Genomic DNA, 72089 nt, shown 5'->3' with positions numbered 1-72089 from the left:
CCTTCTGCCTGATCTCTGAGACATTTGCAAATCTCATGTTTGGAGTGTCCTCATTATTGCAATAGCCCCCCTCCCCTTATTGCAACAGTAAACCTTCCCTTATTACAATGATTCTTTTAAATAAGCATCTCCTTACCTAACTCAACATATGATGTTTATTTGATGTATCCAAATAAAATGCAACAGAACTCTGGGAACATAAAATCAGAGAACGTATTCTTTTTGATTAAAATCTAATGCCCTGACAATCCCTCACTAAACTCATAGACTGATTTTATCAGTTAGCCTCTTGAGGGCAAATGGGTTTGGGAAGTGTGTGTGTGTGTGTGTGTGTGTGTGTGTGTGTGTGTGTGTTTGAGTGCTCCCATGACTGCGTCTTAGGGTAGGGCTTTGCAGGAAAAGCTGGGATGAGAATAATAAAAATAAAAACCTCATAGCTATTGCTATGGTCTGAATGTTTGTGTCCCCCCAAATTTCATATGTTGAAACCCTAACCCCCAAAGATGTTGTATTAGGAGGTGGGGCCTTTCGGGAGTGATTAGATCATGGGGAGGTGCCTTCATAAACAGAATTAATGGCCTTATAAAAGAGATCTCACAGAGCTCCCCGGCCTCTTTCACCATGTGAGAGTACAGTAAGAAGGCACCAGCTATGAACCAGGAAGTTGGCCCTCGCAGACACCACACCAGATTTGCAGGATTCTATTCTTGGACTTCCCAGGCTCTAGAACTGTGAGAAATAAGTTTATTTTGTTTATAAGTTACCCAGTCTCTAGTATTTTTTTTTTATAGTAGCCCAAATGGATTAAGACAAACATGCTCTTGGCTTATAGGTGCTAATGACCTTCCTCTTGTCACATGTCAGACCTGTCACATGTCAGGTCTTGAGCAAACGGGGTTTAGACTTTCCTCATTTTTATAGTAATTTAATGCAGAGTTATTTTGGTTGGAATTTAACATATATTTATTTTGTTTAGCAATTAAGCACTTACCTAGCAGAGCATTGTTTTCAACGGAATTTGGAGACATAACTGTAATTTAAAAAAAAACAACAACGTCTCAAATTTACCCAATTAAGGTTTACACCACAAAATATTTTAGAGGGTTGTCCAAATGACCTGTAGCAAATTACTTATCAGGGAGAAAACATGGCAGTGCTATGATTTTAGAAGGAAAACTGGCATGTGTATTTCATGAATGTTATTTTTTTCATGAGCTTGTCTACCAACTTCAATTCATTTCAAGGGATTAAAAAAGAAAATCAGCTGTGTCCCAGAGCCTTGCAATTTAAGCACCATGTCATTTTCTTATGTTGTGCTTACAGTATCAAACTCTCTAAATCCACAAATCCTCTTCATTTTTTGTGACGTTTGTTATAGTCTTTAGTTAATCTTCCACTTAGGAGTTTTAATGTTCTTCTCCAGACTCATGACATTAATGCAGCTGAGTTTAAGGGTCCATTTCAGCTGCTGTCAAAGAGATTTCAAATCTACTCTTACACATGGAGTGGCACCAAATTCGCTTTAATTTGGGGAATTATTATTTAATTTTGTAAAAGTTATCCCAGACATTAGCACAAGAAAAACACTAAATCGATACCCACAAATGTCACAACCTAGAATTATGGGCCAATTAAGAAGAAATGTGATTTCAAAAAGACACTTAAAGTAATTCTTGGCCACCAAATGGAAATGTATCAAAATAAGTCAAAATAGATAAAATCAGTGCTAGCCCTAGGTTCATCTCAAAAGTATTGACAAGGGCAAAAGCAAAGCAAAAAGTAATTAAACTACACCAAGATAGTATGTGAAGACTGAAAAGGAAGGAGCATCCAAATCAATCAATTCTCTTCCATGAGACTGGAACTCTTTATTCTACTGTATATCTATGACACAGAAAACAAATCACTCATTGTTATTACTCTCATTGTTATTATTCTTCATTGATAACTATTTCTCTATAGTGTTGGTAGTAGAGGGTAGTAGTCCAGAGCACAAGCTCTGGAGCCAGTGTTTTTGAATTAAAATCTTGGTGCCATATCTTTACTAGAAGCAAGTCACTCAACATCACTGCACTTTAGTTTTATAATCTGTAAAATTTACATAAAATAGCCACCTCCCAGGATTGTTGTGTATATTGACTGGGTGAAGACACATAACTCACTCAGAACAATGCCTGACCTGTAAGCCCTCAATAAATGTTGGCTAACCTCATTAGTGTATCCCCATTCCTTTTACCAGAGACTGAAACACACAATAGAAGGTAATCAGTAAATATTTGGAATTTGAAGCAATTTCAGATCATAGCTGTCTATGTTGTTTTCCAACGTACAAATACTTGAAAGTAATAAAAGTGATGTCTGAAGGAAGGAAGGCTAAAATGCCAACCCTTCACAAGAGCAATAGAGAAGCTGACAAAAACTGTCAGATTCAACTTTTTTGGAACTCAGGAATCTAATCTAAACTTACAACAACGAAGGAACTGCTTAATGAAAAAAAAAAAAAAAAAAAGACTGCTGCATTTTGGTGGAAGAGCTCTGTGACATTTTAATTTACCCTGTTACCATCTACCACACACCAGTGAGGCAGTGGCTTTAAATGGCTGGACAACTTCCCAGTGCAGATTGCTGATACCAGAGGAAGCAATATGGATTTTCTTCTCAAAGAATTGTCATTGTATGTTTTGGCCTTGCTTATGGCTCCCTGAAGGACTGGCTTAAATGTTTCCTTTTGCTTTGCCTGTCTCATAGCGTCCCTAGAACTGCAGTGGCTCCCAGGGCAGTGTCTGTCAAAAAATTTTAAAGGCAAATATATTAGATGCTCCTGGAACAAAAGATACCCATTGGGGTAAGAAATATAACAAAAAGCATAGGAAAGAAGAGACTTGGGAAGGAAATACTTGGAGAATAAAGACTTTGAAAAACTCCCACAAATTCTGGAGACTCTAGAAGTCTGCATGAATGTCTAGGGAAGAATATATTCTCAAAAATGACCTGAGGAGACTCTAAGTTCTCACCACTGGCTGACCTTCAGGCTCTGTGCAACCAAGAAGTAAAGGCTAAGGCAGAGTTTTTTGAATAATGGAAGGAAATTTGGAAAATTCACAAATATGTGGATAAGTACACAACACACTCTTAAACAACCAATGAATTAAAGAAGAAATCACAAGGGAATTTAGAAAATAATTTGAGACAAATGAAAATGAAAATACAACATAACAAAACTATGGGATGCAGGAAAAAATAGAGAGAAACTTATAGCCATAAACACCTACATTAAAAAGAAGAAAGATCCTAAATTACTAACCCAACTTTACACATTAAGGAACTAGAAAAATAAGAGCAAACTAAACCCAAAGCTAGCAGAAGTAGGAAATAATAAAGATTGGAGAGGAGATAAAAGAAATACAGAATAGAACCAGAAATTGGTTCTTTTAATTGTCATCAAAATTGACTAACATTCACCTAGACTGACAAGGAGAAAAGAAAATTCAAATTATTAAAATCAGAAATGAAAGTGAGGACATTATTATCAACCTAACAGAAATAATAGGTATTATAAGAGAGTACTACAAACAATTGTATATGAATTAGATAACTTAAATAAAATAGAAAAAAATTCCTAGAATCACACAAACTACCAAAACTGAATCATGAAGAAATAGAAAATCTGAACAGAGCAACAATGAGTAAGAAGATTGAGTCAGTAATCAAAAAACTCCCAACCAAAAAATCCCAGGACCAGATGGCCTTACTGGTGAATTCTACTAAATATATATTTTTTTAATTTATTTATTTATTTTTTAATTTTTTTGGCTGTGTTGGGTCTTCATTTCTGTGCGAGGGCTTTCTCTAGTTGCGGCGAGCGGGGGCCACTCTTCATCGCGGTGCGCGGGCCTCTCACTCTCGCAGCCTCTCTTGTTGCGGAGCACAGGCTCCAGACGCGCAGGCTCAGTAGTTGTGGCTCACGGGCCTAGTTGCTCCGTGGCATGTGGGATCTTCCTAGACCAGGGCTTGAACCCGTGTCCCCTGCATTGGCAGGCAGATTCTCAACCACTGCGCCACCAGGAAAGCCCTCTACTAAATATTTAAAGAAGAATTAACACAAATCCTTCTCAAACTCTTCCAAAAATTAGAAGTGAACTCATTCCTAACTCAGTCTATGAGGTCAGCATTACTTTGATACCAAAACCAAAGACATCACAAGAAGAGGAAACTATAAAATAATATCTCTTATGAATATTGTTGTGCAAATCCTCAACAAAAGTACTAGCAAACAGAATCCTGCAGAATATTAAAAAGATTATCCACCATAATCAATTGGAATTTATCCCAGGAATGTGAGGGTAGTTCCACATACAAAAATTAATCTATGTAACACATCATATAAATGGAATTATGGGAAAAATGATAATTTCAATTGATGCATAAAAAACACTTAACAAAATTCAACCTTTTAAACATAAAAATATTCAACAAAATAGGAATCGTGTGTCAACATGACTAAAAGCATTCATAAAATCTCCTAAGATTAGGAACAAGACCAGGATGCCTGCTTTGACCACCAATATTTAATATTGAGCTGAGAATATTGGCAAGAAAAATAAATAAAAGTCATCCAAATCGGTAAAGAAGAAGTAAAACTATCTCTTTTTGCAGATTACCCTGAAGAATCCATATATACCCATGGATTAAAAAAAAAAACTATTATAGCTAATAAATTCAGCAAAGTTGCAGGATATAAATCAGTATTCAAAGTTTAGTTTTATTTCTATACATTGAAGATGAACAATCTAAAAGGAAATTAAGAAATAAATTCCATTTACCGTATCATCAGAAAGAATAATATACTTAGAAATATATCTAACCTAAGAGATGCAAAACTTATACAATGAAGACTGCAAATTATTGCTGAACTAAATAAAATAACTAAATATAGGGAAAGACATTGATATTTATGTGGATTGGAAGACTTAATATTGTTAAAATGGTAATACTCCCTAAATTGATCTGCAGATTCAATGCCATCCTTATCAAAATCTCAATGATCGTTTTCTCAGAAATTGAAAAGTTGATCTTAATATTTTTATGGAGTTACAAGGAACCAGAAAGCAAATATCTTGAAAAGGAACAGAGCTGGAAGACTCACACTAGTTGATTTCATTTATATGAAATACCTAGAATAAGAAAATCCATAGATCCCGCAAGCCACGTGGTGTGGCCAAAATAAATAAATAAAAAATATTAAAAAATAAGAAAATCCATAGAGACAGAAAGCAGATTGGTTTCCAGGGGCTAAAAAGATGAGAGAATGAGGATTCATGAGTAAAGAGTAGAGAGTTCCATTTTGGGGCGATGAGATTATTTTGGAACTAGATAGTGGTGATGGCTGTGCAACATGTAAATGTACAGAATGTAATGACTTTAGCTTTCCATATTCCAAGGTATTTAATTCAAGTTTCTTGGGTACCATGACATACCAAAGGGTTGCTCTCTATGAGATTCCTGGACACAGATTGACAAAAGAAAAAAAAATCAAAATAAAACAAACAGCTTGTTGGTTTTTTTTTTTAATTTTAGAATTTTATTTATTTTTTTATACGGCAGGTTCTTATTAGTTATCCATTTTATACATATTAGTGTATACATGTCAATCCCAATCTCCCTCCAAGATTTTTATCTTGGAGGCCACGAAGGCTCCGACAGCGCCATATTTTGCTTAATGGAAGGAGAAAACTATATCCCTTCTCTGCAGCCTGTCCAGCTACTGAGAATAATGCCATACTGTATATCCAAGGAAAAATCCTAGGACAAGGAGAATGTGCTAAAAACATAATAGCATGCATGGTCACCCACCCCCGAGAGCCAAACTTAATCCATTCCATGACTTTTAGCAAATATTTATTGAGAACTTGCCATGTGTTTGGTGTGGAATGCAGAGATGAATTAAAGTATGATCCCCCACACATCTAAGAGAAAGAGAAGGAAACTTAAAGCAATTTACAGTCAGTGTCAACCTCATGGGCATGGAGCCCAGGCTTCAAAGGGTCTTTCACTTAGTTTAATGCTCTGCTGCTGCTGTCTTCAAATTCTTAATGGTTGTGCAAATTACGTAGCTTGTCCTGTTTACAATAAAATGTGCTTCAAGGAATGGAGCACGGGCTGTGGGACCACAGAGACAGGGACACTGCTTTTCTCTGGGGGACTCCCTTTCTGTTTAGGCTGAGCCTGAGAAAAGAAATTTCACAGGCAAAGCTCGGGGAGGCAACACAGGCAGGTTGCTAGAATGTACAAAATCTTAGATATGTGAAAATATATAATGTCTGTGTAATCATGTGGATTTGGGAATGTCACTTTAGAGACTAGGAGTATGATGGCAAATGAGACTGGAGAGACTGTCAGGGCCCAAGTCACGATGAGCATTAGAAATCATGTAGGACCCTAAAGTAAAATAATAAATCTTTGCTTGATTTGTGCTCAGACCGTAATTGTTCCAATCTACTTAGGCGTCTTCTTTTGGTTTTGTGTATGGAGCAAGAATAGGTCATTTAAAGCAAATTTTGGTGATGTCTGAGGACAAGTATGAAATATGACACTCCCAGTTTTCATAACCACTCTAGGTCTCACACTCCAATAGGTGAGATAGAAGAGTTCTTACAGCTACAAAAACATCCATTTTCTCCATCACCGTGGCAACGCACCTAGAGGTGAGCTACAGGGGCTTAAGCCATACTCAGTGCTGGTACTATGTGACCACACGGAATTTTATGGCTTGACTTCTCTCAAAAACAGATGACTCTGAGGCATAATAATTAAGAAAACGAAACTTTGCAGTCAGAAAGACTGATATTCACAACCTGGTTTTATGGCTTACTAGCGTTATCTTGATGGACTTAGCCTTCCTGCCCCTCAGTTTCCTCATGTGAAAAATAGGAGTAATAATTGCACCTTCTCCTTTTGGTTGTTGTGAGGATTCAATATGTTAATTCACGTATCACTTCATTATATCTCCTGGTGCATTGGAGGTCAACACTCTAGCTACTTCTCCCTTAGGCTGTGACTCCTTGGGCTCTAAGACCACATCATTCACCTCCATAACACTGGCCCGAAGCTCAGCATCTGGAACATAGTAGGCTCATAATAAGTATTTTTGAATAAATAAGTTGTAAAAGTCCACACTGCAAAATGCCATATCACCTACTTTACTGCCACATACAAGAGATGAAAGTAATTCTTAGCGACTTCTTCTCTTTATTATCTGTATTCCCTGTACTCACACACACACACAAACACACACACAATACACACACAAACTCACACCAAGACACACACACACAGAAACCCTTCATAGTTACATGTTGTAAGGCATAAATAGTCAAATTGGGCAGTGAAACAAAACATAGCAATCTGTTGTTTATAACAGATATATCTAAAACATAATGGTACAGAAAAATTGATAGTAAAAGATATATCAGGGAAATACTAACCAAGAAACAATTGAGATAATTACATTATCACAGAGAGATAGAAATTTAGGCCAAATATTAAGCATAAAGCATCATTATAAGAAGCATAGAGAATATGATCTATTATGAATATGGACTATTTATGTCATACTGTTCAGGCCCATACCAGCTCTGTGACCTTGGACAAGTTGCTTGTTCTGCTTATTTCTTCATCCGTAAAATTTCAGTGCAGTTAGTACTTGCTTGATGGGGTTGTGTTAAAGATTAAATGTGTATACATATTTTAGAATAAAGTCCAGAACATGGTAAGTTCTCAAGAAGTGTTAACTACATAGAGATAAAAGGTATAATTCAAAGGCAAGATTCAATGTAAATGCAAGTAAAATGTAGATTCAAAATACATACAAAAATGACAGAACTCCAAGGAGAAACTGAAAAACACATCATGATTTTGGGACATCTCCCTCAATATTCCAAATGTTAAGCAGAAAACAAACATAAGAACAAACTAGCTAGAACACTGAGAATTTTGTGAACAGCACAATTTCCAAACAGGAATTTCTGAATGTATACAGAACCCTGCACTTAGCAATGAAAGAAAACACATTTTTCTCAAAAACACATAGAATTTTTACAAAATTTGGCTGTACACTAATCCATAAAGTGAATCTAATAAATTTTTTAAAAATCAGTATTACACAGATAAAATTCTGACTAAAACTCAACAACTATAAATTAATGACAAAAATATATCTAAAAAAGCAATATATTTTGAAATTAATGAACAATTTTTGAAGGCTGTGTATTAAAGAATACATCATAATGAATATTTATTAAGAGTAGAACTTCATGTAATGAATATTCTACATTTTCAAATATAATTTGATGAAAAGTACAAGGCAAAGAGAAATCTGTATCTTGATATTAGAAAAGATGGAACCCCAAATTCAATGAGCTAAATGTATTTCTTAAGGCATTATAAAAAGAACAACAGGGGCTTCCCTGGCGGCGCAGTGGTTGAGAATCTGCCTGCCAATGCAGGGGACACGGGTTCGAGTCCTGGTCTGGGAAGATCCCACATGCCACGGAGCAACTAGGCCCGTGAGTCACAACTACTGAGCCTGCGCGTCTGGAGCCTGTGCTCCGCAACAAAGAGAGAGGCCGCGATGGTGAGAGGCCCGCGCACCGCGATGAAGAGTGGCCCCCGCTTGCCGCAGCTAGAGAAGGCCCTCGCACAGAAACGAAGACCCAACACAGTCATAAATAAATAAATAAATAAATAATTAAAACAACAACAACAACAAAATAAATGCAAAGAAAAAAAGTAAATAATAAGGTTCACAGTAGAAATCAATGCAGGAGAAAACAAAGGGCAATGGGAAAAATCAATAACCCCAATAATTTTAATATATAATAGAAAATGTCTCTGGCAATATTTAGTAAGGATAAAAATGAGAGATACCATATATTACTAATGACAAGTTTGACATAACTACACATGCAGCAGAATGAAAATGATAAGAAATGAGAAATAATACATTTAAAAAATTATATACAATGGATTACTTTCTAGAAAAATATTTTAACAAAATAAAGAAATTAGAAGTTTATAAATATCCCTGAAAATAAAAGACTAGAACTAAATGGTTTTACCTGAAAACCACTTCTATAACAAAACAAAACAAAACAAAAAATAACTAGATGATTCTACAAAATTTTCAAGAAATTTATCATCTCAATATTACACAAATTTTTTTTCAAAAAATAGATAAAGAGCAGATACAAATTCATTTTAGGAACCAGTATAACCTTGATACCCAAAGTAGACAAGGTTTCTGTAAAAAAACAGGCCAATATAATTCATGACTATCAATATAACATGCTAAAGAAAATATTTGTAAATGAAATTCTATCTATGCTGTCTAAATATTTATGTACCTATGTATCTAAGTATTATGATTGATTTATATTTATTCAAGGAATGCATCAGGAAATCTATTAATATAGTTCATCCCAACTTATTAACGGAGAAACACATATTATCATTTCAGTAGATTAAAAAGAGCATTTGCTAAAATACAACACCCATTAATGATTAAACAAAACAGAACAAAGCAAAACAAGACTTCTAGCAAACTAAAACTGGAAAGATAGCTCCTTAAAATGATAAAGGATATGCATCAAAAATCTATGGCAAAGATCACACTTAATGGTGAAAGTCTGGAGCAATGCTCTCAAAATCAAAAGCATGACAAGGACATTCTTTGTCAATTTTCATTCAACACTGTGTTCTAAATCCAGTGCAAAGTAGTAAAAGAGAACAAAATAAAAAGCATAAGGACAAGAAAGGAAGAAACAAAACTCATATTATCTTTAGACTATATGATTGTCTATGTAGAAAACCCAAAAGTAAAATTATTAGAAGAAATTACTAGAATTGATAAGAGAATGTGGCAACTTGATGTGACTACAATCAATATAAAATACATTACATTTCCATATACCACCATCAATGGAAATTTTCACTTTAAAAAAGTTACCATTTAAGATACTAACAACAAATATAAAGTACTTAGAAATAAATTTAACCAAAGATTTGTAAAATCCATTGGAAAAAAAATAGCTTTATTAAAGATGCTAAATAAGACTTAGATAAACAGAGATATATAGTCTGTCCACTGATATACTATGACTACTGGAGTTTACTTTTTTCAGGACGTCAGTTCTCAAATTGATCAAAATCCCAACAAAATTTTTCATGGAGCTGGACAAACTGGATTTCAGGTTCATATGGATGAACAAATGAGCAAAATACCAAAGACAATCCTAAAGAAAAAGAACAAGATAGAGGGGCTTGCCCAACCTGACATCAAGAATTATTATACAGTATAGTAATGAAGACACTGCAATTTGGTACATAGACAGCAGATTAAAATAACTAAGTAAAGAGCCCAGAAACCAGCCCACACTTACAAAGGCAACGATTTATGATAGAATTGGCATTGCTGATCAATGGGAAATCATTGACTATTTGGTAAATAATCCTCAGACCATTGGCTACCATTTACAAAAAATAGCTGAAATTGAATCCCTCCTAACACCACACTCAAAAATCAATTCCATACGTATTATAGAGCTACATATTAAAAACAGAATTTTAATAGTTCTAGAATAAAATATAGAAGAATACCTTTATAATACCAAACATAATATCAAGGATTTCTTAAGCAGGGCACCCAAAGGACAAACCATGAGAGTGATAAATTACAATTCACTGACATTAAAATGTAAGTACCCATAATATACTGATCTCCTTACAATTTAATAAGAAAAAAAGATATATACAATGGAAAATGGTAAAAAAAAAAAAAAGGGATAGGCTTTGCTCAAGTGAAACTCCAAATGTCCAATAAGCATGTAAAATTATATCAATGTCATCTGTAACTAGGGAAATGTAAATTTAAATTACAATGATATACCACTTTATACCTGCCATATACATAAAGTTTTATAATAACTATAAGCAAAATTGTCCTAGAAAAATGAACCCTTATACATTGTGCATATTGGGATAACTGATTTGGGATACAATTTGGCATTATCTTATAAAGCTTAATATGAATATATCATAAAACCCAAAATTTCCACTCATTGGTATGTAACCTAGACCAGGGTTTCTCAACCTGTGCATTGCTGATGTTTTTGAGCAGAAAAGCCTATGTTGTATGGGCTCTCTTGTGCATTATAAAATGTACCAGACATCTGTCCAATAGATACCAGAAGCATAGTAGCACCCCACCCCCAGTCATGTTAACCAAAATGGTCTCCAAACATAGTGAAATGTCCCCTTAAGGTAAAAATCACCCCCATTTAAGAACCACTGCATTAAAAATACTATTGCTCATGGAGAGTAATGTTCATAGTAGCATCATTTGTGATGGCAATTTTTTTTTTACAAACCAAATAACTATCTTCATCACTGGATTTCTGTATAAAAGTAAAATTGAAAGCACTGCAGTTACAGGCATATATAGATTGATGCATCCATCCATTAGTAGATCAATAGATAGACAGATATTGATATATAGATAGTAATTGATATATACATGTTGATATATACATGCATATATCTGCATGTATATATTTCACAAGCATAATGAGTAGATAAAAGTAAGTAACAAGAGAATGTATGCAGTATATTATTTATATATAGTTTTAAAGTACTTTAGATATGCATATGTATATAATCAAAATATAATAAGCAAGTTGAGGTTAAGGACAAAATGGCTAACCTTAATAGAGGGGTGAGGGCAGAGGGTGGTGATTGTGGAGGGGCACACAGTGGGGTTTCAATACTAATAATTTGAAAATAAGAAAACATCATAATTTTTTAGAGAAATTGATGGCTATGGCAGCATCTTCTGTATTATTATTTAAACCTTAAAGTATCTTTTGTATTTTCAACTTTCTTTATATGAAATATTTCATAATTAAAAAAATATTTTAAGCCAAAAAAGGAAGCACTGATTTGCAAATCAAAATGACAATGTGATATATCTCATACCTGTTAGAAAGGCTATCATCAAAAAGACAAGAAATAACAAGTGTTGGCAAGGATATGGAAAAAAGGGAACCCTTGTGCACTCTTGGTGGGAATGTAAATTGGTGCAGCCCCTATGGAAAAAATTCAAAACCTTAAAAATAGAACTACCATATGATCCAGCAATTCTACTTTTGGTGTTTATTCAAAGGAAATGAAAATACCAAATTGAAAAGATGTATGCACCCAGTGTTTATTGCAGCATTATTTACAATAGGTAAGACATGGGCTCAAATTAAGTGACCATCACTGGATGAATGGATAAAGAAGATGTGTTGTATACACTCAATGGAATATTACTCAGTCTTAAAAAAGAAAGAAATCCTGCCATTTGGGACAACATGGATGGACCTTGAAGGAATTATGTTGAATGAAATAAGCCAGCCAAAGACAAATACCTTATGATCTCACTTATATGTGGAATCTAAAAACCTGAACTCACAGAAACAGAGCTTAGATTGGTAGTTGCCAGATGTGGGGGTAGGAGGTAGGCAACATAGGTGAAAGGGATCAAAAGGTACAAACTTAGAGTTACAAAATGAATAAGCCAGGGGGTATAATGTACAGCATGGTGACTACAGTTAATAATACTGTATTGTGTATTTGAAAGTTGTTAAAAATTTTAAAGGGTTGAGGAAGGAGACAATGTGGTATACGGATGGGTACATCGGTAAATGCCAATTCTGTGCCAATGGCCCCTTCGAGTTTTATGTTGATACTGCATAGTACGATAAATCTATATAGAAACATTAATAGAGTTTTTAAAGGGGAGGAACCCTAAATGATATACTATATCTTGTTTTTAAGAAATCAGGTAGGTGTATAAGAATATCATCACAAGATGGTAAATTATAATGTTTTATTTTGTTCAACAAATACTTATTTTTTGAGCACTTATTATGTGACGGGCAGTGTTTTAGATATTTAGGATACATAGTTGAAAAACAGACTTAGACCCCTGTCCTAATGAACATTCAGGAAAAAGAGACAAGCAATCAACCATATTTACCAAAAAATAAGCAAGTTCCGTAGTTGATTATTATACATTGCAATTTGGAGAGCTTTAGGGATATGGTAATTCATAATAATAATGTCATATATATATAACACTTTAAGATTTACAAAACACTGGTATACATATTATTTTTAAGTCTCGTGACTGGTGACATATACAGGCCCGCTATTAATTATTATCCCTAATTTCTTTTTTTTTTTTTTTTTTTTAATTTAATCCTCCCTATAAACCTGTGAGGCAGGTTCCACTGATTGCCCCCCCCCTTTTTTTTTTTTTTAAATTTTATTTATTTATTTATTTATTTATTTATGGCTGTGTTGGGTCTTCGTTTCTGTGCGAGGGCTTTCTCCAGCTGCGGCAAGTGGGGGCCACTCCTCATCGCAGTGCGCGGGCCTCTCACTGTCGCGGCCTCTCCTGTTGTGGAGCACAGGCTCCAGACGCGCAGGCTCAGTAATTGTGGCTCACGGGCCCAGCCGCTCCGCGGCATGTGGGATCTTCCCAGACCAGGGCTCGAACCCGCATCCCCTGCATTGGCAGGCAGACCCTCAACCACTGCGCCACCAGGGAAGCCCCCTAATTTCTTTTTATAGGCAAGGTGGCCTTGGAGTTTGCAACTTGTGCAAAACCCAGTTAGAAGTTCAGAGCCTAGCCTAGAATCATTTTTTCATATAAAAACGGTTATAGTCCTTCTCCAATACAAACAAACAAGCTAGAGTTCCTCTTTGTCTGACTTCAAGTTTATGATGTGTAAATACGTACTTGGATCCTCTAAAGCCATTGTGATACCCATGATTTATCACGAGAGAACCTTTCCATTAAAAAGTTGCCGGATTTCAAGTTTCATTCTTCAGATTATCATCTTTAGATATCTTGACATAAAATTCATCAGCAGTTTGAGGGAGATGGTTTTGCAACAGCAGTTTCCACTGACATTTGGGGGATCAATACAAATTAACTCAAAGAGCAGATAACACATCCTGTCACTGTGTGTTTGTCAATTAATGGTACTCCTGAGAGTTAAATTATTTCAGTTTTCAGGGGAAGAATTAACGGTGGAATGGCCTTGTTACCCTTTTGAAATACGAAGTTAGTTTTCCCCATCTTACTCTAATACATCTATGTGTGTATCTTCGATGGACATTCTTATGAACTTCAAGTAGGAGGACTTTCAAGTGATGGAAAATGTTCTGAAACCACCAGTAGTAATGACACATAGAAAGATGTAGCATAGTTGGTTAGTACAGAGAATATATGCTATATCTAAAAGTATTTAAACACACTAGAAAAGGCATAGGACCTTCTGATATCAATGCTTTCTACTATCCAAAGTGATTTCTAGAGGTAGCTTTTGTTTAGAAAAAGATGTGATATTCACTGTGTAATGATAAATAAGGCACAAGAATCAGATCTGTCATTGATCACTTATAACTGAAAAACCTTAAATCTAGTTTACAACGACTGGCGTTCAAAGACTCATACAATCTATCCCTAATTTACTTTTCCAGTTTCATTTTTAACTGTTCCCCTGTTTGAAACTTTCACTCTAGAAAAAGTAATCAAATTACTGTCTCCTGGCATGATTTATACCTTTCCAATGCTACACCTCTTTTCGGAACACTGCTTTCTGGCATGTCCTTGTCACAGCCACACCCCAAATCTTGCCCCTACTCCCACTCTGGCCCTCCTATTTCTGCCAGATAAAAGCCTAAACCTTCTCAAAGGGGGTGCCACTGCCATATCCTCCCTGTAAAGGCGACGTGCATCTTTCATTTCACACGAGACAAAACAGTCTAGTGTTAGTTTCATTTCAATCTAAACTGGAAGTCTGGATACTTCACTAAGCATCATAGCTGTGAAGTCATTTGCTCTTGGATAAGGCAATACCATAGTCTACCTTGCACTTCCTTAAACAATAAAATGAACCTTTTCCCGATAACCTACCTTCCTTCTGCTTACAATGATTTTTACCGTTTTCTTAGTTAATGTGTAGGATATCTGTGATCTTGTAATCATTCTGTACATGGAGGAGAGATGCGAGTGTCAAGATGTCTAGAAAGGTGCAGAAAGCTGTAGTGCTGATTCACAGAGGACAGCCAGAGGTCAGGTGCCACAAGCCGACAACAAACACTTCTCAAGAGCTTTTGATGTCGCAGTGGTACGTAAATTCACCCCATCTTTCTTGGTAATGGGAGGGATTACGGTGGTGTGTGATGTAGAAGATGAAAGTGGGAAAGGATTGTCAAATGTAGGAAAAATGATGTCTTGGAACTTCATAAATCTTGGTCAAAGATCTACATCATTGAGCAGTCCTGAGTTTTTGCCTGCTTTGTCTTCCTTGTTGACAGATTCATGAATGACAGCTTCATTTCACATACAGCTTCATGAGAATAAAATCTCCCAAGTTAAAGAAAGCCACATTGGTATTTGCCTGTCCCGAAGTTTCTCAAGGGCCTCAAGGAACTGTAGCTGCTCGAAAGGGTATCCTGACGCTGGCAACAGCTGGCTTTTTAGTTATTTGGTTACATGTCTCATTTCTTTTCCTAAACTGTCAACTCTGGATGAGCTTTGATAGAGAATATAATTTCTTATTTCACCTACCTGATTCCTGAGGCTTATTTCCAAAATTATGGGCTTAGAGTGTACAGAGACTAGATAGAAAGCATAAATTATGTGTTTTGTTGATACAACTTTAGTAATAGACTTCTCTCACAGAGAAAGATATATGAAAATTCTCTATCAATTCCTTTTTTGTTTTGTTTTAGCCGTGCCACGTGGCTTGCGGGATCTTAGTTCCCTGACCATGTGTCGAACCCGTGCCCCCTGCAATGGAAGCGCAGAGTTCCAACCACGGGACCACCAGGGAAGTCCCTAAATTCCCCATCGATTCGATTCACAGTTATTTTCAGTGTCAGCAAGGACTCTTGGGAGCACAGCAGTAGCCTGCCCCCATGCTCTGCTCCCTGAGTTGATTTCTCATTTCTGTGACTCAGCTATTGTCTCAATTAAAGACCATTTTTGAATTGGAAGACCTCGTTTTTGAAGTTTGAAAATGTGAAACTGAATAATATCACAAGAAATTGCAAAGTTTTCGCAGTGTGTTTTCTTCCAATACCTTATCTTCCAGACTTTTTGAACTTGACCAAGGGAGAGTCCCTGACCTCCGTGAGATTTGGATAAGAACATTCCTCCCAAGGCTCCTCCTACCTCCATAGCAGAAGTCCAGAAGATGCCCTAAATCTGGTTAAGACTGTGGAGTCTCAGACCCCCTCAGATCCCCTCCCTTCCTCCTCACCATTCACAGCCTCACATCTATCATTTCCCTTGAGATCTCAAGACCAATGGTATTACGTCCATTTTCTTGATTTACAATAATTACCACATGAGGGCTAGGACTGCTCAGGATTCTAGTCTATGTATGGCTCTGGAGCACTGAGGAAATGCCCACCTTGAACTCTCCTCCACTCCTCACCACTTTATTTCCCCCCTTTTTTCACCAAGTGATACACTATGTATTTTACTCATTTATTTGCTTAGCTCCATCCACTAGATGAGGGCAAAGTCTTTTGGTCTATGTCCTCCATGAGATATACCAGTTTAATTTGCAGTCAAGTGTGGATGCAAAAATAGTACCAACAACAGTAAAAAAAAAAAAGTGTACAATAAAAATTTTAAGGTCTCACCTCTTAAACTTGATTATTTCTTTCAGTTTTAGAATGCAGGGGCCACAGAGGAAGGGAGCTCATCTTGTTGGGGCTTTATTCACCAAGATTTGAGTTCCGAATGCCTGTTTTATTTCTCTTCACGAGGAGTTAGCTCCTGCATTCAATAGCCAATCTCATCACACTGAAGTATTTAAGGGAGTGATTTGGATTTCTGTGTACATATGGGGTCTTTACTGGAAAGAACATCAATTACGGGAGTCCTGCCATAATTGCATCAGAAATATTTGCATTGTGTGAAGTAATAAGCCTGGAGCTGTGCTCCAATCGCCAGATGATCATTTCTTGTTACTACCTTAGTAATAAGAAACAATTATATTTACTATTTTCCCAAACCATTATCCCTTCAATTTTATATGCTCTTTTCTCTTGACATGTGAAGATCCAAGTACAAAAAGAAAAAAATAGGCCTATTATGATCTATCTTCTTTGCTTATCATACTACATTTTCGAATTTTTCTCAAAAGCCCACATTTTGCCTTAGGATACTCTAATATGACCTTTATATCTTTTCTGTGAGAATTTTGCTTACACAGACAGGCCCAGAATTTTTTTCTTCACTCTCTGCTTAGACATCCTTTTATGCCAAATCTTTAGATTCAATCAATACCTGCTCAGGGTTTTCACTAATTCATTCAATAAAAAACTACTGAGCACCAATTATGTTGTAGGTATAGTGCTAGGAACAGTATTTTAAAGACAGCTAAGGGAAAAAACCCTCCTTTTATGGAGCTATTAGTTGAATAAAGAGGGTCAAACATTTTATCAATAAATGTAGGCAGAGGGTAGGGTTACAAAGGAGTAAGATTATTTTGGGGGCTGCTTCAGTTAACCATCAAACTAAGTACAGGCAGACCTTGCAAACAAGGCAGACCTTGTTTTATTGCACTCAACTTTATTGCAGTTCTAAGATACCACATTTTTTACAAATTGAGTATTTGTAGCAACCCTGCATTGTCAGATGATCGTTAGCATTTTTTAGTGATATTTTTTAAAATAAGGTACGTACATTGATTTTTAGACATAATGCTATGACACACTTAATAGAATACAGTATAGTCTATTAAACATAACTTTGATATGCACTTCGAAAGCACAAAATTCACGCGACTCGCTTTACTGCGACATTTGCTTTATTGCAGTGGTCTGGAAACAAACTCACACTATCTCTGAGGTCTGCTTGTAATGCAAGATAGGTAAGTGGTCCCAGGAGGATAGAATGAGGTGGAGCCTGTGGTGCAAGGAAAGAGATGGTGAGAGTTATGGCTAGAGAGGTTGGCATAAAGAATTTTCTGTGCCATAATAAAGAATTTGGACTTTTTTGCCCAGAAAAATGGATTAAGGTGTCTGAAAATTTTACTAGTCTGATAAACAGATTAGAAGTAAGAAAACTCATCATCAGATGAGATGGAGGAGGTAGAGCAAGACTAGAGGAAGTGAGGTTGTTGCACTTGCAATAATCAGCCATAGGTGTTGCTGACATAAATGATCCTTCCTTTGTTATCCATTTCTAATCCATCTTCAGGACCATTTCACTCTTTAGAAACGATACATGAGGCCTGCAAGAAGGCCAGGGATAGTCAGTAATGGGGGCCATGTTGAGTTTTGATTTGTTGAGATGATCTCCAATTGTGATGATTCAGTCCTCAGTAACATTGGTTCTCAGGCCCCAGAATGGAAGTATCAAGGCTAAAGTTTTTCCCAAGGAGTTTCTTGGAGAGACTGGAGACTCTGGTTTAAAAGTTTCGGTGTTTCATCACTAGGGCAAACCCATTTGCATGACTGCTTTCTGACTTACACTGACATGGATCTTTTGCTTTTTACTTTCTGACTCCAAGGAAAAATGCTTCAGTAATTTCAAGATAGAAGAAAACATTTTGGACTACAGAATTGTGATATTATGATACTTTTAGTGGCAGCCTTGGCCTATGAAAAGGAGAATGTGGACCAGATTTAACTAATAATGCATAAAAATGGTGTGGATATACATCAGGCCATAATATTTAACATACTAGCTCATCGAAACATTTTCAAGAGGACAGTTTCCTCACTCCATCACATTCTGCTTGCCATAGATGAAACAATTTTTCAACTCTTCTCCTATCGCCTCAATTAGTTAAGGCTTCACTACACCTTTCACAAAAATTATTTTGTTAATCATTTTGTGAGTACCCTGCTAGACCATGAGCCACTTGGGATCAAGAACTATGTTTCATTTGCTGATGTATCTGCAGTATGTAGGACACATTCTGGCACCCAGTAACTGGAACTGAATAAAAGAATGAATGCCATTTCTTTGATCACTTTTCAACTTTCCATAATATATTTTTTACTACATGATCAATTTGCATGGAATAACCCTTTCCATCACCAGACAGTGTGCCTCACAGAAGCAAGGAGCGTGTCATTATTTCTCCCTTAACTGGCATAGAGGATATGCTTCACAAACATGAACTGAATTAAATTTATGAATTAAATGTTATGATGATCTCTTTGGTAACTGAATGATCAAGAAAGAGACACTGGGTTCACTATTAACATTATTATGGAATTATTTCAGTCTTGTTATGGCAAAGACAAATTTGAAACTGAGTGAAGAGTTGACTATGCTCCAATTAACTGTGTTCACTTTGGACAGACCTTTATGAGTCATGGGATGGAACTGTTCCGTGTAAGAAGTGAGCTATTTCAATTATTGAAAAAAACTTAGTGGAACACATTAGGTACTAAATGGTAAAGTCAGCTAACTACTTTCCTTTCCTTTCCAGTTCCAGTACTTGCAGTAGACACAAAAGCATGTATATGCGTGCGTGCGCGCACACACACAGACACACACACACACTTTTCTCTTGTCCTAGAGCTATCTTTGATTTTAATTGACTTCCTAAATATGACTCTAGTGACTTAGCAATTAAGATAAAGTCAATTCATTTGAAAATATAACTTTAAATATTACACGAACAAATATACTTATTGAAGTAAACGTATGTGCAAAAGTAGGCCATTAAAATCCCCTGCAACACTACCACTTGGCTATATATCTATATCTATAATTACAAGAAAAATGGGATCGTACTTATGCACTATTTGGCCTCCTGCTCTTTTCACTTCTTTCCAAGTTACCAAATATTACAATATGGCATAATGCTGAGAGACTGAGCCTTGGCATTTGATAGACCTAAGTTTTGAGTTTTTGGACAAGTCACTTATTTTGATGATCAATTTTCTCATGTGCAATATTGGGAAATAATTAGTCCCTAGTGTTGTGGTGAGGAGGAAATGAAATGCAAATAAGTAGCATATAATAAGTAACCAACAAATTAGGTAGTATTTCTTGGTATATAACGTATCTCAATTTACTTAACCAACTCAAAGCCAACCCAACCAACATTAAATGACTTTGTTTTCTCAACATTAGAAGAAAATTATATAATGAATATCCTTGTGCATTTATAGGTGCCTATTTTTTCAATTATTTTTTATAGAATATATTACTAGAAGTAAACTTGCTGAGTCAAAGTGTATGAACATTTTCAAGACATTCTGTTCTGCTAAATTGCTCTGCAGACGGGGTGTACCAATTTACACTACCACCAGCAGGGTGTGAGAGTACTTATTTCCCATGATATTGTTAGCACTGAATACTTATTAAAAACCCTGCCAATTCCACTGGGGGAAAATGTATCTCTTATTTTAATTTGCATTTTTATTGCTAGTGAGATTTATTGACCATTTGCGTTTTTTATTCTGTATCTACCTGTTACACTTTTTGTCCATTTTCTCTTTATATGTGCTTTTTTTCCCCTACACACATCTTCTATATATTAAGGTTGTATGCGTTTGACGTTAAAATACACTGCAAAATTTCTCTAAGCTTGCCGTTTTACTTGTTATGATGGTATTTTCATGGACAGATATGTTAATACATTTGTGTGAATTTTAAAAAACTCTTCAGGTAATTGTACTGATATCAGAAAGAAACAGTCTAAGGATTTCCATTTACTATAATTTTCAATATCGCCTACAAAATTTCCCCCTATATATTGCGAATATTATAAGTCAAAACAGCACCTATGTGATATACTTGTATTGCCTTCCATTTATTACATTTTTCTAATGATAAAATGAACAATTTAATTGTAACATGGCTGCTAGCTCATCATTCTTGGCAGTAACACATAATCAGGTTAAGTTAAATACCAAGGAATAGTCTTCAAAAGAAAAAGGTATTTATCACAAAACTCATAATTGAATCTGGCCCTGCCAACACTGACACTTTACTCTTTACTATAGCAGAAATAATTTCAGTCCACCATCTACAATAGCATTGCCTATAGTACATCTAAAATCATAAATTTTCAACCATGATCTATCCAGTCATTCTTTCAGAAAACATATACTGAGTTCCTACTGTACCAAACATTATGCTAGGCACTGAAACAAACAAGGCAAGCAAAGTCTTACAGAGCTTACAGTGTTTTACAAGAGTATAAACTAGATAGAATGGACTTGTTTCAACATTAAAAATAAAAACAAAAGAAAATGTAAAACAACTCTTGTGTTAATAAAAGGACTCATTTAAATTGCATTTACTATAGACCAAATGATATTCTACTTCTTTTTTATGCATATACATTACCTCATTTCATCCTACCAACAACCCTAAGAGGGAGGTAGTATTAAATTATTTCCATTTTACAGATGTGGAAACTAAAGCATAGAGATATGAAGTGAATTCTTCAGTGTCATACAGTTACAAAGCAGAGAGACTGAGTTTCAAACCCAGTGAATCTGGCTCTTGAATTCGTACTCTTAACCACTGTTCTAGACTACCTCTGGAATAGGGTGAAATGTTTTCCTATTTTCATACAATATATTTTATATACTTATTCTATGCCTTTTAAACATTTAAAAATTTACAGTTTTAAAACATGACTTTCTAATTCTTCAGAGTTGATTTAATATGGAACACACATAAATAAAATATGAATTCTCTTCATTTTCTGTGCTTTGATTGAAAGGATTCTCTGCTTTAGCTCTTCTTAAAAGTACCTTTAATGATTCTACTTTTGAATACTTATATCCCTCCCTCCTTATCCAGCTCTCATGTCCATAGCTTCCTTAAGTATTCACAAAACATATAAAAAACAGCATATAAACAAACACACAAACAAATGCCTTTAGCAACCAAAATAGATGTCATAAGTTTATGCATGAGGGAACATTCCAGGCTCTCACTCAGAGGTAGTTTAACTTTAGACAGAATTATAATAAGCTTTAATAAGCTGCTGCAGATCGAAAGTAGAAGGGGGTTATAAAGAGAGGATTCTGACAGCCTGACTAGAATTAATAATACAGGAAAGCCGTAAATATGTCACGCAAAAGAAGTCAAAAATATTTTCTGAGGCTACTTAGTGTAGGGATAAACCATCATTGTATAATAACCAAGAAGAGTGATTGAAGTTTATAACAATAACCCACAATCATTAATAAAATGTTTGAGTTCAATCAATTTTGTCTAAATATTCAGTGAACTTCCACCAACAATGACACCTGATTAGAACTTGGTGTTGATGATGATGTGACAAAAGGAGTATTCTCATATAAAATACAACATTTATATAAGGCAATTTGGCAATATTTATGAAAAGCGTTAGCATCCTTAGCCAGTTTTCTCTATTATGAAAGGTAAAATTCAGTTTTTTCTTAATAATTTTAGTGTTTTCTAGGTTTCTCTGATTTTTACCTGATCCTATTTTTTAACTTCACTTCATGACTCAAAAAGTTACCTTTTATGAAAAAGAAATAGCTATAAGCTTCATCTGTTGTCTTGAAGTTATTTGGTATGACAAGATCTGAAGTGTAGACTCATATACAAGACTGCGGTTGACAGAGGCTAGTTAAATATAGTTTGCCAATAATCTTAGGCTCATGATTGAAAATATCTTGTTGCTAACTAATTTCCTGGAAGTGTCACCACAGACTTGTATGATGCATCATCTCCTGTGGATGCCTTTTTTTCCTGTGGTGCTCTCAATCTGGAATGTTCTCTCTGAACTTCCATCTCTATGTCTCTATCGAAATCCTGCTCATTATTATTCAAAACCCAGCTCAAATGCCATCTTCTCCATGTAGCCTTTCCCAGCCCATCTGCTGAGAGGCAGAATTAGGTAATGAGTGTGGGCTTTGCACTCAGACACACCTAATTTTGAATTCTGGCTCTGCCACTTACCTGTCATGTGACATTAAATAAATGACTTCACTACTCCAATCCTCAATTTCTTTATTGGTAACATGTGACTAATTGAGGATCCTGCCTTATAGGACTGTTGTGAGAATTAAATGAGATTACTTCAGAAAGGTATAAATAATTGATAAAAGTACTCTAAATATATACTACATTCAGCACAGTAAGTTCCCTACATATGAACTTTCAAGTTGCGAACTTTCAAAGATGTGAACATGTGTTCGCATGTCCAATCACGTGAGTTAGTTCATGTGTCTGGCATACATTGTCAGATGTGTGCATCCTCTACAAGTGGTTGTGCTTTTGTGTACTTTACTGTATAGTACTGTGCTGTGCAATACGAGGAGCCTACTAATGAAGACCTGATGGAATTGGAGGCCCATAGAAAGGACGAAGAGAGACAAGAGGAAGAAAAAGTAACTGAAGAACCGAAGAGATTCACGACACAGGAAATGGCAAGGGGATTTTCTTTATTTGAGGAGGCACTGTTAGTTTTTGAGGCACAGGACCCACAGGACCCGAATGTAGAATGGTACACGAAGGTTGCAGCAGCTGTTCAGAATACAATCCAGGGCTACCATGTCATCTATGATGAGAAAAAAAGAGCTACTACCCAGACATCACTGGATCGTTTTTTCAAGAGGGTACATAGAATTGAATCCAGCAAGGAACCAGAACCTGTGCCATCGACATCAGGCGTGAGTGAAACTGCAGCTTGCCCTCCGTCTCCTATTGCTGACGATCCTTCAGCTCTACCATCTCCCACCTCCTCTCCCTCCTCCAGTCAGTAACTCTTCTCGCCTGTTCATTCGATGTCAGCTCCTGTATGCCAGCTGTTGTACTGAACTACTGTACTTTTCAAGGTACTGTACTGTAAGATTAAAAATATTTTCTTTATTTTTTGTTTGTTTTTTATGTATTATTTGTGTGAAAAGTATTATAAAACAATTACAGTACAGTACTAGATAGCCGATTGTGTTAGTTGGGTACCTAGGCTAACTTTGTTGGACTTAGGAACAAATTGGACTTAAGAATGTGCTCTTGGAACAGAACTCATTCGTATGCAGGGGACTTACTGTATTCAAATTGACTAAAGAGGGAAATTTTGAGATCTAACTTCTGACACTCATGACAAAGTAATACAGACAAAGTAATACAGGTAGGTTGGGACCTGGGCAACACCATTTTGCACATTTGGTGAATGTTCCAGGATGGATTTTTATTAGAAAACACTAGGGCAGAATTACACAAGAATTTGCCATCTGTATTAGAGTAAATAGGTAGGAGGCCTTTTCAGTGCTCCTCCATCTACATGTTTACTGAGCTAAGGATGAGGCAAAAGTAGAACTAAATTGCTCTGCCTAACACAGGAATGAAGGAGACTTTGGAAATGGGAAACCATGTAGGGGAGGGAAGGAAAATTTTGAGGATAAGACAGAGGAAAAGCTTGTAATATGATCAGAGGCTGTATTCTAAAAATAAATACAAAGAGCCTTTGGAAATTCTCCATTGAAGAAAATGATCAGAGGACTTTTATGAATAGAGGATGCTAATTTTAAATAGTTTATATTTTTATCATTTTCCTCTGGCACATACCTTCTTTCTACTGTCCCAGGTTTTAATAAATTCTGCCATGTGCATAGCCTTTACTTAGTGATACTTAAAGAAGTAAAAGGATCTGAATAATGTCTATTACAGTAATATTATAGGAGGATAAACCGGAAAGACCAACAACCCTGGGCACCTAGGCTCAGGGAGATCAGGTCATCTACTCAGATTTTGAAGTAATAGAACCCTAACTTAATCCCAGATCTCTAGACTTAAAATTCTTCATTCTTTTTTACTACCACACATCATCTTGTTAGGCAATTGTCCTTCCTGTGACCTCTAGCAATGCTTCTCATCTAACTGCCCATTTTTCCCTCAGAATTTATAACTATACTAACAGTTAACTTTGCCTGGGTAGGAAGTAGATCTCTCCAATTAGATTATAATCTTCATAAAGCCTTACTTTCTTGCGATCCCACAATGCACCCTCCAATAGAAAAGTCAAATTAAATATTAGTTGGATAAAAAACAACTTCTTATGCTTTTATCTACTTTTGTGTCTGAAGGTCACTATTATAATGAAAATGTGTATATAGTTAGAAGATGCATTCTGCTTTAGAAAATCTCACTTCGAATTCAAAGGCATTTTAATGACCATTGTTAGCTTTACAAGGAAACAATTTTTCTTACATGTGCAAACTAAAAGAGCTCTGGGTCTTCCATATCATTGACAGCATGGTTCTTGGTTCATCACAGCATAAAAAGTACATGATACACTGGGGTGTCACTATAAAGATAATGTTATTTTTCCAATTTGATCCTGGCAACACTCGGGAATCCTATCAATGAATACAGATGCACACAGCTAAAGTAAGATAATGCCCATAAACCAATTCCTGAACAGACTTTGCAACAAACCCTTCAGACCTGTTTGGCTATATTATTTAGGGAAAGCTGGGATGGATTTGAAATGTAAAGTTCCTTATGAGCTCAGTCCCACATTTTAATTCAAGCTTAATGATTATTGCTGTGCCCCATGCAGCAGATATTGACAGGTAGAAAGAAAAAAATAGATAAAATTGAAAAGCCGAAATCACAATGAAGATGTCAAGATAAACCGGCTACTGAATAATCAAATGAAATAATTTATTTTTAGGTCCTGCCTCTTTGATTCACTTACAGTGCACCCTTGAATCATGAAACTAACTTATATACAAGGTCTTCTTTCTATAAAAATGATTGCCACTGACTTCACAAAAAGACCATTTTCTAATGTACATTCCCCTGGGTAAACCCATGTCAATATAGAACATGCTATATTTTACATTGAGGGTATAACACCTGCACTGGAATAGGATTCATGGTGTACAGAAAGGGAAAATTTTCATCCTTGTCTTACCTTCTACACTAGCATTGTCCAACAAAATTATCATGCATGCCACAAATGTGAGCCATAGATGCAGTTTTCAATTCTCTAAGAGGCAGGATCAAGATGGCAGAGTAGGAGGACTCTGAGATCACCTCCCCTCATGAAAACATCACAGCTACAACTACAAATAGAACAACTCTTGCTGAAATCAACCTGAAGACTACCAGGACAGCTCTTCTACAAGCAAGGCTATAAAGAAAGATTCACTCAGAGTCTGGTAGGAAGGGAGGTGAAGTGATCTAGTCAGGACCTGCACCCCTAGTGGGAGACCCAGAAGAGAAGGGGATATCGCAGTCTTCAGGATCCTCCCTTGGGAGTGAGGGGTTTGAGCCAAATATTAGACACTGCAGCCCTGAGATCTGACACTGGGAAGATGAGCCCCCTTAGCTAGTTTGAAAACCAGTGGGGTTGACCAGAAGGCTAAGAAACTGAGCCTCCATCTTAAAGGGCACCCTCACAGACTTGCTTACTCCCAGTCACAGTGTGGAGGCAGCAGATTGAAAACAGCCTGGTGCTCTGGGAAGCTTGCCAGGACCACTTGGGCCCTGGTCCTGCCTCTGACCAGAGTGGAGGCAGCCATTGCCGAGGCATGCATCCATACACACATTCCAGAGGGAGCGAAATCAGCTCCAGAGTGGAGACAGCCATTGCAGACACACACATCCATGCACACACTTGGAAGGGAGTAAAATCAGCTCATTACTGTCACTGCAGCCCCTCTGGCTTAACCCAGTCTCTAAACAAGGTAAACAGACCAGGGAAAAAGTGAAACCAGCTTAGAAGTACAGCTCAAGCCTCAGGCCCTGGCCAAGCCCCAAACAATGGGAAATCTGCCATCACACCTGGGAGAAACCCAACTGTCTCAGGGCTCCTGCCCCAGCCCCTAAGGCCCCAACCCTGACCCTGATAGGGTGGTGAATACCACAGAGCATAAAAGAAGCTCTGGCTCACACCTGATTCTAGCTCTAGCCCCTCCAACTCCAGCCTTACCTCCTACGAAGGCAGTGGCTGCCAGCACACCCTGAGGGAAGATGCTGCCCTTGCTCACTTTGGATTCAGCTCTCCCACCAAAGCTACTAAGCACATTCAAACTGAATAAGGATGCTTGCACACGAAGACATGCTTTCAAGATGGGGATAGGTAACTGTTTCACCTAATTGCACAGAGGCAGAGAAAGTTAAACAAAATGAGAAGACAGAGGAATATGTTTCAAATGAAAGAACAAGAAAAAAAAAACCCCTAATGAAACAGAGATAAATAATTTATCTTATAAAGTGTTCAAAGCAATATAATAAAAATGCTAATTGAACTGAGGAAAAGAAAAGATGGACACAATGAGAATTTTAACAAATAATTAGAAAATATAAAAAAGAAGCAGTCAGAGCTGAAGAATACAATAACTGAAATGAAAAACACACAAGAAGGAATTAATAGCAGATTAGGTGATACGGAAGAATGCCTAAGTGATCTGGATGATAGAATAATCGAAATCACCCAATCAGAACAACAAAAGGAAAAGCAAATTTAAAAATGAGGATAATTTAAGGGACCTCTGTGACAACATCAAGCATACTAACATTTGCATTATAGGGGTCCCAGAAGGAGGAGAGAGAGAGAAAAGGATTAAAACTGTGTTTTATGAAATTATGGCTGAAAACTTCCTGAACCTGAAGAAGGAAACAGATATCCAGGTACAAGAAGCATAGACAGTCTCAAACAGGATGAACCCAAAAGATCAATGCCAACATATCATAACTAAAGTGGCAAAAGTTAAAGATAAAGAGAGAATTTTAAAGGCAGCAAGAGAAAAACAGAGTCACATAAAAGGGACCCCCCCCCCCATAGCTATCAGTTAGTTTTTCAGCAGAAACACTGCAGGCCAGAAGAGAGTGGCATGATATATCTAAAATGCTGAAAGGGAAAAATCCTACAACTCAGGATACTTTACCTCCCAAGGTTATCATTCAGAATTGAAGGAGACATAAAGAGCTTCTTACACAAACAAAAACTCAAAGATTTCATCAATACTAAATCAACCTTACAAGAAGTGTTAAAGGGGCTCCTTTAAGTGAAAAAGAAAAGGTACAACAAGAAATAAGAAATTATAGGAAATGGAAAAGTTCACTGGTAAAAGCAAATATCTAGTAAAGGCTGTGGATCAACCACTCAACAAAGCTAGTATGAATGTTAAAAGGCAAAAAATTGTAAAATCAACTGTAGCTATAATAAACAGTGAAAGGATAAACATGAAGATGTAAAATGTGATATCAAAACCACAAAACGTGGCAGGGGAGTAAAAAATGTAGGTCTTTTAGAATGTGTTTGAACTTAAATGACTATCAGTTTAAAACAAATAGATATAGTTATAGGTAACATATATAAACTCCATGGCAACCACACATGAAAAACCTAAGAGATAAACATAAACTAGAGAGAAAGAAACACAAGCATACCACTAAAGAAAATCATCAAACCACAAGGGAAGACAGTAAAAGAAGAAGAAAAGAACAGAGACAACTACAAAAACAACCAGGAAACAAATAATAAAATGGCAGTAAGTACATACCTATCAATAATCACTTTAAATGCCAATGGGCTGAATGCTCCTATCAAAAGACATAGGGTGGCTGACTGGATTAAAAAAAAGACTCTTTAATATGCTGTCTACAAGACACTCACTTCAGAGCTAAAAACACACACAGACTGAAAGTGAAGGGATGGAAAATGATATTCCATGCAAATGTAAACAAAAAGAAAGCTGGGGTAGCAATATTCATGTCAGACAAAGTAGACTTTAAAACAAAAGGTACAATAAAAGACAAAAAAAATTACATAATGATAAAGGCATCAATACAAGAACAAGATACAACCATTCATAAATATATATGCACCTAATACAGGAACACCTAAATTTATAAAGCAAATATTAACAGACATAAAGGGAGAAATTGACAATAATACAATAAAACTAGGGGACTTAAACTCTCCACTTACATCAATGGACAGATTCTCATGACAGAAAAGCAGTAAAGAAACTGTGACCTTAAATGACGCATTAGTAAAGTTAGATTAATAACTACAGGACATTCCATCCAAAAACAGCAGAATACGCATTCTTTTCAAGTGCACATGAAACATGCTACTGTGTTTTTTGAAAAGATAAACAAATTGATAAGTCTTTAGCCAAGCTCATTAGAAAAAAGAGAGGACACAAATAAACAAAATAAGAAAAAAAAACAGGTCAGAAATCACAACCAATATCACAGAAATACAATCATAAGAGAATACAACCAACAGTTCTTTATTCTTACAAACAGTTCTGTTCAATGTACCAATTAAAAAATACTTCTACAAGTATAAATGGGAACGCTTCACACATTTAAATGTTTTTTGGTCTCTCTCCTCCCTCAGTACAAAATTCTATATCATTTTCACTTTGTCCAATGCTTTATTTCAATGTTTCCTCTTCACAATGTATAAATTTATTCATTCTTTTTTCTCCTAGTTGAGTTTCTCCACCAGCTCTGACTGTATGTTTTAAAATATTTACATAGTTTCAAAACCCTTTTGCCTCTCCAGCCAAATCTGACTTGCCTCTCCCTACGGTAGCTCCTTTCCTCCCTCAACTCTGTCTTGAGTCTTGTCTTCTTGTATTCGTTCCTCTGGCAAACCACCCAGCAGAGGATTGTTGGTTTGTCACACTTGCAATCTCTTCCCAGCTTCCTGTCTTCTTTTCTGCCTTCACCACGCCAATGCAGTAGTACTAGCTTTTGGAATTTCCACAAATGTTCCAAATTCCAGAAAGTGATATATCAGCTAGGCCTTATTAGCAATATGCATTTGTGCTCAGTGACTGAATTCCGTGTCATACCCAGCTTAAATTGCATTACATAAGAAGGATAATTTTAAAACAATAACATTATCTTCCCCAAAGTAGTATCAATCCAACTTCGCGGGGATGTAGACACTTTGTCCATCACACGTTTTGTCCTATGATTCTGTTTGGCTTCTCACAGATGGGAAGCACCGCCCTTACAGCCTACCTCCCAAGCTGTGGCTGGCAAGAGCCATCTTGAGTCTGCTTTCTGTTTAAAGACAGAAAATAAAGATGGAGTTGGTTGCTGGCATTACAGCTGGTGTTCGTGAAAGCTTTTTGTGAAAGTCTATTTCAATTCTAAACTTGACAGCACAGTCTTTGGTTTGTCAAAGCATTGCAAAATGAAAAGAGTGAAGAGAATTTAAAGACCAGAGTCATAGCAGTATTTTTTGTTTGTTTGTTTTGTTTTAAAGTAGCTATGGATCTAAAAGTATATATTTGATTTATTCACTTTGCTGAGGGGAAGAAACACGTTAACAAAATGACAATACCAAAATGACCTTGGGAAAAATATATTTTTGAGTCTTCTAAGCAACAGAAAATTATAACTTGCCTTTTCCCAAAAAGTCATATTGTAATTTCAGCAATCTACATTTGTGAAAAGTCATTTCTTCTATTACTTATTCAATAGCTGAATTAGGTAGGGTGATATTTTCATATTTGCTATATATATGATGTTGCTTTAGTGTAACTTCTAATCACTAGGAAGCCTTATCTGAATCTCCTGGCTGGGCTAGTGACAGTATAACAGAGAAAAGTTATGCAGTTGTTTTTTGGGTTTGTTTTGTTTTTTTCTGGAGCAAAGGTCTATAAACATATAACCTTCTTAATCCTATTAATCAAGAAAAGCATCACGTCTTCTTGTCAAGGTATTAGGTGTATTTCATACTTGATGAATTCTCTTAGGGTTTGTCAGAGAAGTTGAGAAATTTGTTTCCAAGGTAGTGAGGCTACCCCACAGAGGAGGTCACATAAAAGAAACGAATAAAGCCTTCTGATGGCATGTTGACTTTGGGTCCATGAATATTTAATGAGTAGAATAAAAATTCATAAAACACATTACACCTGCTTTACTTAGTCATTCTTCAGGTTTTTTCGGATCACAACACTTCAGGAAACTACTCCAGCTGACCAGCTGTTCTATTGTGGCTGCTAAATCAAAAGGTCACTCAATTATGGCTGTAGTTTTAAAATAAAAATGCAATTAAGTATAGATAAATTTAGATCTTTGTATTTTTGTTCAGTTTTTAACAATAGTTCAAAATTTATTTAATTATGGTCACATATATTAGTTTAATACATCTTATAACATATATTCATTTATTCTTATTTTTATTTGTGGCATTTATGAAAGTCGAAGATTTTGAGAAAAAATTAACAACTGGAACTTAATCCATTTCCACTCTCAGCCAGTGAATTTTTATGGAGGGTTACTGTATGCCATGTCTAATCTCTCTTTCATGTTCATGGACGTCCCCTGGGACTCAGGTCACAGGATTCCAGGAGCCTAAGCTGGAGAAAAATTATAACGGTTTCTTGCTACTATTGTGGGGCATGGAGCTCAGGAAAAGTTTCATCCCACTGAGTTTCCAGATCAACTCAGAGTAAACAGCATAGCAGAAGACTACCAAAATTCTATATAGAAATAGGAGGATGGAGGCTTAAAATTAAAAACCAAGCAGGTCAAGAATCTAAGGCTAGGGAGATAGGAATAAAAGAGGTTAAAGCTTGGTTTTAAGGGAAGTGGTAGAAAGGTAAAACTTGAAGGAAGGCCTTGAGTCTTGATTGAGGACAACAGATTGTTTAAGTGGTACCTATGGTCATAGGCATGTCTGGAACAGTTCACAACATATAGCCAGCTGACAGTTTAGTTAAAATAGCTTTAAATGAAACTTAGAGAACACAGAGCAGACAGTGAATAACTGCATGGTAACATCAGGGAAATCTTTGGAGAGCAGGTAGTATTTGAGTTGGGCTCTAAAAGATGAAAAGCTTCTCAAATTACAAAAAAAATGAGAAAGGGAACACCAGGGAGACTGAGCTGTATGATCTTGGGAATTAAAATGTACAGTCAGCTGGAGGAATTGAGTATAGCTTGGTGAGGCCTGAGTTACAGGGGTGTGGGGTTTCATCTCTGGCTCTCAGCATGCATTCAAGATCCACCTGACCTACCCTACACCTTGCATCTTACCACTTCCTTAGTCTCAAGTCCTTAGATTCTAGCTGTGTTAGCCTTTTCTTTTTTAGCACTCATCTCGTACCTTGATTTGGATCCTTTTTTGCCTTTTCTTACCTCTGGAAAAGTCTTATTCTGGAGACCTTCTTTTCAGGAGCCCTATGTCCTGAGCAGTGTTCTCAGCAAGCCTAATTCCAACCAGATTGCATACGACCTTCTCAGCTGGGAGCAGAAGAGATGAGGTTAAAAACATAGATTGAGGAAAGGCCCTGAATTGCTTACAATATCACGTTGCTGGACACTAAACTGATACCACGTCCCTTTTAGCATCCACAATATGCTCTCATCTGGGACTTCCCTGGTATCACAGTGGTTAAAAATCTGCCTGCCAATGCAGGAGACATAGGTTCCATCCATGGTCTGGGAAGATCCCACGTGTTGTGGAGTAACTAAATCCATATGCCACAACTACTGAGCCTGTGCTCTAGAGCCCGTGAGCCACCAGTACTGAGCCCCTGCACCACAACTACTGAAGCCTGTGCACCTAGAGCCGGTGCTCTGCAGCAAGAGAAACCACTGCAATGAGAAGCCTGCGCACCACAATGAAGAGTAGCCCCCACTCGCCACAACTTGAGAAAGCCTGCACGCAGCAACAAAGACAACACAGCCAAAAAAAAAAAAAACCTCTTGAGAGGAGACCTTCAGGATGGCAGAGGAGTAAGAGGTGGAGACCACCTTCCTCCCCACAAATACATCAGAAATACATCTACATGTGGAACAGCTCCTACAGAACACCTACTAAATGCTGGCAGAAGACCTCAGACCTCCTAAAAGGGAAGAAACTCCCCACGTACCTGGGTAGGGCAAAAGAAAAAAGAAAAAACAGAGACAAAGAATAGGGACGGGACCTGCACCAGTGGGAGGGAGCTGTGAAGGAGGAAAGGTTTCCACACACTAGGAAGCCCCTTCGCGGGCGGAGACTGCGGGTGGTGGAGGGGGGAAGCTTCGGAGCCACGGAGGAGAGCGCAGCCACAGGGGTGCGGAGGGCACAGCGCAGAGATTCCCGCACAGAGGATCAGTGCCGAGCAGCACTCACCAGCCCGAGAGGCTTGTCTGCTCTCCCGCCGGGGCGGGCGGGGCTGGGAGCTGAGGCTCGGGCTTTGGAGGTCAGACCCGAGAGAGAGGACCGGAGTTGGCTGCATGAAGACAGCCTGAGGGGGCTAGTGCACCACAGCTAGCCGGGAGGGAGTGCAGGGAAAAGTACGGACCTGCCTAAGAGGTAAGAGACCACTGTTTCAGGGTGTGCAAGGAGAGGGGATTCCTTCCCTGTCTGCCCACAGAAGGCAGAGCACCGCCTAAATGAGCTCCAGAGATGGGGGCGAGCTGCAGCTATCAGCTCGGGCTGCAGAGACAGGCATTAAACACTAATGCTGCTGCTGCAGTCACCAAGAATCCTGTGTGCAAGCACAGGTCACTATCCACACACCCTTGGGAGCCTGTGCAGCACGTCACTGCCAGGGTCCCGTGATCCAGGGACAACTTCCCCGGGAGAACACACAAGGTGCCTCATGCTGTTGCAACGTCACGCTGGCCTCTGCCACCACAGGCTCGCCTCGCATTCCAATTATAACTACAATACATCTCCCTTCCCGTGGCCTGAGTGAGCCAGAGCCCCCTCATCAGCCACTGTTCTAACCCCATCCTGTCTGGGCAGGGAACACATGCCTGAGGGGGGACTTACACGCAGAGGTGGAGCCAAAACCAAATATGAACCCCAGGAGCTGTGCAAACAAAGAGGAGAAACAGAAATTTCTCCATGCAGCCCAGGAGCAGCAGATTAAATACACACAATCCACTTGATGTACCCTGCACCTGTGGAATATGTGAGAGACAAGGCATGTTCGCAAAATTGAGGCAGTGGATTTTGGGAGCAACTGTAGAATTGGGGTTTGCTGTCTGCGACTGATTTCTCTCTTATTTTTATATTTACCTTAGTAGAGTTTTCAGCACTTGTTATCATTGGTGGATTTGTTTATTGATTTGGTTGCCCTCTTCATTTTTAAATTTTTTAATTTTAATAATTTTTTCAATTTTAATAATTTTTTAACTTATTATTTTTTAAAATCTTATTTTTTTTCTCCCTTTTCCTCTGAGCCATGTGGCTGACAGGGTCTTGGTGCTCTGGCCTGGCGTTAGCCTGAGCCTCTGAGGTGACAGGGCTGAGTTCAGGACACTGGACCACCAGAGACCTCCCAGCCCCATGTAATATCAATTGGTGAGGGCTCTCGCAGAGATCTCCATCTCAAAGCTAAGACCCAGCTCCACCCAACAGCCAGCAAGCTCCAGTGGTGGAAGCCCCATGCCAAACAACTAGTAAGACAGGAACGTTACCCCACCCATAAGCAGAGAGGATGCCAAAATCATACTAAGTTCACAGACGCCCCAAAACACAACACCAGACATGGCCTTACCCACCAGAAAGACAAGATCCAGCCCCACCTACCAGAAAACAGGCCCAGTCCCCTCCACCAGGAAGCCTACACAAGCTACTGAACAAACCTTACCCACTAGGGGCAAACACTAAAAACAACGGGAACTATGAACTTGCAGCCTGCGAAAAGGAGACCCCAAACACAGTAAGTTAAGCAAAATGAGAAGACAGAGAAATACGCAGCAGAAGAAGGAGCAAGGTAAAAAACCACCAGACCAAACAAATGAAGAGGAAATAGGCAGTCTACCTGAAAAAGAATTCAGAATAATGATAGTAAAGATGATCACAAATCTTGGAAATAAATGGAGAAAATACAAGAAACATTTAACAAGGACCTAGAAGAACTAAAGAGCAAACAAACATTGATGAACAACACAATAAATGAAATTTAAAATTCTCTAGAAGGAATCAATAGCAGAATAACTGAGGCAGAAGAATGGATAAGTGACCTGGAAGATAAAATAGTGGAAATAACTACTGCAGAGCAGAATAAAGAAAAAAGAATGAAAAGAATTGAGGACAGTCTCAGAGACTTCTGGGACAACATTAAATGCACCAACATTCAAAATACAGGGGTCCCAGAAAAAGAGAAAAAGAAAGAGTTTGAGAAAATATTTGAAGAGATTAGAGTTGAAAACCTCCCTAATATGGGAAAGGAAATAGTCAATCAAGTCCAGGAAGTGCAGAGAGTCCCATACAGGATAAATCCAAGGAGAAACACGGCAAGACACATATTAATCAAATTATCAAAAATTAAATACAAAGAACAAATATTAAAAGCAGCAAGGGACAAGCAACAAATAACATACAAGGGAATCCCCATAAGGTTAACAGCTGATCTATCAGCAGAAACTCTGCAAGCCAGAAGGGACTGGGGCAGGACATATTTAAAGTGATGAAAGGGAAAAACCTACAACTAAGATTACTCTACACAGCAAGGATCTCATTCAGATTCAACGGAGAAATTAAAAGCTTTACAGACAAGCAAAAGCTACGAGAATTCAGCACCACCAAACCAGCTTTACAACAAATGCTAAAGGAACTCCTCTAGGCAGGAAACACAAGAGAAGGAAAAGGCCTACAATAACAAACCCAAAACAATTAAGAAAATGGTAATAGGAACTTGCATATCGATAATTACCTTAAATTTAAATGGATTAAATGTTCCAACCAAAAGCCACATACTGGCTGAATGGATACAAAAACAAGACCCGTATATATGTTGTCTACAAGAGACCCACTTCAGACCTAGGGACACATACAGTCTGAAAATGAGGGATGGAAAAAGATATTCCATGCAAATGGAAATCAAAAGAAAGCTGGAGTAGCAATTCTCATATCAGGCAAAATAGACTTTGAAATAAAGACTATTACAAGAGACAAAGAAGGACACTACATAATGATCAAGAGATCAATGCAAGAAGAAGATATAACAATTGTAAATATTTACGCACCCAACATAGGAGCACCTCAGTACATAAGGCAAATACTAACAGCCATAAAAGGGGAAATCGACAGCAACACAATCATAGTAGGGGACTTTAACACCCCACTTTCACCAATGGACAGATCACCCAAAATGAAAATAAATATGGAAACACAAGCTTTAAATGACACATTAAACAAGATGGACTTAATTGATATTTATAGGATATTTTCATCCAAAAACAACAGAATACACTTTCTTCTCAAGTGCTCATGGAACATTCTCCAGGATAGATCATATCTTGGGTCACAAATCAAGCCTCAGTAAATTTAAGAAAATTGAAATCAAATCAAGTATCTTTTCTGACCGCAATGCTTTGAGACTAGATATCAATTACAGGAAAAAATCGTAAAAAATACAAACACATGGAGGCTAAACAATATGCTACTAAATAACCAAGAGATCACTGAAGAAATCAAACAAGAAATCAAAAAAATACCTAGAAACAAATGACAATGAAAACACGATGACCCAAAACCTATGGCATGCAGCAAAAGCAGTCCTAAGAGGAAAGTTTATAGCAATGCAATCCTACCTTAAGAAACAGAAACATCTCAAATAAACAACCTAACCTTACACCTAAAGCAATTAGAGAAAGAAGAACAAAAAAAAACCCAAAGTTAGTAGAAGGAAAGAAATCATAAAGATCAGATCAGAAATAAATGACAAAGAAATGAAGGAAACAAGAGCAAAGATCGATAAAACTGAAAGATTTTTCTTTGAGAAGATAAACAAAATTGATAAACCATTAGGCAGACTCATCAAGGAAAAAAGGGAGAAGACTCAAATCAACAGAATTAGAAATGAAAAAGGAGAGGTAACAGCTGACACTGCAGAAATAGAAAGGATCATGAAAGATTACTACAAGCAACTATATGCCAATAAAATGGACAACCTGGAAGAAATGGACAAATTCGTAGAAAAGCACAACCTTCCGAGACTGAACCCGGAAGAAACAGGAAATATGAACAGACCAATCACAAGCACTGAAATTGAAACTGTGATTAAAAATCTTCCAACAAACAAAAGCCCAGGACCAGATGGTTTCACAGGCAAATTCTATGAAACATTTAGAGAAGAGCTAACACCTATCCTTCTCAAACTCTTCCAAAATATAGCAGAGGGAGGAACACTCCTAAACTCATTCTACAAGGCCACCATCACCCTGATACCAAAACCAGACAAAGATGTTACAAAAAAAGAAAACTACAGGCCAATATCCCTGAGGAACATAGATGCAAAAATCCTCAACAAAATACTAGCAAACAGAATCCAGCAGCACATTAAAAGGATCATACACCATGATCAAGTGGGGTTTATCCCAGGAATTCAAGGATTCTTCAATATACGCAAATCAATCAATGTGATACACCATATTAACAAATCAAAGGATAAAAACCATATGATAATCTCAATAGATGCAGAAAAAGCTTTTGACAAAATTCAACACCCATTTATGGTAAAAACTCTCTAGAAAGTAGGCACAGAGGCAACCTACCTCAACATAGCAAAGGCCATATATGACAAACCCACAGCAAACATCATTCTCCGTGGTGAAAACTGAAACAATTTCCTCTAAGATTAGGAACAAGACAAGGTTGCCCACTCTCACTGCTATTATTCAACATAGTTTCGGAAGTTTTAGCCACAGCAATCAGGGAAGAAAAAGAAATAAAAGGAATCCAAATCGGAAAAGAAGTAAAACCGTCGCTGTTTGCAGATGACATGATACTGTACATAGAGAATCCTAAAGATGCTACCAGAAAACTACTAGAGCTAATCAATGAATTTGTTAAAGTAGCAGGAAAAAAATTAATGTACAGAAATGTCTTGCATTCCTATACACTAACGGTGAAAAATCTGAAAGAGAAATTAAGGAAACACTCCCATTTACCATTGCAACAAAAAGAATAAAATACCTAGGAATAAACCTACCTAAGGAGACAAAATACCTGTATGCAGAAAATTATAAGACACTGATGAAAGAAATTAAAGACAACACAATCAGATGGAGAGATATACCATTTTATTGGATTGGAAGAATCAACATTGTGTAAATGACTATACTACACAAAGCCATGTAAAGATTCAATGCAATCCCTATCAAACTACCAATGGCATTTTTCACAGAACTAGAACAAAAAATTTCACAATATGCATGGGAACAGAAAAGACCCCAAATAGCCAAAGCAATGTTGAGAAAGAAAAACGGAGCTGGAGGAAACAGGCTCCCTGACTTCAGACTATACTAAGCTACAGTAATCAAGACAGTATGGTACTGGCACAAAAACAGAAATACAGATCAATGGAACAGTCTAGAAAGCCCAGAGATAAACCCACGCACATATGGTCAACTTACCTTTGATAAAGGAGGCAAGAATATACAAAGGAGAAAAGACAGCATCTTCAATAATTGGTGTTGGGAAAACTAGACAGCTACATGTAAAGGAATGAAATTAGAACACACCCTAACACCATATACAAAAATAAACTCAAAATGGATTAAAGACCTAAATGTAAGGCCAGACACTATAAAACTCTTAGAGGAAAACATAGGCAGAACACTCTATGACATACATCACAGCAAGATCCTTTTTGACCCACTTCCTAGAGAAATGGAAATAAAAATAAAAATAAACAAATGGAACCTAACGAAACTTAAAAGCTTTTGCACAGCAAAGGAAACCATAAACAAGGCGAAAAGGCAACCCTCAGAATGGGAGAAAATACTTGCAAACGAAGCAACTGACAAAGGATTAATCTCCAAAATATACAAGCAGCTCCTGCAGCTCAATATCAAGAAAACAAAAAACCCAATCCAAAAATGGGCAGAAGTTCTAAATAGACATTTCTCCAAAGAAGATATACAGATTGCCAAAAAACACATGAAAGGATGTTCAACATCACTAATCATTACAGAAATGCAAATCAAAACTACAATGAGGGATCACCTCACACCAGTCAGAATGGCCATCATCAAAAAATCTACAAACAATAAATGCTGGAGAGGGTGTGGAGAAAAGGGAACCCTCTTGCACTGTTGGTGGGAATGTAGATTGATACAGCCACTATGGAGAACAGTATGGAGGTTCCTTAAAAAACTAAAAATAGAACAACCATATGACCCAGCAATCCCAGTACTGGGCATATACCCTGAGAAAACCATAATTGAAAAAGAGTCATGTACCACAATGTTCATTCCAGCTCTATTTACAATAGCCAGGACATGGAAGCAACCTAAGTGTCCATCAACAGATGAATGGATAAAGAAGATGTGGCACATATATACAACGGAATATTACTCAGCCATAAAAAGAAGTGAAATTGAGTTATTTGTAGTGAGGTGGATGGACCTAGAGTCTGTCATACAGAGTGAACTCAGTCAGAAAGAGAAAAACAAATACTGTATGACAACACATATATATGGAATCTAAAAAAAAGAAAATGGTTCTGAAGAACCTAGGGGCAGGACAGGAATAAAGATGCAGACATAGAGAATGGACTTGAGGACACGGGGAGTGGTAAGGGTAAGCTGGGACGAAGTGAGAGAGTGGCATGGACATATATACACTACCAAATGTAAAATAGATAGCTAGTGGGAAGCAGCCGCATAGCACAGGGAGATCAGCTCAGTGCTTTGTGACCACCTAGAGAGGTGGGATAGGGAGTGTGGGAGGGAGACGCAAGAAGGAGGGGATATGGGGATATGTGTATATATAGAACTGATTCACTTTGTTATACAGCAGAAACTAACACAACACTGTAAAGAAATTGTACTCCAATAAAGATGTTAAAGAAAAAAAAAAAAGCTCTCATCTGGGGTCAATTTAAGTGGAGGAAATAGATTTGAGTGATGTTATATTTTTCAGTTGAGATCTATCAACTATTCTAGAAAATCCAGAGTCATAAATGCTGAAGTGAAACTTTCAGGATCGGAATATGTAGCATTGTTGATGGTTGGGGGCACCCATACAAAGTGATCTGTTTATCTAGGTAAAACTTAAGAAATATTTGGTTGGTGGCTATCTTGTGATCAGGTGAAAAACAGCTCACCAGCTCGATCACTGGTGCAATAACACTAATAAGTGGTATCTAGGGCTATAGGTATAGCTGGGTAGAAATAAAAATAAAGTAAAAGAAATAAAATTAGATGAGCAAGAAGGTAGTATTTTGGTGATACCAACTGCAAAGTAATAAGTTCATGGTGTCCTCAGGCTTTCCCCATGTTTTACCATAGGATTCTAATAAAACAAATGCTGTTTTTCGACAAGTAATGATAGACATAGTCAATCGTGACAACAGTTGTTCATCTGGTAGTTTCCTCTGGAGTTTCCTAATACCTTTGAACATGACTTTCCCATGCTTTGTGCATCATACAATTTGCAATATTTAGACCTATCAGATTGAGGCCCACAATCAAAAAGCCATTTGAATGCAGCACACAGATACATATAAATGTAGGTTTGCACAGGTACGCACACACACACTGACACACACACATTGTCCCCATATTCAATCTCAGGAGACTATTTCTCACTTTAATTAAGAGGTTTTTCTTATTTTGCTTCAATCCTCCTATAACAGGAAAATACCTAACATTTTATAAAAACCACCTCACTGGACTGCTGTGAAGGGTAATTGTGTATAAGTAAAGTGCCTATCACAGAGGAGGTGGTTTTATCAGTGTTGGTTCCTTTCTTGTTCTTACTCTTCAGATACTGAAAATAAATTGCCAATAACAAACTAAGGTGAGACCAGTCAATAAAACTCATTCATTAAGCACCTCTTATAGTGGGGGGGTGGGTAAAATGATAACAATGAAGATAAGTAAAAAGCAAAACTTGTTAAGACCTGCTTTTCCAAAGGTTATAGTCTCATGGAAGATACACTGAATAGAGGATATATTCACGATTGCCAAGCATCTGAATTTAATCTGTGGGTTTAGTCATTTGGCATTTAGAACAAACTCTAATTTCAAAAATTATTTAGACATTTACATTGTTTCAATATAAATGTAGATACATACATTTTCAAGAAACCTATATACTATTTATAAATAACTGCTGATCAACGGCGGTGATGCTAATCAGTCTCAGTGTTTCCCTGATAGGTTACCCCTGTATATCAGAAAGTGTGTGTGAGAAGCTTCCCTTCATAGCTCACCTCTGTTCTCACCCAAGATGCTGATGATTGAGATGATATGGACGCTGCATCTAGTCCATCCTCAGCATGCAAATACTCCAATTAGATAACGCATATAGAATCCTATGAGCACTGGCATCCACTCCCTAAAGCCCACAGCTCATGGGAATATTCATGATACACACAAAGCATCTGGAAATCCCTACTTTACTATCCAGATAAAGATAACTCAACCTCCCATCCCAACCTCCCTGTACCACACACACACACACACACACAAGCATGCATACACTCACGCACATGCCAAACCAAATGGTGGCTGAATGTGTTAGTCTAACCCTCTTATTAGCCTGTGATTCTACTTTGACTATGGAAGCAACAATATTAACTGCATATATGGAAACTGAAAATCAAATGAAAGCTGGATTCATTGGACATAAAACAGGATTGCTCCAACAATATTTTTGTTGCATCATGACCTCTCTAATCTTAGAGGTCATGTGCACTCATTGCATTTAACCTGCTAACACTCATTTTTTGGGGGCTGGGTTCACAAGAATTTTCCAGTAAGCTTGATGAGATCATTGTAACACTGGTAGATCTGTAAAAGAATCCTTTTAACAGTATCACAAGAAAAATCTTTTTAAAAAAATCCCTAAAGCTACCCTTATAGGGAATATCAATTATATAAGCAGGGCCAATTGTGTACTTTGGAGGAATAATGGCAGGACAAGAATCAAGGCTGACTCTTTCTTTCCAATGGGGACAATTCATTCCACACAGAAGTTCAAGTTACTCTAAAAGTTACACAGAAGATCTCCCTTTGGAAAACAAAAAACCAAAAAACCCCAAAAAACTCTATAAAGTGTCCCTGAAAAGCATTTATGTTATAAAGCTAGTGCAATTTAAATGTAGTTCTCTGATTTAGATGTGGTTCTCAAGCTTAAATATGCCTCAGAATGACCTGGGGGATTAGTCTGGGGAAGGACCAAGGAATCTGCATTTGTATTAACTCCCCTCAGGCAATGACAATGCGGATTGCCATAGGATCACACTTCTAGAAGCACTGCTTGACCACAGGATCTCTCTATTTAAAGGATCCCTACAATAAATTCTTGATATAGTCCAGTCACACAGCCCACTCCTCTCCACAAAATACATCTTCTTTGGTAGGTATGTTCTGTGTAATTTGATTTCCACCTGTATTACTCTTGAGCCAATTCTTTGCACACCGATTCAGCTACTGAGACGATCATACAGAAGCTTGAAGCAGGCAGTCAATCTAACTCATCTAGATACAGGACTGTGAGAATTAGGCCCAGCAATCTGAAGTGATTGACTGTTGATGTTTCTGAAAAGATCTAGCATTCTCTCTCCTTCTCTTTCCCTCTATCTCATACTCATTCTTCTTTTCTTTTTTTAAAAATGTGGACTGATAAAACCCTTGTTATTATAAGTTTGTTAGAACACTATTTCTCAAATACATTAATTAACAAACAAGTAGACCTTGAAACATAAGGTTTTGAGGTGAGTCATTTATGCGTTGATCTCTTAGACCTCAAAATAAGTCAAAGCAATTTCATGAATTCTTCTATCTTTTCAGGGAACATACAATATGGTTGGAAATCCAAAATTAAAAAAAAAATTATAGGGTATGCTCCAAATGCTTTTGGTTAGAACCATTGCTGAGGAAAGAGATGTACTGGGTAATATTTGTTATGTTTATATGCATCTGCCAATGACATTTGATCCATATTTTAGATTCTATCAGGTTTGCCTATACAACGCAATAAACTGCTTCATCTCCATCAAAATGAAGAAGTCATACTTCTTGAAAGTAGTGTTCTTGAGAGGTTGTGAACCTATCCCATATGCTGAACTACCCACAGTGGATTCGTAATTCTGCTTTTTAGTGACAAATGACATGCTTTGAGGAAATGTGGTTGGCCCCAGGAGGCAAAGATTAAACACTAGGGTTTTTTAAAAGTGGGGACAAAGGCCTCCAGACTAACAATGTTGAAATTCCAGCAGCTGGGCAGCTCACCATCTGCTGGGATTTTACAAATGCAGTAATATGTGTTCAATAACTTTAAAGGCTGTAAACTGTAGTGGATAAACAGTTCTACCACTGACCACAGATGACTAGAGTTGACTCAAAGAATCTGTAAAATAGGGGAATAGTATCTAACAGGATTATTGTGTGGGTTAAAGATGATAGTGTATGTAAGACTCTTATTAAAGGGCCTGGAACCTAGTGTCTCCTTGATATCAGCTGTCATTATCAACATCATGTGAACAAGGTTTGCCTTTCTGAGCCTGATATTCCTTTGAAAAGTGCTATTTTATCTAGTAAATGGATTATTTTATTTTAACTTATCAATGAAAAGCCTTGGCAATATCTTGTGTGTTTTAGGGATGACCACATTGCATTCCTTGAGAAATTGATCTCACTTGTAATATAAAGGTCATTGAAGACATTTCTGAGATGGGAGAGGAGAAAAAGATGAGAGACTTGTCTCACTATATATACAAACTTATCATGCAACAATTAGGACAGTGTCAAACCAAAACAAAGATAGACAAAACAGATAAACAGAACACAGTAGAAAGCCCAGAATCAAATCCAGACATATGTGTGAACTTGGTGGAAAAATGACTAATTTTCCACATTGGAAAAAAAATAGCACTCCTTATGCAAAGAATACATTCTAGAGAGATTAAAGACTACATAAGAAAACAGTAAGATTTTTTTTAAAAAAATGAAAATATGTAACATATATTTATGTCCTTGAAATAATAAACAAGTTCTTAAAACAAGACCATCCCCTTCAAAATATACCATAAACAAAGTGACCATAGACTCAGAGAAGATATTTGTAGTATATATAACTAAATTATTAGCATTTGAAGTATATAAAGAATGCATATGAATCACAAAAAGGACAAACAACATAAGCTGATAATATATATAAACAGAAAAAAATAAAAATCAGTTAATACAAAAAAGACTACCAATCTTCTAATAATTAAGTAAATGTGAAGTAAAAAATAAAAATGAGAAACTTTCACACATTAGATTAGCTAACTTTAAAACTGGACTGCAATAATTTTTGAAAGGTGTTAGAAAATGATAACTGTCAAATGATAATCTTGGGAATATAAATTGGTACAGACCATTTGGAAAATAATTTTCAGTAGTTACTATCATTTAAAATGCACACACCCTGTGACTCAGGAACTTCACTTTTAATTATGTACCCCAGAGAACCAAAACTCTTGCATTCATACAAAAGGAGACGAAGGAGATGGTACACAGGTATTTACTGCATTCTTGTTTATGTTAGTGAAAAACTGGAAACCACTGATAAGAGAATGCATAATTAAATTGTCATATCTTCGTACAATTAAAATGAATGAACTAGGTCTGTATGTATTAACGAAAATAAATGGCAAAACAATGATGTGCAAAAAGGACAATTTCAGAAAGATAAATTGTTTGATACCTTTTCGGTAAATTGAAAAACTAAAAAATAAAACACACACGATAAAAGAACACTATATGAACAAAATATGATCTTAGCTGTTTATGGGAAAGAAAGGAAGAAAAAGAATGAGACTAAGGCAGGAAATAAATAAGACTTTTCTTTTATCTTTATTCTTTTACAAATGAATTACTCTTCTTCTATAATCCTTTAAATGTTGGAGCTGTTTTAGGGCTCAGTCCTAGACCCTCTTCTGTTTACTCTCATTCTGCATACTCCCTAAATGATACCACAACTTCTAATAGCTTTGCTTACCAAATATATGATGATTCCTCTCAAACGTTTGGGTGCAGTTCAGTTCCCTGTCACAACCTCAAGACGCCTGAATACATATGGCACATTTCCATCTGAATGTCTCATGCACACCTTAAATTCAAAGTGACTGAAACCAAGCTCATCATCTCTTTATCATAAAACTGGTTCTGCTCCTGTGTTCCCAAAGTTTTTGAATGGCAAGACTATATACCCAGTAACCCATGTAAAGAACCTGGAAGTCATGGTAGATACTCTTTCCTTCTCACTTCCAGCATTATATATTTATATGGTATATGAAAGAGTATATATTCTTTTAACTGAATGCATCTTGAATATATTTCATATTCTCCATTCCTAATAATTTTTTTTCTATTCAGCCCTCATAATTTCGATTCAGCCCTTAAAACAACTGATGCCATTCGTACCACTACAACCCAGCCACCAAAAAGCTTCTGATATCATCTATCAAAAATATGATTCTAAACAAGATACTTCCTTTCTGAAAATCACAGAATGCTCCCCATTACCTATACAAAAAACCCAAACTCCTTTATGTGGTATAAAGAACCAGCCATGATTTGGACCTTGACATTTTTCAGCTTCATGCCCCAGCATATTTCAATCACAATATACATGCCTCTTCTACAGAGTGATATTTGCATTTCCCCAAGCCTCTTTGATGTTCTACACTTCCAGGACATTGAACATGCTCTTCACTATGCTGGAAACATTTTCACTTCCTGTTTCTAAAATTCTTTGACTTCTAACACCTTCTCATTGTTCAGATCTCACATCAGCTGTCATCTTCTATAGGAAATCTTCCCTGATCCCCTAAATTTGTGATGGTTTTTCTCTTCTCTGTACTTCACTGGTTTCCAGTGCTTCCCACATTAAATCACTTATCAGGTTTACTTGCCTTTTATTACTTATCCATCTGACTCTCCCTCTTAGACTCTGTGCTAAGTCCTGGGAAAGCAGGGATGGACTGTGATTTATATAACAACATGTCCCCAGTATTTAGCACAGTACTAGTAAAAACTCAGATAAAATATGTTGAATGAAAGAATAATATAGGCAGAGGACCTTCAAGATGGCAGAGGAGTAAAACGTAGAGATCACCTTCCTCCTCACAAATACATCAAAAATACATCTACATATGGAACAACTCCAACAGAACACCTACTGAACGCTGGCAGAAGACCTCAGTCTTCCCAAAAGGCAAGAAACTGCCCATGTACCTGGCTGTGTGGCTTACAGGGTCTTGGTGCTCCAGCGGGGTGTCAGGCCTGAGACTCTGAGGTGAGAGAGACAAATTCAGGACACTGGACCACCAGAGACCTCCCAGCCTCACATAATATCAATTGGCAAGAGCTCTCCCAGAGATCTCTGTCTCGACACTAAGAACCAGCTCCACCCAATGGCCAGCAAGCTCCAGTGCTGGAAGCCCCATGCCAAACAACTAGCAAGATAGGAACACTACCCCTCCCATAAGCAGAGAGGATGCCAAAATCATACTAAGTTCACAGACACCCCAAAACACACCACCGGATGCAGCCCTACGCACCAGAAAGACAAGATCCAGCCCCACCCACCAGAACACAGGCACCAGTCCCCTCCACCAGGAAGCCTACACAACCCACTGAACCAACCTTAGCCACTGGGGGCAGACACTAAAAACAACGGGAACTACAAACCTGCAGCCTGCAAAAAGGAGACCCCAAACACAGTAAGCTAAGCAAAATGAGAAGACAGAGAACTACACAGCAGATGAAGGAGCAAGGTATAAACCCACCAGACCAAACAAATGAAGAGGAAATAGGCATTCTACCTGAAAAAGAATTCAGAATAATGATAGTAAAGATGATCAACAATCTTGGAAATAGAATGGAGAAAATACAAGAAACATTTAACAAGGACCTAGAAGAACTAAAGAGCAAACAAACATTGATGAACAACACAATAAATGAAATTTAAAATTCTCTAGAAGGAATAAATAGCAGAATAACTGAGGCAGAAACGGATAAGTGACCTGGAAGATAAAATAGTGAAAATAACTACTGCAGAGCAGAATAAAGAAAAAAGAATGAAAAGAATTGAGGACAGTCTCAGAGACATCTGGGACAACATTTAATGCACCAACATTCGAATCTAAGGGGTCCCAGAAGAAGAAGAGAAAAAGAAATGGACTGAGAAAATATTTGAAGAGATTATAGTTGAAAACTTCCCTAATAGGGGAAAGGAAATAGTCAGTCAAGTCCAGGAAGCACAGAGAGTCCCATACAAGATAAATCAAAGGAGAAAGACTCCAAGACACATACTAATTAAACTATCAAAAATTAAATACAAAGAAAAATATTAAAAGCAGCAAGGGAAAAGCAACAAATAACTACAAGGGAATCCCCATAAGGTTAAGAGCTGATCTTTCAGCAGAAACTCTGCAAGCCAGAAGGGACTGGCAGGACATATTTTAAGTGATGAAAGGGAAAAATCTACAACCAAGATTACTCTACCCAGCAATGCTCTCATTCAGATTCGATGGAGAAATTAAAATCTTTACAAACAAGCAAAAGCTAAGAGAATTCAGCACCACCAAACCAGCTTTACAACAAATGCTAAAGGAACTTCTCTAGGCAGGAAACACAAGAGAAGGAAAAGACCTACAATAACAAACCCCAAACAATTAAGAAAATGGTAATAGGAACAAACATATCAATAATTACCATAAATGTAAATGGATTAAATGCTCCAACCAAAAGGCGTAGACTGGCTGAATGGATACAAAAACAAGACGCATATATACACTGTCTACAAGAGACCCATTTCAGACCTAGGGACACAAAGAGACTGAAAGTGAGGTGATGGAAAAAGATATTCCATGCAAATGGAAATCAAAAGAAAGCTGGAGTAGTGATTCTCATATCAGACAAAATAAAGACTATTACAAGAGACAAAGAAGGACACTACATAATGATCAAGGGATCAATCCAAGAAGAAGATATAACAATTGTAAATATTTAGGCACCCAACACAGGAACACTTCAATACTTAAGGCAAATGCTAACAGCCGTAAAAGGGGAAATCGACAGTAACACAATAATAGTAGGGGACTTTAACACCCCACTTTCACCAATGGACAGATCATCCAAAATGAAAATAAATAAGGAAACACAGCTTTAAATGACACATTAAACAAGATGGACTTAATTGATATTTATAGGACATTCCATCCAAAAACAACAGAACACACATTCTTCTCAAGTGCTCATGGAACATTCTTCAGGATAGATCATATCTTGGGTCACAAATCAAGCCTCAGTAAATTTAAGAAAATTGAAATCATATAAAGTATCTTTTCTGACCACAGTGCTATAAGACTAGATATCAATTCAAGGAAAAAAACTGTAAAAAATACAAACACATGAAGGCTAAACAATATGGTACTAAATAACAAAGAGATCACTGAAGAAATCAAAGAGGAAATCAAAAAATACCTAGAAACAAATGACAATGAAAACACGATGACCCAAACCTATGGGATGCAGCAAAAGCAGTTCTAAGAGGGAAGTTTAGAGCAATGTAATCCTACCTCAAGAAAAAAGAAACATCTCAAATAGACAACTTAACCTTACACCTAAGGCAATAAGAGAAAGAAGAACAAAAAAAACCAAGTTAGCAGAAGGAAAGAAATCATAAAGATCAGATCAGAAATAAATGAAAAAGAAATGAAGGAAACGATAGCAAAGATCAATAAAACTAAAAGCTGGTTCTTTGAGAAGATAAACAAAATTGATAAACCATTAGCCAGACTCATCAAGAAAAAAAGGGAGAAGACTCAAATCAACAGAACTAGAAATGAAAAAGGAGAAGTAACAACTGACACTGCGGAAATACGAAGAATCATGAGAGATTACTACAAGCAACTATATGCCAATAAAATGGACAACCTGGAAGAAATGGATAAATTCTTAGAAAAGCACAAACTTCCGAGACTGAACCCGGAAGAAATAGGAAATATAAACAGACCAATCACAAGCACTGAAATTGAGACTGTGATTAAAAATCTTCCAACAAACAAAAGCCCAGGACCCAATGGCTTCACAGGCAAATTCTATCAAACATTTAGAGAAGAGCTAACACCTATCCTTCTCAAACTCTTCCAAAATATAGCAGAGGGAGGAACACTACCAAACTCATTCTACGAGGGCACCATCACCCTGATACCAAAACCAGACAAAGATGTCACAAAGAAAGAAAACTACAGGCCAATATCACTGATGAACATAGATGCAAAAATCCGCAACAAAATACTAGCAAACAGAATCCAGCAGCACATTAAAAGGATCATACACCATGATCAAGTGGGGTTTATCCCAGGAATGCAAGGATTCTTCAATGTATGCAAATCTATCAATGTGATACACCATATTAACAAATCGAAGGATAAAAACCATATGATAATCTCAACAGATGCAGAAAAAGCTTTGGACAAAATTCAACACCCACTTATGATAAAAACTCTCCAGAAAGTAGGCATAGAGGGAACCAAGCTCAACATAATAAAGGCCATATATGACAAACTCACAGCCAACATCGTTCTCAATGGTGAAAAACTGAAACCATTTCCTCTAAGATCAGGAACAAGACAAGGTTGCCCATTCTCACTGCTATTATTCAACATAATTTTGAAAGTTTTAGCCACAGCAATCAGGGAAGAAAAAGAAATAAAAGGAATCCAAATCAGAAAAGAAGTAAAACTATCACTGTTTGTAGATGACATGATACTATACATAGAGAATCCTAAAGATGCTACCAGAAAACCACTACAGCTAATCAATGAATTTGGTAAAGTAGCAGGATACAAAATTAATGCACAGAAATCTCTTGCATTCCTATACACTAATGATGAAAAATCTGAAAGAGAAATTAAGGGAACACTCCCATTTACCACTGCAACAAAAAGAGTAAAATACCTAGGAATAAACCTACATAAGGAGACAGAAGACCTGTACGCAGAAAAGTATAAGACACTGATGAAAGAAATTAAAGATGATACAAACAGATGGAGAGATATACCATGTTCTTGGATTGCAAGAATCAATATTGTGAAAATGACTATACTACCCAAAGCAATGTACAGATTCAGTGCAATCCCTATCAAACTACCAATGCCATTTTTCACAGAACTAGAACCCAAAATTCCTCCATTTGTATGGAAACAGAAAAGACCCCAAATAGCCAAAGCAATCTTGAGAAAGAAAAACAGAGCTGGAGGAGTCAGGCTCTCTGACTTCAGACTATACTAAGCTACAGTAATCAAGACAGTATGGTACTGGCACAAAAACAGAAATATAGATCAATGGAACAGGATAGAAAGCCCAGAGATAAACCCACTCACATATGGTCACCCTGTCTTTGATAAAGGAGGCAAGAATATACAATGGAGAAAAGACAGCCTCTTCAATAATTGGTGCTGGGAAAACTGGACAACTACATGTGAAGGAATGAAATTAGAACACTCCCTAACACCATATACAACAATAAATTCACAATGGATTCAAGACCTAAATGTAAGGCCAGACACTATAAAACTCTTAGAGGAAAATATAGGCAGAGCACTCTATGACATAAATCACAGCAAGAGCCTTTTTGACCCACCTCTTAGAGAAATGGAAATAAAAACAAAAATAAACAAATGGGACCTAATGAAACTTAAAAGCTTTTGCACAGCAAAGGAAACCATAAACTAGACGAAAAGAAAACCCTCAGAATGGGAGAAAAAAATTGCAAATGAAGCAACTGACAAAGGATTAATCTCCAAAATATACAAGCAGCTCCTGCAGCTCAATATCAAGAAAACAAACAACCCAATCTAAAAATGGGCAGAAGACTTAAATAGACATTTCTCCAAAGAAGATATACAGATTGCCAACAAACACATGAAAGGATGCTCAACATCACTAATCATTAGAGAAATGGAAATCAAAACTACAATGAGGTATCACCTCACACCAGTCAGAATGGCCATCATCAAAAAATCTACAAACAATAAATGCTGGAGAGGGTGTGGAGCAAAGGGAACCCTCTTGCACTGTTGGTGGGAATGTATATTGATACAGCCACTATGGAGAACAGTATGGAGGTTCCTTAAAAAACTAAAAATAGAACAACCGTATGACCCAGCAATCCTACTACTGGGCATATACCCTGAGAAAACCATAATTCAAAAAGAGTCATGTACCACAATATTCATTATAGCACTATTTACAATAGCCAGGACATGGAAGCAACGTAAGTGTCCATTGACAGATGAATCGATAAAGAAGATGTGGCACATATATACAGTGGAATATTACTCAGCCATAAAAGGAAACGAAATTGGGTCATTTGTAGTGAGGTGGATGGACCTAGAGTCTGTCATACAGAGTGAAGTAAGTCAGAAAGAGAAAAACAAATACTGTATGCTAACACATATATGTGGAATCTAAAAAAATAAAATGGTTCTGAAGAACCTAGAGGACAGGACAGGAATAAAGACACAGATGTAGAGAATGGACTTGAGGACACGGGGAGGGGAAGGGTAAGCTGGGACGAAGTGGGAGAGTAGCATTGACATATATACACTACCAAATGTAAAATACATAGCTAGTGGGAAGCAGCCACATAGCACAGGGAGATCAGCTTGGTGCTTTGTGACCACTTAGAGGCGTGGGATAGGGAGGGTGGGAAGGAGACGCAAGAAAGAGGGGATATGGGGATATATGTATACATATAACTGATTCACTTTGTTATACAGCAGAAACTACACAACACTGTAAAGCAATTATACTCCAAAAAACATGTTAAAAAACAACAGAGGAAAAAATAATTAACTTCAAAATCAAACAATAGGACACATCCATTATGTGGGATATTGTATGACTGGCCAAAACTCTTTGGGTCACTGTCCCACATAAAAAGATACACATCAACTGTGTTCAGTACATGATCCTTATTTGTAACCTGGATTAAAAAAAGAACAAAAGACAAAGATATCATTCTATTTTTTAGCATATTGCATGTGTAATATATATAATATTACATGTATATGTAAAATATTACTTGTGTTCTTAGGTGCAAGAATGGTACTGTGGATGCTCTTATCTATATGATCTCATATATATATGAGTATGAATATTTGGGGAAGTATTTACAGTGAAATGTCATATTGTCTCAAACTTACTTTCCAGTGAGGAAAAATTTTAACAATTGGTGAATCTAGGTGAGGAGTATATGCTGTTCATTGTATCAGCCTTTTATCTTTTCCAAAGTTTTCATGTTTCTCAAAATAAAAATTTGAGTGAGAGAAATAAAAAAAAGAATAATATAGGCTGTTTTCTGTTAAGTACATGATTGGCTTTTAAGACAAAGCTCAAAAATAGATAAATAAATAAATACAACTTGCCTTTACAATTAGCACATACTTTGAAGGGAAACAGTCTTTTATATGCATAATTTCTAGTAGGCTCTTTGAATAACCAGTCTCATTTCTTTTCAGACAAGTTTTGTACTTCTGACAAGAGCAAAACTGCTGTGAGGATGTTGTAAAAAGTGTGAGTGCCAGAGACTGTCTTCTGAAAAAGTAATCACCACAGCAAATGCATGTTTTCTCATAATACGGATTTTTGACGTGTGTGTGCATATGTTTCAAATTCCATAAACGATGAGAAAAATGCAGTCTGGCAAAAGCTAGTATTGCATTTTAATTAGGTTTTTCATGTTATAACCTCAAGAAGGTTTGTAGAAGTTGTTTCTTGAAATGTGGCAAAAAGTAGCAAAAACCAAGGCAAAAGTTTAGACTTGTCAATCGAACTGTAGTCAGATGTTCATCAAAATAAAAAGATTTTGAATGATTAAATGTAATGTTTTATAATAATCAAATTTTTATACGTCTCCAAGATGTTTCAAAAATTCAGTATTGTTTACTTATTTCAAGCTGAACATTCTGTGATATGAATATATTAATTGTATATTAGAAATATATCAACTGGAAAAGCAAAGGGTCAAAATCCCTCATGCTTTTTAAGCTATCACTAAATTTTCTGATGCATTTCTAATATTTATAATTATATATATGTATATATACATATATATTGCCTACTTTATCTCAGATATTATATCATGACTCAATATTGTTAAGATGTCAATTCTCCCCTAACTGTTAAGATGCCTATAGATTTCAGGCAATCTCAATAAAAATTCTAGCAGATATTTTGTAGAAACTAGCTGTTTATAAAATTCATATGGGAATGTAAAGTATGTAAAAATACAAAAAAACTTTGAAAAAATACACACTATATGATATACTTTTTTCTTATATAATGTATATAGTTTGTCCCACCCTCAGTCCAAGAATTTAAGCCATAAGAAGATAAAGACTTTTGCCTATTTTGTTTGCTATATCCCAAACAAGAATTGTGCTGACATATAGTAGTTTTTTGATATTTGGTGAATAAATGAATGAATGAATCAAAGAATAAAATATAGAGTTCTAGGAATATGTGTATTAACACTTGATCTATGAGAAGGATCACATTAAACATCAGCAGGGAAAAAATGGGCACCAAAAAATGGTGCTGAGAACATTGGTTATTCAAATGAGAAAAATACAAAATTGGATTCACACCATGCATTAAAAATCAATTCCACATGAGTTAAGGAAGTAAAGGGAAAAGAAAAAACTTTGAAACTCTTAGAAGAGACTGTATTAGAATATCCCTAGGACATCAAGATAGAGAATGACTTCTTAGATAAGATACAAAAAGTACAAACTATAAAGAAGAATGATCATTTTGACAATATTCAAGAAAAAATTGCACATCAAAGAGAGAGTAAAGCCAAAGTTGTATGCACTAACTGCTGTCCACAGCAGTTTCTGTCCCAAATACAGGCTCTAGGTATTAGGTGCCATGGATAGGATTGTAATGCCTATGTATAAACAAGAGAATTGGCAAATACGATTTGCAATTAAAAAAATTATCCCCAATTTTTCTGAGGATTAATAAAAATAACAACTTTCTTAGAGTGCCAGTGTAATTATAAATTGGTGTAATCACCTTGGAAAATAATTTGCAATTTCTAGCACAGAGTATGACTCAGCAATTTCACTTGTAGAAAAATATAGAGAAATTCTTGCATACATGACCAAGGAGACATCAAGTTGGTTTTTTGTTGCAATTTCATTTCAAGTGGGGAAAGTCAAAAGCAACGTGGGTACAGCTAGGAGAGCTGATGAATAATAAATCGTAGTATATTCCTGAGTCGAACTACCTACCCTCTTTTAAAGGGAATAAATTAGATCTACATCTCCACAGACACGTTCTGAAGACGTGCACCTCTTTAGTCTTTCTAGCCTAAGTACATTTCTCTTTGGCAGCCTGGACAAAACCTGTCACTTTTTTGCCAGACCTTCTCATGCTTTCAGGCCCCTCGGCCATTATTTTTCATGGACCCCCATGTGTCCATATGGTAGGGCTAGGCTCAAAAGTTGGTATTTGGGAAGCAGCCTCTGACAACACAGAGGCCTGGTGAACTATAGTCATTTGTTCAAAAGGCCAGTACTCACAGATGTGCTCTAAGAGGGTAATACAATTTTTGATCCCACCCAAATGGATATTTTATCACCATGCACATAGCAACCAACAAACAGATCAGCCTGAAGAGGCAAGTGCTAATGTATGTGGTGCAAACCCATTATCCCTCTGAGGAGTGAGTAGTCGAGCCTTTGTTTGAGGCTTTGACATTAAAATAATTTTTTCACTTCTATTGTTCTGTGAGTCCAACTCCCTCTTCCTTCCTCCTTGTTTCATATCATTTTTTGCTTTATGATTTTCAGCCTTCAGAAAGTTAAACCTGATTCAAGCAAAAGAAAACAAGGATCAGTTGAGGAACCATGTGGGGCAGTAGGAATTTCAGCTAGGCGTTATAACGAAAACAAAGTGAGAACCAAATGGATGGAGGCCATCAGAAAAGTCTCACAGGCCGGGGCTTAGGTTTAGTGCCTCGTAGTCTTCTGTGTCCCCGATTGGCCACAGTGCCTCTTAGGAAGGAGACCAGGGTTTTAAGCTGACCAGTTTGCTCTATTTCCTCAGTCACACTTCCACCTATCAATCAATCTTTATAGCTTTAAAAAAGATGCCTGTAGGTTTCTGAAAATCCAAAAGCTCTCTACCTACATGAAAAGCTCACAGAAGTCCCTAAGGATAAAGCCGACAGAACTGTCTCCCTTACAGTGAACTGCCCAAGGAATATTATAGGGGGATGGAAAGGACTTTAGTGATTGTGTATAAAACTCTTTCATTTTACAGACGAAGCAGTTAAGGCCAGAGAAGTGAAGCAATTTAGAAATTCTTTAATTAAGAGATTTTCATTGCAACCATTACATTGTCTTATTTCATTATCATACTGGTTATCCTGGATAATACTGTTTTTAGTGGCTATAAAATTAATGATTTAAATTTAATATCAGATTGCCACATTTTGGAATCCTTTCATGCCTGGATTGACCGTATCAATAAAAGCTATTTTATTCCCTCTAAAAAAAAAAAAAAAAAAAAAATTAGATCTACATCTATTCACTTGGATAAATCTAGAAAACAGTATTGAATGAGGGAGGCGAGGGAGGTACAGAAGGATATTACAGTGAGAAAGAATGTGTATAAATTTTGAAAATATAAAAACATTTTATATTGTTATGAGCATAAAAATATCTGGTAAAATTGTAAAATTATTTATGCTGAAAGATACACATCAACTTTTTTTTTTTTAATTTGTATTTTTCTTTACTTAGAACGACACCAAATAAATGAAAAGCACCGTAAGTCAAGATAGACACCATGGAAGAAAGAAGAAACTTCCTATGTACGTTTCTTTAACAGCACTTTTTTCCTATGCGTTGACCAAGGAGCTCTGAACTTTCATTTTTCACTGGTCCTGCCCCAGCTCTTGTTTGTTGAATGAAAGACTAAGTAAATAAATATTTTTAAATCAAGTTTTATTGGAGTATAGTTGCTTTACAATGTTGTGTTAGTTTCTACTGTACAGCAAAGTGAATCAGCTATACGTATACATATATCCCCTTTTTTGGATTACCTTCCCATTTAGGTCACCACAGAGCATTGAGTAGTGTTCCCTGTGCTATACAGTAGGTTCTCATTAATTACCTATTTTACACATAGTATCAATAGTGTATATATGTCATTCCCAATCTCCCAATTCATCCCACCTCCCCCCTTTCCCCCTTGGTATCCATACATTTGATCTCTACATCTGTGTCTCTATTTCTGCTTTGCAAATAAGATTATCTATACCATTTTTCTAGATTCCACATATATGTGTTAATACTACTATGCATATACCCAGAAAAAAACATAATTCAAAAAAGACATATGCACCCCAATGTTCATGGGAGCACTATTTACAATAGCCAAGACATGGAAGCAACCTAAATGTCCATCAACAGAGGAATGGATAAAGAAGATGTGGTACATATATACAATGGAATATTACCTCAGCCATAAAAAGGAACGAAATTGGGTCATTTGCAGAGACGTGGATAGACCTGAAGACTGTCATACAGAGTGAAGTAAGTCAGAAAGAGAAAAACAAATATTGTACACATCAACTTCTGAATAGTATTTACCTCTAACAAGAGAAGAAAGATAATTGGATAGGAAAGGCATACAGAGGATATATCAACTGCTTTGGTAATATTTTATCATTTTAAAAAAGAAGATTTGGAGCAGATATGGTTTGATGTTATACTGTCATAAATCTAGTCTCTTATATTTGTACTTATTAAACAAGCAATATAGCATAGAGGTTAAAATCATGGGCTTTGGGACTAGGCTGTCAGGAGATCGAATCTCAGTGGCAACAGTTATTATCTGTGTGGTGTTGGGCATTTTATTTACTCTCTGATCCCTACTTTCCTCATCTGAGCACAGACCTCTTAAGTTTGTTCTGAGAGTAATGATATAAAGAACTTAGAACCTTGCCCAACACAGAGTATTATATGTATTATATATATATTATATGTATTATATGTGTTGTCTGTTATTACTGTGTTTAATATGTTTGAAATAGTTCATAATACACAAAAGGGGAAAGCATGAAAAACAGCTCTGCAGTCAAATCAACAGTCTATTAGTCACAATTTCAAAGAATTAAGCAAAAACTAAACTAGAATACTAAGTGCTAATTGTCATGATAGAGGCTGGTCTCAGTTTGAAAAGGGGCAGAGAAGCATGAAAGCATGAAAAAGGTATAGATACAAAGAGGTTAAAAGTTCAGGGAAGTCTTTGTAAAGGAGATGATCACATTTTTGAGTTTTGAAAACCATAAGTGCAACCACTACTCTGCTGAGGTTTCTCTCACTGCCTTAGTGGAGAAATTCTTTCATACTTTTCATTTACTTTAAGCTCATTGATAGAACACCAAAATGCAGTTACTATTTTCTAAACAACTTTATTTGTCCACCTCGAAGTCTAGAGTGACATCTGCCACACCCCTATCTCAACATAAGAGAGACGTCAACATAAGAACTGACAGCTTGTCAAGGCAGAGGTAAAATATTGGGAAGACATTCAGTAAGGCCTCCACCCCTTCAGTGAAAGGGCTTCAGCTGGAAACATACTAAAAACCTTTAAGAAATGATCAAAGCAACCATGTGAATAGAATGACATTCATTTAAAAGGAGAATTACAAACACATAATCTTGAGCTGTTTGCTACAGAGGAGGATCTTGATCAAAATGCTTGAAGCAATGAGCATTACACTGACTTCACTGGCATGGAGAATAAGGAACAGTTTTGCAGAAAGAAAAAAATATAGACCAGCTGCTAACCTTATTCTTTTTTTTTTAATTTATTGATTTTTGGCTGCGTTGGGTCTCCGTTGCTGCGTGCGGGCTTTCTCTAGTTGCAGCAAGTGGGGGCCACTCTTCATTGCGGTGCGTGGACTTCTCATTGCGGTGGCTTCTCTTGTTGCACAGCACGGGCTCTAGGTGCGCAGGCTCAGTAGTTGTGGCGCACGGGCTTAGTTGCTCCGTGGCATGTGGGATCTTCCCGGACCAGGGCTCGAACCCATGTCCCCTGCATTGGCAGGCGGATTCTCAACCACTGTGCCACCAGGGAAGCCCTAACCTTATTCTTTATTCCTCTTAATTTCATAATCTTTATTTCTCAAATTTAATTTATGCTTTGAAAATATATTGAACTAAAAAAAAACAATCTATTTTTTGAGAGCAATGACCACCAACTACAAAGCTAGAGGGTCAAACCCTTTGGATGTATATGTGCCCAAATGTGTATACATATGTATGTATGAGAAAGATGCTGCTTCATCATACAGGCAGCATTCCACTGTTTTCTCAAAGCTGGTTTATGAATAGGTTTTGGGGGATGCAAAATGTAAATTACCATGGAAAGAATGTTCCAGATGAAGGATCGTTTCCCAAGCAAGCCAACGAAAACCAAATACTCCTTTTCTTTTTAATGACTAAAAGAAACCATAATCTATAAACTCCTTGAAGGTGAGATGTCAGAGTGGAAATGACATTGCACTTGGAATCAGAAAACTAGTATTCAGATCCTGAATCTTTGCAACACTGGTGAATACCAATTCCTTTATTTGAAAAAGAGTCCAGGAAATTGAACAATCCCAGGTTTCTCTTCCCATTGTTTGTAAATGCGTTGTAAATTGTGTGTAAATGTGGTATGGATGAAAAATGTTGTCTGCCATATCAGCAAAAGAGTATGGTGTCAAGCCATCAGCCACTATCCCCACCCCGATGGTGAGCCCTGAGGGAACTCAGGACGGAGACAAATGGGCTGCCCACTGCCAAGCCCTCAGCCACTGCAGCCGCCCCCAACGGTGTACCCTAAAGGGGCTCAGGATGGGAAAGAACAGGATACTGGCCCTAGATAGCTAAGGTGCGTATCAAAGGAAAGATTTCAATGGGCCCAAGCGCTAAATTCATTAACTTGACATGCCTGGTTTTCTTTAATTAACAGTAATCTTTTGATGTTCTGACTACCTGGATTTTGTTGCTCTTTGGAGCAGTTCTCAGCTTTTAGGTTGTGCTTTTTTTTCAGTTGACAGTGGTCAAGACTGGAAATGAACTTAGCAAGCATTAGTAAGGATGGTAACTGGCTGGAAGAAGGAGTTAAGGGAGTAGAAAAAAGGAGGTTGGCAGCTATGTATGAGCAATACCAAGGCAGTAGCAGGATTTAAATCATGACTCCACCACTAACCAGCTCAGTGACTTTGGACTAATCACTGAATGTTCCAAAGCTTCAATTTCCTCATGTAAAATAGGCGTTATAATAGCTTCTATCCCAAAGAGTTGGATTAAATGAGAAAATTCATGTAAATTACTTAGCAATATTACCTGGAAAATAGTAATTACAGTACATATTATCAAATAGTTTATGTTATACTCTATTAATATTATTGGGAATACTTTAGTAAGAATTTTACTATATTCAAAGGGAAATAACTATACTAAAGCTTCCCACTTTGGCACAGGTTGTCTGAAGAAATTCTTGTCTTCTTTTAACTAGTCCCTAGGAAATCAATCTTTTGATACTCCCTGACAAGTAGATTTAGCATGATTATCTAAATAAGATATCCCAAAACATTTGATACGTTTTACCCTTCAATATCTCTGGACCTTGGAAGTCACCAGTGCTCCCAGAATTCACAGACTTGGAGTTAAAGGGTCAAAATGATACAGGTCTCATCATAAAATTGTCAGTGTTAGCAAGAAATCTTAGATCAGTGCTATTACCTGATTGATCAGTTTATCTAGTGCTACCCTGCCCTTGGAGAGAGGTTGATATTTTCATGATTTAAAAAGAAATAATGAGGGCTTCAGGTTTAAAATGATGATTGTTCAGCAGCCCCCGATACAGCTTTTCTAACACCTTACAAAAAAAGACATAGACAAAAGATGAAATCTCACAGTATCATTAAGTACTAGGAATTACAGTAACATAGAGAAAATTCAGTAAATGTTTCTAGTAACTCCAAAACTAAATTGAAGAAAGTAATTGTGAAGCTTAAGAAGTAACCCCACAATCTCCCAATAAACTGATACTCTAGTCATCTCCTTTTTACTAAAAAGGACACAGAGGCTCAGAGAGGTGAAATAACTTGCTCAAAGTCACACAGCCACTAGATGGCAGAACCCACCTTTTTCAGCCTTGAGACATTGCTGAGTTCTAAACTGTTATAGTGAGTGTTCTACTTGGCTATCTAAAGGCATCTTAAACTTAATATGACCAAATTAAAGTCCTGATCCTGTGACCACCTAGAGGGGTGGGATAGGGAGGGTGGGAGGGAGAAGCAAGAGGGAGGAGATATGGGGATATGTGTATACATATAGCTGATTCACTTTGTTATACAGCAGAAACTAACACACCATTGTAAAGCAATTATACTCCAATAAAGATGTTAAAAAAAAAAAAAAAGTCCTGATCCTGCCACTCCTCTCCTTATTGCTAAAACCTGCTTCAGACCCAGTCATAAGTATCTCTGTAAATGATATCATCATCCACCCAGTGGATCAAACCAAACAAAATACATCAAAAAATCTAGAACTCAGTCTTGACTCATGTCTCTCTCTCTCCTGGCACATCCAACTTGTCATTTGTTCATGTCTGTCAATTCTTCCTCCACAATATATCTTAAAGCCTACCATTTTTCCTCCATCTCCAGTTCTACCACACTTGTCTGAGCTAGCACCATCATCTCCCTACTGAATTATTGCAAAAGCTTCTCAAATGATCTCCCTGATTCCACTCTTGTCTCTACATACAACTTGAATAATGCTTTCATAATATTCTCATCCATATAACCATTGAATGGTTTTCCATGGTTCTTACAATAAAACACAAAGTCATTAAGGGACCAACAAGGCCCTCCATGGCCTGGTTCCTATATACCTTTCTGACCTTATCTCCAACTGCTCTCCTCATTAACCAGGTTATAGCAACATTGACCCTCTTTTGCTTCCTTAAACCTGCCAACATGTTCCTGTCTCTGAACATGCTGTTACCAATACCTGGACGTCTCTGAACCAGATCTTTACAAAGTTCTTTCATGATTGTCATTCAGATCAGCTCAAACCCACCTTAATGAACCCTTCCCTGACCATTTACTTTAAGTTATCTCCTGTCTCCATTCCATTACCTTCTGTGATATCATCTAAATGTGTTTTCTTCAAAGAAGTTACCATTATTGGAAATCATCTTGCTCACTTATTTGTTTTGTGGAAAGAGATGAAGACCACCCAAATGAGAAAAGCAAAGGCTATTTATTCAGAGCTTAGTATAAGCAAGGGAGTCAGCCACCATCATTCGTGTTTTGTCAGAGACTGAAAGGCAGAGAGAGGAGTGGGAAAGCTTTGTAGTGGCAAAAATGGCAGACTTCTGGTATGACCTGATTGGAAGCTGTTGGCATGGGGAAGCTGCTGGATGGTAACCTGAAGCCGGGCATGCTATGTGATTGATGATGGGTATATATTTGGTTTTCTCTGGTTGGTCCTAAGTTGGAAGTAGAGGCAAAATAAGGGAACTTGTCAGTTAATTAGTCAAGTCTTGGACATTTGGGGTCAATTACTAGAGACAGCAGCCTGACTTCCTACCAGTCACACTTAGAGCAGGCTGGCTTCCTGGGCTGTTTATTGTAGATAAGGAGCTGGTTCCTATGCAAGTTGATCCATATTAAGGGTCAAAATTCTACTTTTATATATGGTTTGGCAATTTTCCGTCTGTAAAGTCAGTTTATCAGTTTCCTGATCATATATGTCTCCCAAATGGAATTTAAACTTCAGGAGAGCAAGTCCCTTGTCTATCTTCTTCAATAAGGGCTCCTTAGTGACTAAAACACTGCCTGGCACAGAGTAGGTGTTCAACACATATTTGATAAATGAATGATTGAAAGGTTAACTGAGTGCACAAATGCTTTATTACTATACAGGCAGATCTTGGCGATATCTCGGGTTCAGATCCAGACCACCACAATAAAGCTAATATTGCAATAAAGTCAGTCACCTGAATTTTTTTTTTCCCAGTGCATATAAAAGTTATGTTTGTACTATACTGTAGTCTATTAAGTGTACAATAGCATTATGTCTAAAATAGTAGTGTGCATATCTTAACTAAAAAATACAAAACAAAAAACAATTAAAATGGTAACATCAAAGATCACTGATCACAGATTACATAACAAATAATAATGAAAAGGCTTGAAATATTGCAAGAACTAACAAAATGTGACACAGAAATGAAGTAAGCAAATGCTGTTGGAAAAATGTCAATGATAGACTGTTCCACACAGAGTTGCCATAAATCTTCAATTTGTAAAAAACACAAAATCTGCCAAGTGCAATAAAGTGAAGCACAATAAAACGAGGCTTACCTGTGTATTTATTGCTTCTGAAAGCTAAAAGCAAAATGAAAAGATATAAGTACAGAACCTTCTTTTTGGCCAGCATGACTGGCTGATTTTGTTGATGTATTGATCTGATATAACTCAAGTACACTGATTAGGTCCCAGTGGAATAATCTCCTTACCTTTAAAATGAACACCAAATTCTATCATGAATTTTTCATCAGGGTAGAAGATGTACAATATTAATGGCAACTCTTAACAATAAATGGGTATTTTGGCACAGACTAGGGTAGTGGCCTTCTTGTCAGTGGCTGTGAGAGAAGACAAACTTGTCATGATGAGTTCATTCATGATTTGATAGACTTGAAAAAGGAAGATAACAAGCCATGCTAAAAATTCCAGATAAACTGCAGCTTCTTCAGTCTGAGGTGTGGTGCAGTGTCTGCTTTATAGCACCACATTCTCTTATTTGCATTATATGACTAAGATTTGCATTATATGACTAAGCCCGATTGGCCCAAACTTCGTTACCTACCGTTCCAAACCGAACTTCAGTTCACACAAAGAATAATTTAACTACACACACAGAACACAAGAGGCAGAAGGGAAGGAAAGAAAGAGACAGAGAGACAGAGAGAAAAAACATTAGAATGGCAACAGCAGTTTGATATGGAAAAGCCACCTAGCACCTAGAAGAAGGGAGAGATATATGAATGGGTCACAGTTGCCAAACATAGTTATCCTTAAAGAACTCATGCTCCAGTGAAGAGCACAGCCATGTAAACAGGTCATAGAAAGTAGCTAAGAGAAGCTGTACTTAAATGCTCTGAGGGTTCCAGGGGTGGAATTGAGGAGATTCATTCTTGGCATTCAATTCCCATATTGTTCTTCTTTTTTGTTTTATAAATTTATTTATTTATTTATTTTTGGCTATGCTGGGTCTTCATTGCTGCGCATGGGCTTTCTCTAGTTGTGGCGAGTGGGGACTCTTTGTTGCGGTGAGCAGACTTCTCATTGCGGTGGCTTCTCTTGTTGCGGAGCACGGGCTCTAGGCGGGCGGGCTCTAGAGCACAGGCTCAGTAGTTGTGGCACACGGGCTTAGCTGCTCCACGGCATGTGGGATATTCCTGGACCAGGGCTTGAACCCGTGTCTCCTGCATTGGCAGGCGGATTCTTAACCACTGTGCCACCAGGGAAGTCCTTCCCATATTGTTCTTTTGTGCCAACAGTAAGGAGGGGATTTTCCCAGAGCCATTCAAATTCTTCTGCCCAATTGCCCATGGGATCTATAGCAAATCTGGGAGTAGAATAATAATAATAATATAAGTAACAACAGCTAGCATTCATCGAATGCTTATAATAGGCCAGTCACATTGCAAAAGTTAGTTCATTTAATCCTCACAACATCCTTGTGAGTCAGGTATTATCCCTGAGTTATAGACAGGGAAAGTGAGGCTCAGATGGGGTTATGTGAAGGGTCCAAGGTCAAACAGCTTAGGAGCAGAGCCCTGATTTGAACCCATATTTGACAGACTAAAGAGAAGCACTCTATTAAACTGCCTCTCACCTCATCTACTAATCAGGCTGAGGCCAGCACAGCTCTATCAGGCTCCCTACTCAGGTGCATCAGGCTAAGGTGGTAGAACAAGGGAAAGATACCCGAGAACATCTTCCTCTCCTATCAGGGAATATCTTAAGATAGCATTTGCTGTGATTGTTCAGGTATGCCAAACATGGTTTCACAGGTTCAATAGCAGGTCTGGGCCTGAAAGCCAGGGCTAAGATAACTACAATGATATCTCTTTGGAATGTTTTTAGAATAAATGAAACTGTGTAATACCTTAGTCTGGTCCAAGAGACTGGTTTTATTCCAAAGCTCCTGACTTTTTAAAACACAATTTTGGTTGACGGCACTAAACAAGCACTCACAATTCCAAGGACTTTTGGTTTAGATGTAAACTAATGAAACTTTTCTCAGAGACAATTCGTCAAAGTATATTGAAGGCTCTAAGAAATCTGACATATAGCTTTTAGGAGATGGTGCCAAGAAAATGGAAAAAGAACATATGGAATATATATGATGGAATACTAGACAACTGTTCAAATTCTTGCTTTGAGGGGACTATTTAAGAATATGAACATATGTTCATGCTGTGGTGCTAAGTTTTAAAAAGCTAAAGGATGGTATGTAAACAAGAATCCAATTTTCAAAGATATTAATAATATTGATAGTTGATAGTTTACAAGGCAGCCAAAGGTAGAGGAAAGAAAAAAATATAAAGGGAATGAAAGAAAAAAGGTAAAACATTGCCATGTCAGAACTGGACAGCTAGGAGTCAGCTGGAAATTTTACAATTTTTTTCTCTCCTGAACTCAAAATTCCAGCCCACACCCAGGCGGAGGATGCAGTCAAGGCATGTGCCTGGAGGTCTATGCTAACATTGTACTGCATTGAGAGCAGCCATATCTCAGCCCGCCATGTTCCTTGAGTAGAGCATCATGCTGGCATTATAATTTGGAATCCAAATACCTATTACATTATTTTAAAGTGCTCATTTAGTTTATACTGCAGCAATTTATAAAATGTGTTATCACACAATAGCTGTCCATTCATTTCCAAAAAAACTACACATTAATGGGCATTAATTAATTGCAGGATGCTAAGCGATATGGAATATGGTTAAATATGGGCCTTCTCTTGTAGTCTTACATCCATCTAGTCACAAAATACACTTTAATGTCATTGCTGAAACTAAGCTGATAGAATATGGTAATAGGTTGGCATAATTAATGGAAATACTAGTTTAATAGTTGTATCAAATAGATTCCTTATGAAATGGCATAATTATTGCACCAAAGGCCAACGCTCTCTCACTAAAACAAATTACTTTTGGGGGGAATAATTCATTGACCATTAAATAGCAATAATGCAGAAATATGTAACAATATCTATAAAAGACATTTTACTGGCAATATGTATATTGCAAAGTCTATTGGCTCAGGGTAGACACTCTGTAATAATTGGATTTTTTTATCTTCTACAGTAAATATTTTCTAGGTTATCTATGAAATCAGATCTGAATTTTAAATACATATAATGAATTTATAGTTAATTCAGCTTGACTACTGAAAATACGTCCCTGATTTTTAAAAAAGACATGTTCTTACTAGCCAATGTCCATTATACTCCAAAACATAGCATATGAGTCTGCAAGTAGTAGATAAGACAGGGTTTTCAGATTATGATGATAAAAAGCCACACTTCTGTAGAAGAGTTAAAGTACTGGAAGACTGAGGGGGTGAGGGGAAAAGTCCCTAAAAAAACTATGTATAAACCTTTCAAGGAAAAATAAAATCAAGGGAATGATAGTTCTTCTGGTAGGTTGACCTCTTAGGCCAGACAGTAAAAGTGTTCTGCAGGAATCTGTAAGTCATACACCTTGAGAAAATAATGGATGCAATAGAAGAATCTAGTGAGTTCAGAAATAATATGGAAGTTCTTCCTGACAATTGACTGTGCATTGATGGTTGTATATTTCGAGGAAAAGGATAATAATTTATCATCTCTAATACTGAATGGAAAAAGTGCTCATTGGAGGGTGAACAGACAACAAGGAAAGACAAAAATACTTATGCAGAAGAGATTTTACCATTGAATCTCCTTACCAAGAGATTCATGTGTCTTGCATCTCACCTTGGCAGCACCTGAACCTGTACTCTGTACCTCTTGGTTTCGGTAGTGGGGCTGCTCTGATGCTGTAGTGCAAGACATCTGTACTCATACATGCGCAATTGGAAGTGTGAGAGTATTCACATTTCATGGGTGGAGTTGCTAGATTTCACAAATAAAAATACATGAGACCCAGTTAAATTTGAATTTCAGATAAACCGTGGATAACTGTTTAGTATAAGTATGCCCCATGCAATATCTGGGACACACTTATACTAAAAAAAAATGTTTTTTATCCGAAATTCAAATTTAACTAGGTGTCCTGCATTTTATACGCCAATTTTTTAAAAAAATTTTTATTGAACTATAGTTAATTTACAGTGCTGTGTTAGTTTCAAGTGTACAGCAAAGTGATTCAGTTATACATATATATGTACTGAATATATATATATATTCTATCTCAGATTATTTTTCCATTATAGTTCATTACAAGATATTGAATATAGTTCCCTGTGCTATACAGTAGGTCCTTGTTGTTTACCTATTTTATATATAGTAGTGTGCTATATGCCAATCTTGCCTGTGTATTAACACTTGCCCAGTTCAGGAAACTGGCTTTGAATCAATACTCCCTTTTCTGTCTTATGGGTGAAAAATTCTGAGACGTATTCTACACGGCAACTTGGAAGATCCTGGTGGGATGAAGCTACAGTTGCCCACAACCATAACTAGCTCAATGTCATATGCCTGTACTATTTTCCTTCTTTCCCAATTCACACTCACTGAATCCCCATTCTTTTTCCCTAGGATCACATCCTTAAATAAACAGCCTGCACAAAAGCTTCTCTCTCATGCTCTTTTTTTCTGGGAAAACTCAGGCTAAAAAGGTACTGGTGAATCTATGAAGTTGTAGTAATCTTAGAGCTAGAATGAACCACTTTACTAATGTGAAAATTAATTTATATCGAATTCAGTTGCATTGCCTAAGGTCTCACTGCTCAGTAGAGGAAGATCTGAAACTTGAACTGGGTCTTGACTTCCATTCAATGCTCTTCAACTAGAAGACTGCCTATCTTTATTTCACACTACTGTTTTTAAGAAAAATCAGCTTAATGTTTCTGTAAAAATGATATAGTAGCACCATCAAGAATGAAAAGCACAGATTCTTTCATTTTCTAGCAAAAAAAAAAAAAAAATCCTCCAAATCTCACCACACAAAACAACTAACATTGGAAATTAGAAACACATTATTTGGGCTTCCCTGGTGGCTCAGTGGTTAAGAATCTGTCTGCCAATGCAGGGTACACGGGTTCAAGACCTGGTCCAGGAAGATCCCACATGCCGCAGAGCAACTAAGCCCGTGCGCCACAACTACTGAGCCTGCACTCTAGAGCCCACAAGCCACAACTATTGAGCCCATGTGCCACAACTACTGAAGCCCATGTGCCCAGAGCCCGTGCTCCGCAACAAGAGAAGCCACCGCAATGAGAAGCCCACACACCACAACAAAGAGTAGCCCCCGCTAGCCGCAACTAGAGAAAGCCCATGCACAGTAACAAAGACCCAACACAGCCAAAAAATAAATAAATAAAATAAATGAATAAATTTAAAAAAAAGAAAAGAAAAGAAAAAGAAAACTGAATACTCTTTAAAAAAAAATAAATTTAAAAAAATAAAATGTCATCTAGATGTTCTTGTCTTCTCTTCAAGAGATGATCCAGTATAGTATTTCTCCCTGCCAGGAGAGTAAACATGAAGGATCATATTTTCAAATAGCTTAGCTAATTTAAAGACACATCAATTTTCATGTGTGAAATGAGTGCAGTAATTGAATGCATGACGAAATATGCATGAAAATGTAGATACACATTTGTGGTGTAGATTTAAGGCAGATGTTAGAAAATTTAGCAAAATCTTATACATTTTCATTAACCATTTGAAAAATGTGTGGACTTTTCTGCCTCAAAGAAACACCAGCAGTATTAAAAGATAAAGCTGAGATTTTATGTATTAACTTGTAAACGTGTGCAGGATTTTCACTTTGCTTCAGAATTCCTTCCAAAACTGGTGAAAAATATTAAAGCATAGCCATATTTATGGATACGTAGGTATAGATAGAAGGCTGTATACAGGAGAGTGAAAAGTCCAGAAATGCTCTGATATGAGTAGCAGTAGGGATAATGTGGGATATACAGACCAGAGGAGGAAAGACTTGGCAGGTACAAACAGCTGGCTTCTAATATCTGAAAAGGTGATTAAGACAACAATCAGTATACTAATTCTATTAGATCCCAAGAGCAGAACAGGTCAAAAAGGTGTTGTTCCAGAGATCAGAGCATAATTCAGTAAGAGGAAGGGTCAAAGAACTTTCTACCAATTAGAGTCGTCTGAAAATGGAATAGGCTGCCTTGTAAGGCAGTCCCTCCTCTATCAGAAGTGGTCAAGCAAGAAGACAGGCTGGTTAATCATCAGGAATGCTGTTTAATGTGTTGGTATTGTTTGACGTTTTGTGCTTTTTAAAATTATTAATCAATGTTAAATGTCAATTATATTTCAATAGAGCTGGAAAAAACAAAATAAAAATATAAAGTTGATGAACCAAAAAGAAAATATTAATATATTTTGTAGTTTTTACTATATTTGCTGTAACTTTTTGTTGTTGTTGAAATAAATTTCATTGCCAGAGCCACTGAATATTAACAGTAAATTTTAGGTTGCAAATAACAGGTAAATTCCAAAGCAATTAAATAAAAAAAGGAAAATGTGAAGGGAACACTCTAATATAAATGGAACATTAGTCACTTCTCATTTTTCAAGATTAGGACCCTCTGGTGTGCGCAGTTCAAATTTTCACCCTCAACTACAAGTCTATGTACAGTTTATGATCCTCTTTTTCATCCTCCCAAAGAGAAAGAAAATGAGGAACAGCTATATTCTGGTGCATAAGGAATCAGAACAATTTCATAGAAACTAATAGCAAAATGCAGTAAGGACTCAGGAAGAACTGGGATTTGGTCTGCTTGGGAGAGATGGCCATTGGATGAGTCACAAGTTGTTTTCAACCATTTCAGTTAACCAGACCAAATTAGAATTTCCCTATCCAAATTTGAAAATCAGAGGATAATGTGACTGGTCCAGCCTGGTCAGATGGCTCTTTCTGGTCTAAACAGCAATGGCTGGAGGCTAGGCTCTTCTGCTACAGACCTGGTGGATGGGGGCCCATTCCACTGAATTAAGTGGCATTTCTAAAGAAGATGATGGCATTTCTAAAGAAGATAATTTCTAAATAATTATACAAATACAAGTGAAGCATGAAAATTTTTATTTTAAATACCTTTAAACATGTTTAAAAATATGTTTATTTTTAAACATGTTTAAAAATAAACATGTTAAAGACATGTTTATTTCATGTCTGTTGTCAAAAATTGAAAGTTATTTTAAAAAGATCAACAATGCTTAAGCATGCTAATTGTTTATCTTGGAGATGTTTTGAAATTTAAGGATTGGAAGAACTTTGAAAGTGTGTAAAGCAAAGCGACAAGCTTGATTCCCTATCAACAGGGAAAGAACTGGGCTGGCACTCATCTTTCTACATACTGCATTTCCTCCTAATTGGGAAGGAAACACGACTTTAATGTCCTATTAGGCTAATATCATTTTATAACCATTTAGAAAATACTTTTAGAACTGGCAAGTTAATAACCATGAAACAACAGAGATATGAAATGTTAGCAGGTAACAGGACTTGGTTATATATATAACCAAGAATATATCAGAATTCTGGCGTATAAGTAAATAAGTTACACTTCCCAGTTTAAAATCCATTCCCCAAATCATACATAGCCAACATATTTTCCTATTAACACTAAAGCAAGAGCAACACTCAATTTTCTTACACATCGTATTCTTCATAATTGGCTCTAAATAGTTGGGTATTATCCAAAGTAAAACTAGCCCACAAAACATAACCTAAAAATTTGGTAATGATTGCAAAGAGCACTTGCAAATGTCAGAAATGTTTGGAATAAAAGCTGTGTCTGAGTCTCTGCTGCATACAACTGTCTGAGAACAAGAAACCAGGGTGCGTTGCCATTTCCCAGACCTGAGCTGCTGCTGACTATGTTCCACACCTGGGGCCTGAGCTGCAGTTGATACTCATCCCTGGGACAACTCTGCCACTGCACCCTGCTGCCCCGGGGGCCCAGGACACTGCTGCAACCTGGCAATCTTAGTTCTGTGCCGCTGCTGTGTCTAACCTCCCTCGGGGCCTGAGTCACTCAGACCCTGGCTCCATGGGTGATGTGCACATGCCCACACTTCAGACATTGGTGCCACCACCAGAGCAGGTGCACCAGCGCCCCAGGCCCCAGGTGCTGAGCTAGTTCCCTGTAGTGCTGAGCCCAGGACCTCGGCTCTCCCATCACTATGAACGCCTACACCCCAAACACCAGCGCCACTGCCACCACAAGAATGCCAGCAAACCATCTATCTGATAAAGAGTTACTATCCAAAATATGTAAGGAACTCATACAACTCAATAGCAAAAAACGAATAAAATTATAAAATGGGCAAAGGAAGAGTACAGACGTTTCCCTAAGGGAGATCGACAAATGGCCAACAGGCACATGAAAAGGTGCTCAATATCCCTAATCATCAGGGAAATGCAAATCAAAACCACGATGAGATACCACCTCACACCTGTCAAAATGGCTATCATCAAAATGACAAGAGATAACAAATGTTGAGAGGATGTGGAGAAAAGGGAATGCTTGTGCATTGTTGGTGGGAATGTAAATTGGTGCAGCCACTGTGGAAAACAGTATAGAGCTTCCTCAAAAATTTAAAAATAGAACTAGCATATGATCCAGAAATCCCACTTACTGGTATATATCCAAAGGAAGTGAAATCAGTATCTCAAGGAGATATTTACACTCCCATGCTCATTGCAATAGCCAAGATATGGAAACAATCTGTCACTGAAGTTCTAATATTTATAGCTAAATAGAGGGGACTTCCCTGGCGGCACAGTGGTTAAGAATCCGCCTGCCAATGCAGGGGACACGGGTTCGAGCCCTGGTCTGGGAAGATCCCACATGCTGCGGAGCAACTAAACCCGTGCGCCACAGCTACTGAGCCTGCACTCTAGAGCCCGCGAGCCACAACTACTGAGCCCATGTGTCACAACTACTGAATCCTGCACACCTAGAGCCAGTGCTCTGCAACTAAAGAAGTGACCACAGTGAGAAGCCCGCGCACTGCAACAAAGAGTAGCCCCCGCTCACCGCAACTAGAGAAAGCCCGCATACAGCAACGAAGAACCAGTGCAGCCAAAAATAAATAAATCTAAATAGATAGAGAGGTATTTACAATTTCTTTATCTATATATGTATGCCAGACACACAGAAAGAGAAATACTTCATGGCATTATTTATATGTGAAATCTAAGAAAGACAAACTTAGAAAAACAGAGAGTAGAATGGTGGTTGCCAGTGGCTGGGGGGTGGAGGAAATGGGGATACGGTGGTCATAGGGTACAAAATTTTAGCTAGAAGATGAATAAATACTAGAGATCTAATATACAACATGGTAACTGTAGTAAATAATTATGTATTGTATACTTGGAATTTCCTAAAAGAGTGGATCTTAAGTGTTCTCAACATACACACACACTAAATGGTAACTATGTGAGGTGACGGATATGCTAATTACCTTGATTGTGGTAATTATTACTTATGGTACACTTATATTAAAACACCATGTTGTACACCTTAAGTATATACAATTTTTGTCAATATATCTTTAAAAATTTAAATGACACAGTCAAAAAAAATTTTTAAGCTTTGTATGTAGTCAACTTCCCAAGAAGCAGAGTCTGAGGTGGGTATTCTTGTTCAAGTTATTTCTTGTGGGGTGAGGTGCTCTCAGAAGAAGGGATGTGAGGGAAGCAGAATAATAAAGGGGAAGGGAAGTTCAGCAAGAATGTAGTTTCAGCTACAAAC

This window comes from Balaenoptera ricei, chromosome X (genome assembly GCF_028023285.1).
Source record: "Balaenoptera ricei isolate mBalRic1 chromosome X, mBalRic1.hap2, whole genome shotgun sequence".
Lineage (NCBI taxonomy): Eukaryota > Metazoa > Chordata > Mammalia > Artiodactyla > Balaenopteridae > Balaenoptera > Balaenoptera ricei.
Note: the sequence above shows the minus strand (reverse complement) of the source record.